The sequence below is a fragment of the Manis pentadactyla genome, chromosome 5 (genome assembly GCF_030020395.1).
Source record: "Manis pentadactyla isolate mManPen7 chromosome 5, mManPen7.hap1, whole genome shotgun sequence".
Lineage (NCBI taxonomy): Eukaryota > Metazoa > Chordata > Mammalia > Pholidota > Manidae > Manis > Manis pentadactyla.
The window spans coordinates 127,557,158-127,629,246 of record NC_080023.1 but is presented as its reverse complement, the minus strand read 5'-3'; the positions used below and the strand labels follow the sequence as shown (position 1 = coordinate 127,629,246).

General features: G+C 36.5%; 1 protein-coding gene across 3 annotated transcripts; it reads right to left on the bottom strand.

The window, feature by feature from the left end:
- Positions 1-21,233: 21,233 nt before the first annotated feature.
- On the bottom strand, positions 21,234-52,415 carry USP38 (ubiquitin specific peptidase 38). Of its 3 annotated transcripts, none has more exons than XM_036892152.2 (10): positions 51,121-52,415; positions 49,468-49,603; positions 43,326-43,455; positions 41,524-41,625; positions 38,016-38,174; positions 35,970-36,163; positions 31,120-31,213; positions 30,812-30,918; positions 28,291-29,647; positions 21,234-23,407 (listed from the first exon to the last, which is right to left on the bottom strand). In XM_036892152.2, exons 1-10 carry the CDS (start codon positions 51,800-51,802, stop codon positions 23,246-23,248), a joined length of 3,123 nt encoding a protein of 1,040 aa, XP_036748047.2. In that variant the 5' UTR covers positions 51,803-52,415; the 3' UTR covers positions 21,234-23,245. The 3 variants fall into 3 exon arrangements, with proteins under 3 accessions (XP_036748047.2, XP_036748048.2, XP_036748049.2); XM_036892153.2 differs by having other exon boundaries at positions 51,212-51,489; XM_036892154.2 differs by lacking the exons at positions 49,468-49,603; positions 51,121-52,415 and adding an exon at positions 48,887-49,002.
- Positions 52,416-72,089: the final 19,674 nt, after the last annotated feature.

Below are 72,089 nucleotides of genomic sequence, written 5' to 3'. Positions count from 1 at the left end.
ATTGAGGGGTGTTGAAAAGCATCGTAGTGTCATGAAGAGGACACAGGATGAAGCATCATTAGACTTGGGTTCTAACATACTGAGCTGTGTGATTTGGGCATAAAATATCATCCAATTTATGGGTTTCAGTTTTTCAACTATTAAATGAGGAAGTTTGGACAAGTGGATATCTAAGATGCTGTTGACTCTATGGTTGTATGAAAAGAGTATTTGCCTGGGCCATCACCTCTTCATTCATGGATGTAGATCAGAGTCTATCCCTCAACTTTACTAGGATGTTGAAATGGTGGAGAGAGGAGGCTGGGGCAGCTGGCATAGTCCTCAGTGCCTTCAGGAACAACTTCTCTCTTCTAGATAATCTAATGGGGAACTATAGGACTTAGATAAGAATTTGGGTTTTCTCAGAGGACAAGAGTAATTTGGCCTGGCAATTTTACAACTTCATGCATATTTTCCAGAGCAGACAAGTGGATGGTTTAGTTTGAGGGCATCCTCAGGTTAGTTTCTAGACATTGGTAAATGATACTTTTCTTTATAGACAAAGGGGAATGCCTATTCCATTATTTATTAAATGTGTACATTTTGAACAAACTTAGCTGTCATGGACTAAATTGTATCCTTCCCAAATTTCATTTTGAAAGCCTAACTCCCAATGACTGTAATAGAGACTCCATTTGGAAATGGAGTCTTTAGGGAAGTAATTAAGGTTAAATGAGGTCATAAGGTTGGGCTGGTGTCCTTATAAGAAGAGGAGGATCTCGCCAAAGATCTTTCTCTTCCCACCCAAGTTCAGGGAAAGACCATGTGAGGACACAATAAGAAGGCAGCCATCTGCAAACCGGGAAGAGAGGCCTCACCAGACACCAGCCCTGCTGACATCTTGATGTTAGACTTCTAGCCTCCACAACTGTGAGAAAACAACTGTTGTTTAAGTCACCCAGTCTGTGGAATTTTGTTATGGAAGCCTGAACAGCCTAAGACAGTGGGGTAAAACAATCATCTATATAAAACCCATTGTTCAAATATGAAGCAAACAAAGGGTGTGGCATAATATTGAACAATTAATAGAATGTAAGAAGAGAATATTCATTTGACCTTGATATTGGAAAAGCTTAATATGGACCTAGATATTGGAAAAGGTCCTTCAAACAGCACAGACTTATTGACAGAAGCTTATGTTTCACTATTCCATTTGTTCTGCTGGGAATAGCATTGACTTATTTAAAATATTTATAATTATTTTTCGGCTTTCATAATTCAGTTTTTAGACAAATTTAGACATTTAATGTTAATAATTGCATGTAAGAACATGTATGTGAACCAATTCAAAATAAACTTTAAATATAAAATTAAAGGTAGTGCTGATAAGTGGGAAGATGGTGTAAGAGGAGCTAAAACAAAATGTAAGGAACTAATTTCTCATTTTATAAATTGGAGAGCTGAGAAAAACTATTTGAAGTGGATGGATTAAGAGATAGAAGATACGGTTCTTTAAAGTTCAAAGATTACCAGTAGTAGAGTCATAAGTAGGTGGTATTAGAGCCTCTGAAGAGAACTAATCAATGGAGCCTCTCTTTCCTATCTAGTTTCTGAACAAACTGGGGAATAAGACAAGCAGTAGGGTTGCTGGGGGATTCAAATGTTACTTTATTATTAATAAAGGCTAAGGTGTAGTACATGGCTTGCTGTGAGGAATAAGAAGCTTGTTCCCTACAGTTATGAAAGTGGTGGACCTGACAGCCCTTCTTACAGTGTGTGTGGAGACCACACCTGGAAAAGCAGCAGAGCATGCCTTCCTGCTGAAGTGCCAGCCTCCAGGAGAGAGAAAGGAAGGAGTTGAGCCAAATACACACAATTTATCTTTGTCAAATTTACCACTCAAATTAGGCCATTTAAAAAATAAATTCCATGGCAAATGGAGGTAGGCCAGGATTGACCTATCTCCACATGGAAGGAAACATCAAAAATTGGGAGTTTTCCCCTTAATTGTTGCTTGTAGGGTGGTGAATCTGTATATAGTGTGGGGTGGACCGAAGAATTTTACTTTTCACTTTATACTGTTTTGTATTCTTTACACCTAAGTGACTCATAATAATACAAAAAGAACTTGGGAAGAAAAGCAGTAGGAGGTAGGAGGTGAATGAGGATTTGGTCTTTGACTTTACTTTGGCCTATTTTTGTTCTTATTTTGCCCCTCCTTTTCCCCTCAGTTTGGCCAGCTGAGAGGAGGAGATGATGAGAAGGTTAAAGGAATAAATTAAAGGGAAGAAATGCTAGCTCAAAACTATCAGTCAATTCTCCTGAATATTTATCTTTAACCCACATATTTGTCATCTCTAACAGAAGCCTCATCTCAATCTACTTCTGTTGAGCCACCTTTATTTTGTTCAGTGAGACATGGCCTGAGATGACATCTCAGCAATCTTGTCCTGTGCTTTGGATTCTCAATAGGCTTGTTTCCTTTCCTTTTCTTCCATGTGAATAAATTCTAACAAGAGTGAGAACTCAGGCAGGAGCCTCAGGCGCTTTGAACAGACTGAGCTGGGCTACTCTCAACAGTCCAGATCGTTCTCAACTTAGGAGAGGGTTATGTCCTGATAAAGTTGAAACTATCATTAATCAGAAGTGCATTTAATATGCCTATAAACTACTGAACATCAGATCTTAGATTAGCCCACCTTATATGCACTTACATTAGCTTACAATTGGGCAAAATCATCTAATGCAAAGCCTATTTCATAATAAAGTATTGATTATCTCACATAATTTATTGAATGCTGTACTGAAAATGAAAAACAGAAGGGGAGTCTGGGTGCAGAATGGTTGTCACCCTGGTGATTGCGTTGCTGACTGGGAGCTGTGGCTCAACGCCACTGCCCAGCATCACCAGAGAGGATCACACTGTTTACTACTAGCCCGGGAAAAGATCACAAAATTCAAATTTTGAGGTACAGTTTCTATTGAATGGGTATTGCTCTCATGCTACAGTAAAGTTAAAAAATTGTTTAGTCAAACCGTAGTAAGTTGGGGACTGTCTGTACTGTCTGATCCTGGTCCTTTGCTCTTCATACCCTTATTCCTCCCACTCTATTGCACTAAGACAAATTTCTCCAACCCTCAGAACTAAATAGCCCTTCTTCCTCCATCTTCTAGGTGATGAAGCACTTGGTATTCACAGTATCTTGATCTAGGTGGTAGTTACACAGGAAATACATGTATGTCTAAACTTATTGAGCTGTATACTTAAGATTAGTGCATTTTATTCAATTTACTCTATGTGTATTACACATCAATTTAAAAATCCCACAACCTAGCTTGTTCTTTGGTCATTTCTGTCCCTACCTTCCTATCCGAAATTGGCACAAGAACAGGCATGACCCTTGCCTTGGACTTTGATTAGGTAACACTTTGAAGGTGGGGTATTCTGAACACTCCATAATCTGCTAGTGTTTCTCAGTCTTTGAAATATTCCCTTTTTTCAAGGTTTACTAAATGTTTTCAATGAACAGTTAAATTTCTTCTTTACCAGATCTTTTGAATTAAGACACAATATCTAGAAGCCACAAAAACTTAAATTTTGTTGTATTAAAAATAAAAAACTTCTGCATGACAAAACATGACAAGTAAATAAAAATATTGATGAAAAGATTAAAATGGTAAAAAATATTCACAACTCAAACCACGGGTAAAGGATTCTATCCTTAATATAGAGGTCTTACCAGTTTTATGAGGAACCCAGTAGAAAAATGGGCAAAGGATATGACCCCAAATTCCACAAAATGTAAAACCCCAACACAAGCAGACGCTTAACCTCACTCACAATAAGGGAAATTAAAATGGAAGCTACACTAAGCTACCAGTTTTTCAAGCTATCAGACTTCATAACATTCAGAAGTTAGATGTGCATGGTGTTGGTGATACTTTACACCACAGGGTTAATTTGGGCTGAAACTGGTGAGACTGGTGGCCTTTCAGTGTTAAAGCCTGTGCTACTTTTTATAAGATAATCTCTCTGACACAGAAGCCACAGGTTGTTTGACTAAGATATTTTGCAGGACCTTTCGAGCAAGCTTCACCCAGAGCAGACCACCCCAAGCTGGTGAAGTCTGCAGACCCCTCATCTGAGCCTGCACAGAAGGATACTGCAGGTCTGGTCAATGACATTTTCCCTGTCTTGGAACAAAAGTTCTTCAGGCAAAAGAACTAAACAGCCAGTTCCAGGAATCAGGGAAAACAATCTGAAGCAGAGTGCCACTAATTGTTGCAACCCAGACCTGAAATGAAGGAGAACTAGGATTTCCCAAACCTCACACAATCACACTTCACCACTCTTGGATCCCTCCCTATCCTAAACTTGCCCAAATGCCTGCAATATCCTTTCAGACCACCATCGAGGAGACAGACTTGAGCCTTGCCTCTTGTTGCCTGGATCGATGCCTTGCAATAAATTCCCTCTTTGTTAAAGAGAATGGCTTTCTGTTGAGCAGGCAAGCGGACTCAGTTCTGACTGGGCTCAACTTGGTCAGTAACATTAGCAAGGATGGAGGAAACCGGCCCTGCCATATGTTACCCAGGAGGCTAATTTTCCAGCTTTCACGGGGAGGCAGTTTAACATACAAATACAAATACACAGTTACAAATACATGGGCACTTTGAGCCACCAGTTCCATTTTTAGAGATTTAGAGGGCAGATATACTTTTAGAGGCAAACCAATGCCTGTTCAAGATAACAACATTGATGTAAAATAGTAGTGCATTGCAAACGGACCTAAATGTAGATGAATGGAGGTCTAGTTGACACATGCTTACAACAGCATACTAGGCCACTAAAAAAAAAGAGAAAAAATTCTTTTTATTTTAATATGAAAATAATCTGAGTTATTGTTGAGTAAAAAAAACAATGGGTAGAATAATGTGCAGGGTATCTTAATATCTGTGTAAATGAAGGAATGGTTGAATGAATGAGGGCACAGGTCCAGATCTGCCTAGAATGTGTGTTTGGGGACCAGGGAGAGATTCTGTAGTCATAACTTGTCTTGTGTGACTTCCTCACCATCCTGACCCTTTTCTCACCTTCGGGTCTTTGTTCCTTTCCTTAGCCCTGCCCCCTCAAGCCCAGATGTAAGTGAATTTTAAACAAGGACCCACAAGGTGCAGATATCTATCACACTTTCCATAGCTGTGTGGCCCGTAATCTTTGAGGCTTGGTGGTGCCTTTGGTACCTGTAGGGCAGTTATAGCTAGAAATGTTTAAAATGAGTATGCTTAATGATTTATATTCTCAGAAACTAGGAACTGCTGGAAATTATTTTATTTTTGAGGAGGTTTTCTCCCTGGTGACACTTCCTGAAAGCCCATTTATTTAATCAAGAAAATAAGATCTGTGAAGGAAAATAAAGGCCTCCTTCAACCTTCTACCAAAAGAAAAAGAAAACATGAGGACATTGATGATACTGCAAAGTACCATATGCCTTCACACAGAGTGAAGCCAGTGCAGGAAAACAGAAGAGTAGGAGAAAAAGGAGGAGGCAAAAGCCTCCAGAAGACGGCGAGGAGAAAGCTGCAGGCATCTGAGAAGGAACAAAGGGGGTCAGGAGAACCGCCAGTGTGCATGGTCTTTGTGTGAGGCAGGGGAGCACTCGGCCCTCTGCAGCACGCATGACCACCAGGAGCTAACTGCAGAAGGGGGCAACTGGAAAACAATCCAACATCCATCCCGGGACTAGTCTGATGGACTGCTGTGTGTCCACGCCATGGGATGACCTAGTTCTGACTGTGAGGGAGGACTCTCCTGCTACAGTATTACAGCATGGTCTCCAAGATATGCTTCTCAAAAAGTAAGGTTGATGAATTATGGATAGTATGCTACCATTATCTAAGTGTGCTACTATCTATATCAAATATATATGCATATACATATGCTTTTAAAAAACAACAGGAAGATAAAGTATAAAATTAAACAAAATGGTTACTGATTGGTGAGGAAGTAGGATGGGGAGAGGTAGAGAAGCTGATCTCCTTTGAATGTACCTTTTTTGTAGTACTGACTTTGCAGTCATGTATGTTTTACATAATTAAAAATTCAAAATTAAAATAAAAAGCAATTCATAAAATCAAAATTCAAAAATAGACAAATGAATCTAAATCTGTATCAGGTTAGAGGCATAACCACACAGTAAGTAACTATTCTAAGTGGCTTTATGACAATTTGATTGTAATCCCTAGAGGGATATTGTTTATGGCAAACTATAAAACAAGTCAACTTTATTCAACAATGACAAAATCTGCCAAGGAAATAAAAGGGAGGGGGAAAACCATAGACTTAAAAAGTTGAAAAAGGCATACTTAAATCAATTACAATGTATGGATCATACGTGGATTCTGACTCAAAAACAAACATTCTAAGATAAAACATTTCTAAGTAATGTAATAAACAAAACATTCCAAGACAATAGGGAATTCTAGGTACTGTGGTAATTCTATGATATTAAGAAATCATTGTTACATTTTTAGGTATGAAACTTTTATGATGGTTAAGCTTTATTTTTTGGCATTTTTTTATTACAGTTTTTTAACTAAGGTATTATTGATATACACTCTTATGAAGGTTTCACAAGAAAAACAATGTGGTTATTACATTCAACCATATTATCAAGTCTCCACCCATACCCCATAGCAGTCACTGTCCATCAGTGTAGTAAGATGCCACAGAGTCACTACTTGGCTTCTCTGTGCTACACTGTCTTCCCCATGATCCCCTCTACACCATGTGTGCCAATCATAATACCGCTCAATCCCCTTCTCCCTCCATCCCCACTCGTCCTCCCCAAACCCTCCCCTTTGGTAACCACTACTCCCTTCTTGGAGTCTGTGAGTCTGCTGCTGTTTTGTTCCTTCAGTTTTGCTTTGTTCTTATGCTCCACAGATGAGTGAAATCATTTGACACTTGTCCCTCTCTGCCAGGCTCACTTCACTGAGCATAACACCCTCAGCTCCATCCATGTTGCAAATGGTAGGATTTGTTTTCTTCTTATGGATGAATAGTATTCCCTTGTGTATATGTATCACTTCTTCTTTATCCATTCATCTACTGACAGACATTTAGGTTTCTTCCATTTCTTGAGTATTGTAAATAGTGCTGCAATAAACACAGGGGTGCATATGTCTTGTTGAATTTGAGAACTTGTATTCTTTGGTTAAATTCCTAGGAGTGGGATTCTCAGGTCAAATGGTATTTCATTTTTAGTTTTTTGAGGAACCTCCATACTGCTCTCCACAATAGTTGAACTAGCTTACATTCCCACCAGCAGTGTAGGAGGGTTCCCCTTTCTCCACATCCTCACCAGCATTTCTTGTTCTTAGTCTTTTTGATTCTGGCCATCCTAATTTGTGTAAAGTGATATCTCTTTGTGGTTTTAATTTGCATTTCCGTGAAGATTAGAGATGTGGAGTATCTTCTCATGTGTCTGTTGGCCATATAAATTTTCTCTTTGGAGAATTGTCCTCCGCACATTTTTTAATCAGGTTGTTTGCTTTTTGGGTTTTGAGGCATGTGAGTTCTTTATATATATTGGATGTTAACCCCTTTTTTAATATGTCATTTACAAATATATTCTCCCATATTGAAGGATGCCTTTTTGGTCTGCTGATGGTGTCCTTAGCTGTACAGAGGTCTTTTGGCTTGAAGTAGTCCAATGTGTTCATTTTTGCTTTTGTTTCCCTTGCTCAAGGAGATGCGTTCAGGAAAAGTTGCTGATGTTTATATTCAGGAGATTTTTGCCTGTATTGTCTTCTAAGAGTTTTATGGTTTCATAACTTACACTCAGGTCTTTGATCCATTTTGAGTTTACTTTTGTGTATGGGGTTAGACAATAATCCAGTTTCATTCTCTTGCATGTACTTGTCCAGTTTTGTGAACACCAGTTGTTGAAGAGGCTGTCATTTCCCTATTGCATATCCATGGATCCTTTATCATATATTAATTGACCATATATGCTTGGGTTTATATCTGGGCTGTTTAGTCTGTTCCATTGGTCTATGGGTCTGTTCTTGTGCCAGTATCAAATTGTCTTGATTATGGTGGCTTTGTAGTAGAGCTTGAAGTTGTAATCCCCCCTGCTTTATTCTTCCTTCTCTGGATTGTTGGCTATTTGGGGTCTTTCCTGGTTCCATATGAATTTTAGAACTATTTGTTCTAGTTCATTGAAGAATGCTATAGGTATTTTGATAGGGATTGCATTGAATCTGTAGATTGCTTTAGGCAGGATGGCCATTTTGAAAATATTAACTCTTCCTGTCCATGAGCACAGGACATGTTTCCATTTATTGGTATCTTCTTTAATTTCTCTCATGAGCATCTTGTAGTTTTCAGAGTATAGATCTTTCACTTCCTTGGTTAGATTTATTCCTAGGTATTTTATTCTTTTTGATGCAATTGTGAATGGAATTGTTTTCATGATTTCTCTTTCTGCTAGTTCATTGTTAGTGTATAGGAATGCAACATATTTATGTTTATTAATTTTGTATCCTGTAACTTTACTGAATTCACCTATTAGATTGGGAGTGAATTCTTTAGGGTTTTTTATGTACAATATCATGTCATGTGCATACAGGGACTCTTTGACTTTTTCCTTACCAGTCTGGATGTCTTTTATTTCTTTGTGTTGTCTGATTGCCATGGCTAGGACCTCTATATCTATGTTGAATAAAAGTGGGGAGAATGGGCATACTTGTCTTGTTCCCGATCATAAAGGTAAACTTTCAGCTTCTCACTGTTAAGTATAATGTTGGCTATGGGTTTGTCATATATGGACTTTGTTATGTTGAGGTATTTTCCCTCTATAGCCATTTTGTTGAGAGTTTTTATCATGAATGGATGTTGAATTTTGTTGAATGCTTTTTCAGCATCTATGGAGATGATCATGTGGTTTTTGTCCTTCTTTTTGTTGATGTGATGGATGATGTTGATGGATTTTCAAATGTTGTATCATCCTTACATCCCTGGGATGAATCCCACTTGATCATGATGGATGATTTTGTTGATGTATTTTGAATTCAGTTTGCTAATATTTTGTTGAGTATTTTTGCATCTATGTTCATCAGGGATATTGACCTGTAATTTTTTAAATTTCTGGTGTCTTTGCCTGGTTTTGGTATTAGAGTGATGTTGGCCTCATAGAATGAGTTTGGGAGTATTCTCTCCTCTTGTACTTTTTGGAAACTTTAAGGAGTATGGTTATTAGGTCTTCACTAAATGTTTGATAAAATTCAGCAGTGAAACCATCTGGTTCCAGCATTTTGTTCTTACATAGTTTGTTGATTAACAATTCAATTTCCTTGCTGGTAACTGGTCTATTCAAATTTTCTGTTTCTTCCTGGGTCAGCTTTGGAAGGTTGTATTTTTCTAGAAATTGGTCCATTTCTTCTAGGTTATTCAGTTTGTTACCATATAATTTCTCATAGTATTCTCTCATAATTCTTTGTATTTCTGTGGTGTCTGTCATAATTTTTCCTTTCTCATTTCTGATTCTGTTTATGTGAGTATACTCTCTTTTTTTATTGATAAGTTTGGCTAGCAGTTTATCTATTTTGTTTATTTTTCTCAGAGAACCAGCTCCTGCTTTCATCGATTCTTTCTATTGTTTTATTCTTCTCAATTTTGTTTATTTCTGTTCTAATCTTTATTATGTCCCTCCTTCTACTGACTTTGGGTCTCATTTGTTCTTCCTTTTCTAGTTTTTTAATTGTGAATTTAGCCTATTTATTTGGGATTGTTCTTCTTTCCTGGGGTAGGCTGTATTGCAATATACTTCCCCCTTAGCATGGTCTTCACTGCATCACACAGATTCTGTGGTGTTGAATTACTATTGTCATTCATCTCCATATATGGTTTGGTCTCTGTTTTTATTTCATCATTGATCTATTGATTATTTAGGAGCATTTTATTAAGCCTCCATATGTTTGTTTACTTTTTCATTTTCTTTGTGTAATTAATTAATAGTTTCATACCTTTGTGATTTGAGAAGCTGGTTGGTACAATTTTAATCTTTTTGTATTTACTGAGGCTCTTTTTGTGGCCTAATATATGATCTATTCTTGAAAATGTTCCATGTGCACTTGAGAAAAATGCATTTCCTGTTGCTTTTGGATGGAGTGTTCTGTAGATGTTCATTAGGTCAATCTGTTCTAACATGTTCAGTGCCCCTGTTTCTTTACTTCTTTTGTCTGGTTGATCTGTCCTTTGTAGTAAGTGGTGTGTTGAAGTCTCCTAAAGTGAATGCATTGCATTCTATTTCCCCCTTTAATTCTGTTAGTATTTGTTTCATATATGTAGGTGATCCTGTGTTGGGTGCATAGGTATTTATAATAGTTATGTCCACTTGTTGGACTGACCCCTTTATCATTATGTAATGTCCTTCTTTTTCTCTTGTTACTTTCTTTGTTTTGACATCTATTTTGTGTGATACATGTCCTGCAACTCCTGCTTTTTTCTCCCTGTTGTTTGCATGAAATATACTTTTCCATCCCTTTACTTCCAGTCTGTGTATGTCTTTGGGTTTGAAGTGATTCTCTTGTAGGCAACATAAACACGGGTCTTTTTTTTTTTTTTTATCAATTCAGTGACTATATGTCTTTTGATTGGTGAATTCAGACCATTTACATTTAGGGTCATTATCAATAGGTATGTACTTATTACCATTGCAGGCTTTAGATTCGTGGTTACCAAAGGTTCGAGGGTAATTCCCTTACTATCTAACAGTCTAGTTTATCTCACTCAGTATGCTATTACAATCACAATCTAAAGGTTTTTTTTTTCTCTCCTTTTTTGTCCTCCTCCATTCTTTATATGTTAGGTACCATATTCTGTAGTCTTTGTTTATCCCTTTATTTACTTTGTTGGTAGTTGATTTGATTTTGCATCTGCTTATTAATTAATTGTTTTACTTTGATGTTGTTTTATTTCCCCTGGTGACAGCTATTTAGCCTTAGGAATACTTCCATCTAGAGCAGTCCCTCCAAAATGCACTGTAGAGGTGGTTTGTGGGATGTAAATTCCCTCAGCTTTTGCCTATCTGAAAATTGTTTAATCCCTCCTTCATATTTAAATGATAACCATGCTGGGTAGAATATTTTTGGTTCGAGGTCCTTCTGCTTCATTGCATTAAATATATCATGCCACTCCCTTCTGGCCTGTAAGGTTTCCATTGAGAAATCTGATGATAGCCTGATAGGTTTTCCTTTGTATGTGATCTTTTTCCTCTCTCTAGCTGCTTGTAAAAGTCTGTCTTTATCCTTGATCTTTGCCATTTTAATTATTATATATCTTGATGTTGTGTTCCTTGCGTCCCTTGTTTTGGGAGATCTGTGCATCTCCATTTCCTGTGAGAGTATCTTCTTCTACAGATTGGGGAAGTTTTCAGCAATTACCTCCTCAATGACACTTTCTATCCCTTTTCTCTCTCTTATTCTTCTGGTATGTGTATAATGCGAATATTATTCCATTTGGGTTGGTCACACAGTTCTCTCAATATTCTTTCATTCTTAGAGATACTTTTTTCTCTCTCTGCCTCAGCTTCTTTGTATTCCTTTTCTCTAATTTCTTTTCCATTTACTGTCTCTTCTAGTACATCTAATCTGTTTTCAAGTCCCTCCATTGTATGTTTCATTTCAGATGTGGAATTTCTTAATGATGGACTCTCCTTCTTAAATTCGTTCCTGAGTTCTTTAATCTTTAATATTTTTCTATTCCTCCAAGCATGTTTGTGATTTTTATTTTGAACTCTCTTTCAGGAAGATTGGTGAGTTCAGTTTCATTTGGCTCTTTTTCTGGGGCTTGTGAGATTTTGGTCTGAACCAGGTTCGTTTGACATTTCATATTTCTATGTGTCGCCCTGTAGTGCACAGAAGCTCTAGTCTCTGGAGCTGCTCAGCCACTGGAGTGAGGTTCGGGGTTGCAGGGGAGTGGTACTGGTGTCTGTTGAGAGGAAAGAGCTGTTTTCTGCTTCCTGGCTGCTGTGCCTATCTGGTTTCAGAGCCAGTGTGCTGAGCACACATATCTAAGCCTCTGTGCTTTGTGTCTCTAGCTGTTGTAGGCGGCCCCTCCCTCTGGCTGGTCTGACACCAGTGCAGTGACTGCTGGTTTGTTAGCCGGTGTGAGCAGGTCAGGAGGAAGGCACAGCATGCTGCATGTCACTTTGGGGGGCCTCGGAGCTGAGTAGCCAGCCAGCAGTATGGAGCGCTTGAAGCTCCTTAAAGTTCCCACCCTGCTGGGCAGAGTGCTCCCAGACAGCCTTGTCCACCTATCCCTTCTCTTGCGCAGCAAGCTCTGTGCAATCCCTGCCCCTTCAGCAGCTGTGTAGCTGCTAGGAAGCCTCTCAGACTACCCACCTTTCCTTTGTCCCAGAGTGGCCAGATGTGGAGCCCCGTCCTCCACAAACAGCCAGAATGTCTGTCTCTTAAGCACCCTGCCTGTCTCTGCTTCCCAACCCCCCCAACCTCCAGAGCACCGCAGAATGTAGGTTTGTGCTCCAAAGCAGACCTCCAGGGCTGGTTGTTTAGCAGTCTTAGGCTTCCACCCTCTCTTGGCTCAATTTCTCTTCCTCATACTGGTGACCTGGGGTGGGGGCAGGGATTGGGTCCCGCTAGATCAAGACTTTGGTATGTTACTTTGTGAGGTCTTCTCTGTTCTCCAGGTGCTGCCTTTTCTTTTGCTCTTTTAGGATTAGTTGTATTAACTATATTTTCGTAGTATATGTGGTTTTGGGAGGAGTTCTCTGTCTCACCTCTCAAGCCATCTTGAATATGATAAAATCTCTCTTAAAGATAACTCGGAGGAAGCAGGAAATAAAGGCTAGAACAATGCTCAAGTGTACTCATTAGTCATGTGGCTCCATTAGCCGCTCTGTAAAGTTTCCATGGAGAAAGTAAGTCATTGAGTAATGTGTTTGGGATTACCACTTATCTTGCCAACTGTGACCATACATATTTTTTATGAAGATGATCCTCTTTATAAAAAAGACACTATTATACTCCCATTGTTGTACCTCAAAATCAAGCAAGCCTCAGTGTACTAGGTGTTGTCAAGTGACAGGTTGTTTAGCAAACGGAGACAGATTGTTTAAGGCACTTTGTCTGAGTCAGTAGTAGATACGGGAGCAGAGCTTATTTGCCAGATGGTGGCCAACCTATTATTTCATCTCTAGTATCACAAACTCTGTCCTTTATATATTTATAGGTGTCTAAGCATGATGTTCCAACAATGTGTTGAATCAACTGTTCCAGATAATTGCTGACGTTTATATTGGCAGCCAAGTGTCCTCACTCAAGACAGAAAAGAATATTCTGGGAAATTACATCCCAAAGCAAGATTCTTAGTTTAGGTTGGAATGTTTTCTTTATTCCTATTTTGCGAGGATTCAGGGGAGGGCAGTGGAGATTGAGAGGCAAGTTTTATTATCATCATCATTATTTTCTTTTAGTTCTGTGTTTATCTGAGCCATGGGCAAGGAAAGTAATACACTTGTCTCTGATCATGGGCTACTCTGATTATGCAGTTGATTCTGCTATTACTGTGAGCCAAGAGGGTGGAAATTATTCAGCAGAAACATACAGAGGTGCACCACTAATTACTATAGTAAATTACTTCTCCATGTTTTGAAACTGAATTTAAATATTTTCCTCATTAATTGTGGACAATGTTTGAGAACAAGCTGCTCTAGACAGGCAGAACCAAATTAAGGTTAAGTCTGTCTTTCATACTTGAAAATGAAGTTTTCTGGAAGTATAAGCTGCCAAAAATACAGCATGAATACTATTTATAAACTCATGCCTTGGACTTTGCCAGGTATTGATCATCCTACAGCATCTGAATGGCAGCAGAGCTCTCCTCTACTGGAATGTTGTGATTTTCATTATCAAGATCATATACCAGAAAGCAGACATCGTGAAAAATACTGACCTCTGTTATTGTCTGTTTAAAGAAACTAGGGTCAGTGTAGGAAGTGTAGGACAGAGTATAACATAAAACACAAGAAATAAAAGCAAACTTAAAAAGAAGACAAGATGTTTTAAAAGGGCAAGCAAACATTATGAGTTACTTCCTTTCTTATAGCCATGTACAGACTGTTTAGTAAGTGGTCAATGGGAGCAGCATTAACATACGTCTCTGTTGCCTTTACAATGGGGAAGTTATTGTTATAAATTTCTCTTTCAGAAGTCACATATAGTTCATTCTCTAAATAGGACTGAGCCTGAAATTTTCACCCTTTTCTTAAGCATTTCATTTATTTCATAATTGGAAAATAGGTATGCATTTTTTAAAAGGGTACCCAAGATAATGTGTACCCAGAATGAGGAGGAGGCATAAAATTACAAAATTTAGTTTACTATCACTATGGTTCATCATGTCTATTATGGAAGTCATGGCCACACAGGCCACTGACCACTGAAATATATACCTAGTACACCTGAGGAACTGACATTTTAATTTACATAACTCAAATTTTAAAATACTGTTTAGATATATGTCAACAACTAATTTTCATCGTCTCCAATTTCCTGCAACTCCCTTATCCCATGAACTGTCATTAGAGCTCTTGCAGGAGCTTCTTAACTGCTTTTTGGCCTCCAGTCTTAACTCTGCTAGGCCAGTCTCAAGAGCACTTCAGTTAAAATTAAATTGAAAAAATTTCTTTTGAATGACAAAAGACATACAAAAAAGTACAAAATTGTAAGCATATAGTTTGATATGCATCATATCATAATGTGAACACAACCAGTAAATGACCAGGTAAAAAATATCATTAATCACACCAGAGAAGTCCCCCATTCACAATCCTTCCTGAACATTTTCCCCTTCCATTTCTCCAAAGGTAAACTTCCTATATCCACATACTGCCTGTTTTATATAAATGGAATTGTGCATATGCATTTCTTTCTGTCTGGTTTGTTTTTCTTAATATTATGCTTTGGAATTCATCTATGTTTTGATGTGCAGCTGGAGTTCACTCATTTTTGAATAGGAAATTTAATTCATGACAATAACTATTTACCCATTCTACTCTTCATAGACACTTTGGTTATTTCAAGTTTTAGACTATTATGACTACTACTATTTTGAAAATTTAAAAATGTGTTTTGTGCACACATTTCTGTAGAATCTATTCCCAGCAGTGAGTTCTAGGTAATGGAGTATATGGATGTTGTCTTAGCAGATGTCAGTTTTCTGAAGTAGATTTATCAGTTAAGGTGTCCATAAGCAGTGTAAATTCTACATACTCATTAACGTTTGATAGTGTCAATCTTTTTAAGTTTATTCATTCTATGTACATTAATGGTGTAATATTGTGGCGTTATTTACATTTCTTGATGATCAATGAAATTAACATCTTTCTGTATGTTCTTAGAAATCTTGTCTTTTCAAGTGTCTGCTTATCTTCCCTAATTTTTCTATGGATTTTGATTTGTAGCAGTTCTTTATATATTCATTTGAGTTGCCAATGTCTTCCATTCCATGACTTTATTTTTAGTGATGTCTTTAATGAACAAAAAAGCTTTCCATTTTGTTATTCATTTTATCAATTTTCCTTCATGACAAAGGAAGTTTTAAGAAATCTTTCCATATTTCGAGGTTTTGAAGACATTCTACTAAGTAATCTAAGTGTTATCTTGCCTTTCAGTTTAGATTTACATTTCACTTGAAATGTTTTTGTATATAATGTGAAATATAAAGTTCATTTTACATATAGTAAAATAAGTTTATTTTACATGATTATTCAATTGCCCTGCCACAATTTATTGATTGCAAAGAACATCCTTCCTCATTGCTCTGAAGTGCCACCTTTGTCTAGGGTGACCAGTTCATCCCAATTTTCCTGGAACTTTCCTGATTTTAGAACTGAAAGTTCTGTGTTTGGGACTGGTCTCAGTCACAAGCCAACCCGGATAGATCATCATCTTTCTTGTCAACAAACATGTGGGCATATAAATATGGGTCTATTTCTGCAGTCTCTCCTCTGAAAAGAATAAGCAGCAAATACTGTCTTAATTTAGCTTTATAATACACCTTGTTATCCTGTAAACAAAGTCATCCTACTTGTTCATTTCCAAGAGAGTTTTGGCTATTTTTCCATAGAATAGAATTTTGCTATTTCCATTTAAAACCATCTTCCTAATGAATACAAAAAGAATTCCAAGATTGGGAGTGCATTGATTCTATAGGTCAGTTTGGGGAAAACTAGATATTTATAATATTGGGCTTTCTTAAGGAATGGTTTATTTAGGTCTTAATTTCCTAGGTAATGTTTTGTAGTATTGGGTACTTTGTACTTGTACATCTGTCAGGTTCCTAAAAAACTGATGTTTTATATTATTGTACATGGTTATTAAATTTTATATTCAAATACTTGTTCCTGGTATATATACACTTGAATTTTGTGTGCTTTATGTTCATGAAATTTGCTAAACTTAAAGTTTATATGTAAACTAAACATTCTTATGTTAATTATTTTGGATTTTCTACATAAACAGATGGCTGGCTCTCACAGGGTATAGTTTGCCAAACCTCTAGTCTATGTTTATACTCCTTTTTCTGGGTGGGAGTCTCTTGTCCGTCTGTAATAGTGTGTGCTAAATGCATGGTCGATGCAGCAGGAGGTCCAAGTTGCTGCTCAGGGGCACAGTGTGTCTTGAGTTTTTCAAAGCTGCCCCCTCTTTTCTGTATATTCAGTAAATTGAGTCCATAGTGCCAAATCCATTTCCAGCCCTCTTCATTCCTTTGTGTAGATCCACGTTTCCATCTGGTATCATCTTCAGTCTGAAGAACTTTAACATACCGTGTATTACAAATATTCAAGGAATAAGTCTTGCAGCTTTGGTCAAAAAATGTCTATTTCTTCCTTTTGAATGACATTTTTACTGATATAGTGAATATTCACTAAGTTTACTGTTTTTCTTTCCATTTTCAGGTCTTTCTGTTTTCAGGTCTAAGTCATTCCATTGCCTTCTAGCTTGTGTATTTTCTAGTAAGACGGTATTTCTTCTGTTTCTCTATATTGGGGGTCACAAATTTTTTTCTATACTAAGTATTTTTTGGTTCTGCAGCCATGTAAGTCTTTGTCTGAACTACTCAACTCTGCTTTTATAGTGTGAAAACAGCCATAGACAATAGAAAAACAAATTGGTATGACAGTGTTCCAATAAAACTTTATAACAAAACACAAGGCACGTTAGATTTGGCTTGAGGGCTATATGTAGTTTGCTGACCTCTGTTCTACAAGTAATGGATTCTTTCTCTCTGGTTGCTTTTAAGAATTTTTATCGGTGTTTTTAATTAACTTGATTATGATGTATCTTGGTGTAATTTCCTCTATGTTATTCTGTTTGTTAAGCTACAGGGATTTTTCATTTCTTTCTTCATGGTGTTCATGTTTTTCTTTACATTTTTTAAAGCTCCTAGTTTGTCAATTCCTTCCTTTCCATAATTTTTGGATCTGATTCTATTGATTGGTTTTTCTCCTGAGGATGAGTTATATTTTCCTCCTTTGAATGACTGATAATTTTTTATCAGATGCTGGATAGTGTGAACTTTACTTCCTTAAATACTAGGTTTACTGTACTACTTTAAAAAGAAGTTCAATTACAGAGGAGTTTGATCCATTCAAAGCCTGCTTTTAATCTTTTTTAGGTGTAAAGGATCATTATTTGCTCTAGGGCTAATTTTCTACTACTAAGCCATGGCCTTTTCAAGGAGAAGCATAAGACAACCCAGAATAAAAGGGGAAACAATCAGTTTGGGAAGTTAGTATGAGAAGAGTTGAGCATAGTATTAAGTGAGCAGGAATTAGTCAACCAAAAGCAGGTTGGTTAGAGTGGGGTAAGGGGAATGGTGTGCTATACTGAGACTTGCATGTGCAAAAGCCTGGAGATGACAAGTACATGATGTTGTCTGAATAAGATCTATGAAAGATCCAATGTGACTGAAGGAGGACAGACATGGAAGAATAGAAGAGATTAGGCTAGTAAAGTAAGCAGAGATTAAGCAGGGATAGCAAGTGAGTCTTCTAAGAAGCATGTTTCTCAACTATTTAGATCACTACTAAGAAATTTTAACAGAGTAGATTTTTTTTTCTGAATTAGGCTTGGAGTAGGAAGGGATAAACTATTTGTGGAAATTTTATTTCATAACATGTATTGTAAGCCTTTACTAATATGTAATTTGCTTAAGTTTTTTGCTTGCATTTTTATCTTACTTGTTACTGTAACTCCATTAGAGCATTGACTTTGGAGTTATAAAGACCTGGATTAAGTCTCAATTCTCACTTTTAAAAATCTCAATTTTCTATTTTTAGCTGCATGAATTTGAACTTTCAAGTGTCTTAATCTGAGTCTTTATTTTCCTTATTCATAAAGTGATTAGGGAGAGCAAAGCTATAAACCCACTTACAGGGCTGGTTATTAGTTAAAAGACATAAGTATCTACCAGTGTCCAGCATATCATAGATAACGTATGTTAGTCCCCTTGGATTAGCCCTATGAAAAAGACTCCTCTTCTAGCCTATAGGTTCTATACCAATTCTGCACATTAAAATAACAGGAGGAACTTCAAGAAATACTAATGCCCAGTTCCCATGTAAGTCAATTGGCCTGAGGTGGGGTCTAGATATGGTATTTTAATTTTTTTGTTAAAAAAATTTTTTGAGGTATCATTGATATACTCTTATGAAGGTTTCACATGAAAAACAATGTGTTTACTACATTCATCCACATTATCAAGCTCCCCCATACCCAACTGCAGTCACTGTCCATCAGTGTAATAAGATGCCACAGAGTCACTACTTGTCTTCTCTGTGCTATACTGTCTTCCCCAGATTCCACCCCCCAGATACGGCATGATTTTTAAAAGCTCTCCAAGTGATTCTATAATGAATGCAAGGATGAAAGCTACTGAGTTAGCTAGGGAAAGCGTTTTCATCCCTGTGAAATCAAGGAAGGTGAGTGTGTGTGTGTATGTCCAGCATACAAAGCAAAACGTGAAAATATGAGATTAAGAGAAAAACAACAGCAGGCTATAAATGACACTGATGAGCACTGGCAACACACTTGGCTGACTTCTTAGATTCTATTTTTAATCTTTAGTTACATAATATTGGGGCTAAAGATTTTACATAATAAATCTTTGACATTTTAAAAAGACTGTTGATTTTATGGAACTCTTTCATTTATTTAAAAATAATTTCTATAGGAATTTCTTTTTATATGGGGAAGCTGCAATTTCTTTATAAGATAGTTGTTTCTTTTAAAGCACTGCTTATTTTGAATCCCCCATTTATTATTTTGAGTTTCATTATTCAATTCCAAAAAGGACTCTTAAGAAAATTAACTTAGTAAAACAAAATAAGGCTAACACCATGATGACAAGTGAGTCTGGTAAATGCTTACATATATACACACATACACACACACACACACAGTGTGTGTGTGTGTGTGTGTGTATGTGTATAAATATACATGGAGCAGCTCTTATACACATTTTATGTTTCACTGAAATAACTTTTAATTCAAATATCCTAGCTGTTGCACTTTAACTTTTTAGTTATGGGATTACATTACATTACTCAAAGTTAAATCTTAACTTCTTCCAGATGATGTCAGTGAGTTATTAATAGCAGTCAGTTAACATGTCCTATTAACTTCTTATAAAATGTGGAAAACCTATCCTTCATTAAGAAATATTAGAAATCTAAACTCGTTTAGAAAAAATCAGGGATGAAAGGATATACGAAGTATAGCATTCATATCAGCAATGATACTAGACATGAAAATGAACTAAAGATAAATAGCAATAGTAGCGGTTGGGCTTCTGAGCCAGACAATGTAACATATGCAAGAGGCAGAGGAAAGTATAAGGGTTAGGAATATAGGAAATGAGAAAATAGTAGCAGTCCGGCTTCAGAGCCAGACACTGTAACATATGCAAGAGGCAGAGGAAAGTACAAGGGTTAGGAGTATAGGAAATGAGAAAATAGTAGCAGTTGGGCTTCAAAGCCAGACAATGTAACATATGCAGAAGCAAAGTACAAAGGTTAGGAATATAGGAAATGACAAGACCTATTATGACAGTACAGTAAAGCTGCAAGTAAGTAACAGGGATGCTAACTACTCACTGAGTAGTTATTTCTTCTGAAATATTCATTTAAAAAGCTCTCTTTGCATAGAGTGTACTATGCTAAGTACGCAATCACGGGAAAAGATATACTGAGAATTAAGTCCTGGAGCAAAGTATACATCAAAATGGTGCTTTTCATTAACATCCATATACTGGACAGCTATGCCAATTGTGTTTTTCTTAAACTGTGTGGGGCACACAATAAGCATTCAACTTCCTCTTACAAGAGGGTAGATAAAGTTTTTATCTTTTGTAAATAACTTTTGTAAATAACATTATTAAAAAGGCATAGAACTTAGTAAGAAAGAACACTGCAGTTGTGAACTTGAGACTTTTCAAATATTTTTTGTTCTTATCAGATGTCAGTTAATAGGTTTTTTTCAACCTGTCACAAGGACCCCCTATATCTCTAGGCATCACGAGGGATCTTTATTTCTACATCCGAAGGATTCTTCTGGAATCTTATGGTATGGAGACAAAAGTCTGAGATCTCTAGCCCAAAGCTGCCCTGTTTCTCTGATTATTCAGCTGGAAGAGAGAGGAAGAAGATTGGATGGAGGATGATAGATTTCTTTCTCCACCTTGAGCTACATAATGTCTCAAGTCAGAGTTGCACAGGTATCTGTTTAGTGGATGGAGTAGCAAGGACTTATATTACCACCACATTACATATAATTTCTTCTTCGCATTATCTCTGAAAAAAAATCTACTTTTCTCACTGTGTCAGTAATCTTTGAAAGGAACAGACTTAGAATCCAGTTTTTCATTTTTGTTAGTAGTGAGATTTAATGTGCTCTTTTCAGCAGCAATGAGCAGCTTCATTTACCTTGGACTGAACTAAAGAGAAATAGCAATATAGCAGTCAGGCTTCAGAGCCAGACAATGTAACATATACAAGAAGCAGAGGAAAGTACAAGGGTTAGGAATATAGGAAATGAGAAAACCTACTATGAAAATACAGTAAAGCTGCAAGTAAGAAACAGGGATGCTAACTACTCATTGAGGAATAAAATGATCAGAGTAATCTTAATTATTGGCTCAATAAAAAATAAAAAAGTTCACTTGGATGGATTTTTGAATGAAGCATCTTTTTATTCAGGTTACAAGTCTCCTATATGGAATAAATACTTTAAATTGGGCAAATGATTAATGTTACAATATTTTTAATCTTAAAAGGAAGTCTTTAATGTCAGGTCTTCGGTATTGGTATGAAGTTATCATCTGAATATGATCATTATTCATATGCTTAGTATTGTTACATGACTTTTAGTTTCATTTTTTATCATTTTGAAAATTCAGTACATATTATTTTGACACAAAATACTTAAATGCTTTGATAGTCATAGATAAAACTCTGCAGATTATCAAAGTTCCTAGAAGCAAGTCCAACATCAATATACCACGTAAAAAACAAATTTACCAATTTCAATTAACTACTAACACTGATATAATCTGATGATAAATCATTACCTGGCCAATGGAACCAAAGAAACTAGAAATTCACTGTTAGGACAAGAAAAAACTCACAGGAAAGTATGATAAAAATCCCTCTGATTCATTCATTTATAGAGAAACAAAATCTCAGATCAATTCTGCAAAGAGTTTCCCATTTTTAACTAATCAAATCTAATCTTCCTGGTGACTGAAAACAGGTTTGGAGTGGGAGGCAGTGGAATAAAGATGAGGAGTTTTGTTTTTAAGTATCATGAATAAAAGTTTGAGAAAAAGATAAACCTCAAATCACCAAAGAACATTCTTTCCTTTAAATGTTTTCAAAATAAATATGAGAACAATGTTCAGAACAATGCACAACTATGGATAAGTTAAATCTCTAGGAAAGGGGACAATTGGGATAACTCTTGAAGACTGCATAATCAAGACCCCAGAGAACTGACTTGTTTCCAGTTTCCTGGCAAAAGAAAATGTGGGACTACGTAGGGTCTGACTTTTCAACTTTTTATCTGAAACTCTGAAATGGAAAAACAGCTGTGTAAAACACATGACTCAAATGAAAAAGAATTTACAACTCTAAAAATATGTGATCAATGTTTAATGATCCTAGGGTTAAGTAACCAAATCAAAAAAGATTTTATTACTTGACTAGGTTCATTTCCTCCAAATTCTTCTAAGAGTTAAAAATGAACTATCACACTTATTTAGAACCATCGGATTTTACTTCAGGAAAATCTAGTAACTTTCAGAAAGTTATAATTTTAACATTAGCACAAAAAAATTACCTCCTAACATTTCATTAAAAAAAAATGTTCTGCAGCCAAAGATTCCTATTTCTGAATTACAGTACTTCAAGGCACATACAGAACTCACTTCCTTCAAAACACAGAAGATATACTCCCTGAAATAGAATTTTAAAATCCATAAACAATTAGAAATACTACAAAGTTAGCAATTTATAGGTAAAATGTTGCTCTTACAGTATCATGCACCTTTCTTAAAATCAATTTAGCACATATGTATAAACAGTCCTTTTTAAAAAACATTTGTATTTGAAATGCAGATACAGTAATGCTAAAGACAGCACTAAAGAAACCTGAAAAATACTATATAGCTTGATAAATTTTCCATTATTGCCTTCATTAGAAACTGTATTATCCTAGTCTTTTCAAAGATTTGAATTTAATAATGGGTTAACTACATGGGAAATAAAGGATTTTCTTTCTTTTTAAATAATATTTCCATCACCCGTAGCATCAATTATTTTATAAAAGATGCTAATATACTATATTAGAACTATATTTTTTGTTCAGCAAAAACTGATAGGACCTTTTAAATGCCTTTACTAAATTTAATTGCAGCTTAATTAGGGAATAGGTACCTATTTTCTTTCAAAAATTTATGGTCAAGCATGTCCAACCTTATAAGCAAATGGAATTTTAAGAGGTAGATTTTTTTCCCCATGATGTATTTTGTCAATAAATGTATTGTCAAGAAAATAAAAACAAGCACTGAGTGTTTTCTAAAACTATAAGGGTCTAACGAAAAGAAAAAATATTTCTTACAGTCTTGAGATTTTAACAGTCATACTATTGGATGTTTTGTGAGCACTGCAGTCTGTACTCAGGATCAAAACACAAGCCTACCGACCGTGTTGAACCCCCCTCCACCACCACCACCAGCTGGTCCACAGCTTCCTGGTGGGTCACTGTCATCAGATCCATGGGGCCGAAATGAACAGGAGGCAGATGCAGCTTGTAGGGCCCGGGTTCGAGCATTCAACTCTTGCTCCTAAAATTAAAAAGAATTTTTATGAAATTAAAACCCTAAATATAATGAATAGAGAGGAAAATCCAGGTGTCACTCAAAGAATGACAGATCCTAAAAGCTCTTCTTTCTCAATATCCCACTACTGAAGAGGAAACTGAAGTCCTAGAACTTCTCTACAGAAATACTAGTTCTTTCCATACTCATCAACACATATTGGAATCGATGTCTGTTCTAACACACATAAATGTAGAATTCAAAGGTCGTGACAATGGGTTATCTACTCTTTGTCAGGTGGGGCTATTTTAGAAGTAGATAATTACACTAAAAGGTATAAGTAATGAAAGAAGCTTCAATTTCTTTCCACCCTTTCCTTAGAATACTTCTTAGTAAATAAGGTAAGGTAGATCTAAAATACACTGCTAAGGAAAATGGAGCCTATCTCCTTACACTTTAATTAAAAATTTTCCCTGCCAGATTATTAGAACTTTTATCAGGAACCAGTCATATTCATCTAGGTGCCAGACATGTATTAGGTGTTCAATAAATATTAATGATCTCAGATTAGAACACTGTTAGGTACTTAGCCTCAAAAGAAGCATATGTGAATAAATAATAGCAAATTCATTTGGCAAGGTATCAAACTGGATTCTAAAACTGGCACAAACACCTTGGAAGAATATGCAAAACATTCTGGCATGTGCCCATTTTTCTGGGAAAGGGTCTGTAACTTTCATATGAAGTTGGTGTCAACAAGGTCTAAAAGCTACCCTTAACTTGTTAGGCATGATCATCCTGAAGAACTTTCAAAATACAGTTAATATTAACAACAAAAACTGTACTATTTCCAACTTTTCAACTAAAAGCCAAGTACTTTGTTCCATCAGTCAAGGTAGTATTATTTTATAATTTATATATGAAATTGTTTTAGTTAACTACTCTCTACCCTTTACCAGATGCCCAATTCTGACATCTGTCCCTCACATTATGGACAGACACCTTATTGCTTAGTAGTACACAGTGACAACTGAGCAATTCCCAATACAAAAAATGATCAAGAGTAACGTATTTTTATAGCTGAATGTCATCTTAGATAAGAAATCCCTGTAACAGAATGGCCTAATTTACCAGTCCTTGACAAGGTTTAAATTGGCTTTTAAAATGTAACCTTGAGGATATTTTTTGAAAACTTTTTTTCATTTACTGTGTCATTTGCAACATTTGTAATTGCTGGTTCCTCTGTATAATGTTTAGCCATAAAATATTTTTCAAATGATGTATTAATTTATTCTTTAATCTGTAAAATCTATTATGTTTTATAGATACAAAATAAAACTATAGATGTCAAAAATAGACACAAAAATACACAAAAATCCTCATTGCTCTAGCTCTATAACCTATAAAATATCCAAACACACAATGAAAATACGACTGTATCTAAGTAGCAGAACTGGTTTCACATACAGATCATGTTCTCTAATGAAATAATAAATACAACTAAATGCATATGCAAGGCAGAGTTCAGTAAGTTGTGCTCCCAAAGGATACAGAATTTTGCCTGGTCTTTTAATCAAAGACTTTTTTTTCAATTAAAAAGTGATTTCTCCCCAGAAGTAATGTTGAAGGAGATGCAAAGTAAAAAATTAATAACTCCACTACTCTTGAGACACATGTAATCTATATTATATTCCAAGAGAGAGCATCACCATAAAGTAATATTGCTTTTTACTTTCTTATCTACTTAATTTATATAAATATATAGCAGACAGAAAAAAAATGTATGATATTCTGTTTTCAGAAGATAAGCTTAAACAATTAGAAATACTACAAAAAAGTACTTTTATGAGAAATACTCATAAAAGTAGGGAGAACTGTTTTTCATTTTCTTTTATATAGATGAGAACACTGTGCATAATGTCAAAAATTGACTCTCATAGCATATGTAATTTATATCCCAATTTTAATATCAAGTATTAAAATGAATTCTTATTTCAGTAGTGTAGTATAGGTATAGTCTTAGAAAGGAGTTACTGGTGCTTTGGAACAAATAACTTTATATTTAGCTCTCTCATTCAAATAAATCTGTTAACATTAAATTAATCCATCTTTTAGTTTTCTTTTAAACTGCATATACCTTTATGGATACTTTCTGTATGTAGGGTAAAGGAAAAAGTTAAAGACATTAAACTACCACTCCTCCAAAGAAACAAAGGAAAGAAATGCAACAAGATAGGATAGAAACTGTCTGCAGTTGCTGTAGGACACATGGCCATAGGTGAACTTCAAGTGCAATGATGATACTAACAACTCACACGATTCTCATTGGCTCCTAACCAAAAGAGTAATTTTTGTAGCCTAGACACTAAAATAATAGAGATGGTCCTAAAGGAAGCTGGGCTGAGGGGAAAGAAACATACGAAGAAAAAACCCTTTCCAAAATTCAAGATCCACAATTTGCACTGCTTTCCTATGTGTCACCCTATGGCACAGCTATGGTTTGTCACAGTTTTGCCCAGGCTTTTCAAAACCACTCATCTTGCCAATACTTGAAAGAGCAAGAGTTTTTTTCTAACACTTGTCAATCATGTGACTTTAGTAAAATTTAAACATGGAATTCTAAAAAAACTTCTTAAAGCCATACAACGTGAATTTCTGATGTGCCTGAGAAGTATTAAAAAAGAAAAGTAGTTACCCTGGTGAGTATGAAAGTGGTAAGCTCACCTGCAGTACTGCTGGAGAGCAAAGGAACTCAAAATGTTCACTATACATCTTAACTTGTACTAGACTTGATTAAGTTTCTATAACCTTTTTGTAAGTAGACATAATGCTATTTCTTAAAATTTAGTTGTAGTCTAGACCCTAGCAATCTATTATAAAGCATTATCACTATAAATGGGCACAAATTCTGAACTGTACCTCAAAAATGAATGTAAAAACAAAAAATGAGAGTAAGATCAGAAGCATACACACATGCTCCGTGTGTTTAAAACTGAAAACTGATGCCTAAAAACTGTTGTACACGAGATCTCACCACCACATATTCCTACTCATCAGCATAGCAAAACAATATAGTTTCTTAACACAAACTTAAAATACCAGAATGATTTAGTTAAATAGTATGGGAAATACCACAATTCAAAACTTATCAGTAGCATTATTATTTTTTAAAGTAAATAATGCAAAGTCTAAATGTATGTGTGTTTCTAATTAGAAGTTGAGTTTTTATTATTGTAATCTGCTTTAAAAAGTCATTTTGATAATGAAGCTTTAATAGCTCATCTTAATACAGGTAAATAAAAACCTCGATGTGAAATTTGGCATTATCTTTTTTGCATCCAACAACTTGCCAATCTGAGACTTAAGATGAAATTCAGAACAAATGCACAACACTGAAAAATTACATTAACAAAGTACATAATGCTTTTTATTTATGTGACAAAAGGGCCTTAAAGCAATAATGAAAAGAATGGCTCATCACACTCAAATACTGTAAAATCAGGATCTAATGGGGTAAATGTCAAGATAAAATCATATAGAGGTAGACTGTAATATAAGTAGTTGTTAGGGTTATAAGCACTTTTGGCATTCCAATCACAGAAATTATAGTAGTTTCTCTTCTTTTCAAAACCCATGTTATTCCTTTGGTAAATGTAACATTCCACCTGATCACTGATACATAAATAATCTGAATTTTTCCAAAAGTCAAGATCACACTGGGCCTTACTTTCCATATTTTATATTATAGAAAATTCGTATTTCAACCTAACCCTCTTACCCTCAACTCTACCTCTCCAGAGCCTAAAAATCATGACTAATACCTAGGACTTACATGGTATCTAGCAAAGAGGAGATAGTTTGAATATATTCTTACCTTGATCTTAATAAGACTGGACGTTTGGATCATTAGTAGTGAATTAGTTCTAACAAAAATTCTAAATTTCTGATTTTTTTTGTGAAATTGTTTTTGTGTCACTCTAAAACATTGCTATGCTCCTTTAACAGTGTATCATGCACATAATTTGAGTATTTTATAGTACAGTAAATTTGAAAACATTTGAGAAAATTTCCCTCTAAAAATCAGTACTATAGTGGCCTATTTCTTCTTTTATTCTATCTGTGCCTTTTAGGAGTTTTGTGACTTTCAAACACAAAATTTTTAGAAACTTATTTGTTTAAACTCATAAAATCATTTCTACTTCCCAATTAATACACCTGTAATTTCACCTACTGTTGGTCCTTTATAGTAACAAATTGTCAGGTTTCAAAGTACTTTCAGCAAGATCTTCAATAATTTTGAAGTAATAAAATCACTAATTCCTTGCAAAAAGTATTATATATAAGTAAATTCAAGTCATAAGAACCTTTTATTCCATGGCTTCTATTAACTAATTGTTATAACAATCTATTGGTCAGGTCCTTAAAGAATACAAATACCCTTTATTTATCTATTCTACCTTTTAGTGTCCTTTATTACCTGAACATCAAGAAATAGCACTTCAAATATTTATTTATACTAGAAGGAAAAACATGAAATTTAGCAGTTCTTTCCCCTAGCAGGTGGGACTAAAGGAAATGCAAAATAACTCCAATTTTAGTATTCTAAAACTTCCTATATTTCTGTATGGCATGATTTTATAATGATCACATCTTTGTAGTTAAAAACAAATAAGGTCTTCTATACTGCATCTAATTGTGACTTTTCATAATTAACTCATGACATTAGGAAGACAATTTAGCTATAAAGGTTGAAATTATTTCATATAAACCCAGATTCAAATTTCAGAATTACTGCTGTGTAAATTCCTTGAAAATGTAGAAGTGGGATTTCAAAATTAGGGCACTCACTTAACCACATATCAATTGCCTAAATATTTTCCAGAAATGATAAAGCTTGTATTTCAACTTACCTGTAAATACAGTTTATTGTCTTTTGTTATAGCATCCATAAGTTCTTTCTGCAGAGGTGGGTCTCCATTTACCCAGAGTCCACTGGTTGAATTATTACCATTGAAACCATTGGTGCTGTTATGTTTTTTATACAAAAGCACATAAGCTGTGTCCTTTGGAAACCTACTCGTAATTTTCTGGACTGACTGAAATGAAGTAAATGTCACTCTGCTGTCATTAAATAAAAACCATTCTTTGGACATTTCCTTATTTTCTAAATTCTGTTCAATAACTGCACTGGGACTATTTCTCCCTAGTAAATGACTCTGGGATGATGCTAATGCCAAAGTTTCAGACTGGTGGCATATCTGGCATGAGGACTCTGTGCCTGTGATGTTTCTGGCATAAGAATAGTAATGCCCACTTTCAGAAGATATACCAGAGTGAACAACAACAGAACTTAATAGATAGGGCACCAGTTTTGGGCAGCAAGCTTCCTCAGTCCCAGAAGGCTTTAATTTTTTGGCTAGGTTCTCACTAGTATCAGTGAAGTCAACATTTATAGACCAACTTTCTGATAGTGAAGAGAAAGAAGTAGTTCTTTTAACTGGCAACTCCAAAACCAGTGGCAGTGACACATTGTCTAAAATTTTTCTTCTCACATGATACTTCTGATCATACGAAAATCTTAGGAGAGTAAGAATAAGGTATTCAGGTTCCTCTGTGATTTGCATAGTTTTCTCAGCATTCTGCAGAGAGGCACAGTTTTCACAATAATATTGGTTGTCATCAGTGAGAATCTCTGGAGCCAAAAAATAATTTAGTAAGTCCATTACTGAAGGTGTAGTTTCACCTCCTGGTTTCTGAGGTACATTTTTATTAACAAGAATCTTGCCAGATTCATTAGGGACCAAAGTGTCTTCAGCACAGCAGAACGCATCAGGACTGCTCACCATGCTCCCTCTCACCGCTGAGCCACAGGAAAAGGTGGCTGCTGCTGGGTCATGAACTCCCGGCTCTTCCAAAGGGCCCACAAGACTAGTGCACATTAGGTTGCCATCCTGTGTATTGACTGATGATGCTGGATCTTGAAAAGACAAGTTTTCCAAAGAAGAGGAAGGACAAAAGGCAAGCGAAAGATCGGTAAAGGCTTCCACTTTTTGTGAGGTACTCCTGCAGTTCAAACAACATATGTGAGTTCGTAGTTTTCCTCCAAACATTTTTTCTATTAAAGTCTTCTCACGACCACTTGTGCAAGGGGTCTCTGCCAATACAGGAGCCTTACTGGCTACTTTCTGTAAAGAAGTTTCACTGCACCCCAGACTTTCAGACTTGTGTGAGGAATGAACGTTGAAGATCTTTTCTTCTTCATGAAGCCTGCAGGAGAATATATCATTATATAGCTACTTCATGTAAGTTTAAATGTCATTTCTATTAGAAAATATTAGTGTCTTATGTAAACAGTCAAATTATCAGATATAATGCTTAATTTAAAAAATCAAGTTTCTCCTTTTTAAAGCAAGAGGAATACTGAACAGTTTGAGAATGGATGTTAGAAGTTAGGGATATTATTATTCTATATTCTCATTACATTTCTTCATGCTGCTATTTTATAGCACTTACTACATTATAGTTAATTATATATGTAACTGTCTTACATATCTTTTGTCAGCCTGGCATCTCATAGAAAGCTTGGCACAAAGAAACTACTCAACGTATCCTTAGCTGAAGAGAAGAAAGGTTGCACATACTGAGCTCAACTAACTTTACTAGTCATACAATAGAAGGGTGGCAAAGAAGGGGAGGTACAGGAAGGTAACAGGTTTTGTTAACTAAGTGGTAAGGAGACAATAAAATATACCAAACCCACTCAATTATGAACTGTTCTAAGGGAGCAGCTATTAAATTTTTTGGTCTCAGGAACCCTTTATACACTTAAATATAATTGAGGAACTCAAGAACTTTCATTTATGTGGTTATATCTACCAATATTTACTGTACTCAAAAATACTGAGAACAAAACAATACATTTAAAAATAACAATAAGTCCATTGCATGTTAATATTGTTAACATTTTAATATGAAAAAGCTGCATTTTCTAAAACCCCCTAAAATTAGTGCGAAGAATAGCACTATTTTACATTTTGCAAATATTTCAAGTATCTGGCTCAATACAAGATAGCTGGAGCCTTATATCTGCTCTGCATCCAATCTATTGTGATATGTTGTTTTGGATGAAGCATATGAAGAAAATCTGGCCTCAGCTACATTTGCACAGATATGTATTTGGGAAAAGGAAGACATCTGAAAGTGTTTTGGGAGCATCTAGTGCTCTTTGTACCACACTCTGGGAACATCTGGTGATCTGGTGTAAAAAAAAGAAACGAAATCAAAATAAAAACAAAGAAACACTTAAAAAATACAATAAACACAAGGTATTTTAAAGGTTAACACTTAAAATGTATTTTTAAAGGTAAAAACAATATTCTGTAGAAATAACCAGTTATAAAAAAAATGCATATAACTTAAAAATACTGTTACCTGTCTAGTAGAAACCTGAGGTATTCAGAACAGTCTTGCTGTGATCTGGGGGTAAACCACGGAGGTCTGGAAGCCTCAAAGAATATTCGAGGTGCATATGCTTCTCTCTTTCGACATTGGTAGAGAAAATAAAAGGAAATGCTTCTCACACCATAAACCAAATTATTGAAATCTTAATATATAATGTTTAATAACTATTACTTTAAAATTGTATTGTGCTTAACCTTCACCACATTTGGTATGATGTGAAGTTTAAAGATTATCATCAATGATGCTAACACATGCATACTATATACACTTCTACTCACCTGTGTATGAGCCAAAAAGGCAAAAAGATGCTGTAACTTTTTCATTAATGAATTGCACCCATTTAGATTTAAAGATAATACTTGTCTCCTGAAACTGAAAGAGAATAAAATATTTGTATTTTTGTATACATGTGTACACACACTTTTTTAAAAGTATCTTTTAAACACTAAAAGAAAAGTTAGTTCAAAAACTTATTATCCCCAAAGTAAAACTTCATTTACCTGATGGCCCTTTACTTAGCAAAGTTACTACTCACAATGTCTTGAAGAAGGAAGGAGAGAATGATGATAAATGAGCACTTACTATGTGGCCTAGCAATGGGCTATGTGCTTTCACATATTTCTATTTTCTGAATTAGCAAATAGAAATAGATTAAGCTTTTTTCAAATCTGCATGAAAAAAAAATGCTGTACTCAAAACATACTACAAAGCTACAGTGATTTAAAGAGTGTGCTGCTAGTACAAATGGGAAAAGGATAAACTATTCCAAAATAGCATAGGAACAAACGGGTATCCATTTGGAAAGTTAGATTAAGATTTTAAATCATCACAAATGCCACACAGCAGTAATGGCTAAATGTAAAATACAAAACTACTAAAGTATTTAAAAGAAAAAAGAGAGGGGAAAGGTTTCCTAAAATTCAGACACTATAAATGAAAAATAGCAGATTTGATTATATAAAATAGAAAACTGCCAATGAAAACACTCTACAAATCTGAATTGCACTGACTAGAAGAAAGCATGTGACAAAGGATTATCATCTAGAATATATATAAATTACTAAGAAAAAGAAAAAGACCCAACAGAAAGGTGCATAAAAGAAAGAACAGGTTATTCAGAAAAGAAATACAAGTGAACAAAGAGGGGGCCAAAAAAATATTACAAATTAAAACAGACATTTTTTTTCTTAGACTGGAAAAAAATTTAAAAAGTACTGCTAAAGGTATGGGGTCATAGCAATCATGTGTTAGTTAGCAAATTCAAATGCTGTAGCCTTTCTGGACATCAACTTTGCATATCCAGTTCAAATATCCTCTATATCTACATATGGGCAGAGACATGTTAATAATGAGCAAAATAACCTAATACTTAACAGGAGTAAAGTTAAATAAATTATAGCACACCCATTTACTCAGAATGACACAGTTCTGTCATTGCCCTACATAGGAATATTTCCAACACAAATTAAAGGATAAAAGGATACAGTTAAAGGATAAAAGCAGGTGCTGGAAAAGAATATGTAAATAAGATTCCCTATAAACATAAAAAAAATATGCATCTGGTTTTGTATTAGATAAAATCTTATGACTACAAAAAAGGTCTAGACAAATGCACATAAAACTGTTAATAAATTACCTTTGGGAATTGGAATGTTGGATCTTTTGAAAACTTTTTTAATGTCATATTTATTTTATACTTCCAGATTTAATTTTTTAAAACATGGAGAACTCACATGTTACAAAAGAAATAAACCACTTTATCTGCTTTGGGTCTCTGCTTTCTCTATAATTTGTGAAATGAGATGGCTAGACTAGCTGACCTCGGTGGTGAGATATGGACTCTTTCAGTTTTATGCCTACTATCACTTGTGTGTAAGAGTACACACTTTCATAAAAAACAAACAAAAAATCCCAAATACAATTACAAAATAAAATATTAAACCAAAGAAAAAGCACCTTAGTGTTGATAGTACTATCTATCACTTGTAAGAGTACACACTTTCATAAAAAACAAATGAAAAATCCCAAATACAAACAAATACAAAATAAAATATTAAACCAAACAATAAGCACCTTAGTGTTGATAGTACATTCCGGGGCTAGGAAACAAAATGAAACTACTCATCTTTTAGTTTATGATTCCTCTAGGTAGGCTATAAAAATTTACAAAAGAAAGACCTATACCCTGAAAACTATAAGACACTCTTGAGAGAAATTTGAGAAGACACTAATAAATGGAAATATATCCCATGCTCATGGGAAGAATTAATATTGCCAAAATAGCCATCTTGCCTAAAACAGTCTACAGATTCAGTGCAATCCCTATCAAAATACCGACAGCATTCTTCAACAAACTAGAGCAAATAGTTCTAAAATTCATATGGAACCACAGAAGACCCCAAATAGCCAAAGCAATCCTGAGAAGAAAGAGTAAAGTGGGGTGGGGGGATTATGCTCCCCAACTTTGAGCTCTACTACAAAGCCACAACAATCAAGACAATTTGGTAATGGCAGAAGAACAGACCCATATTTCAATGGAATAGAATAGAGAGTCCAGATATAAACCCACACATATATAGCCAATTAATATATGATAAAGGAGCCATTGACATACAATGGGGAAATGACAGCCCCTTCAACAGCTGGTGTTGGCAAAACTGGACAGCTACATGTAAGAGAATGAAACTGGATTACTGTCTAACTCCATACACACAAGTAAACTTGAAATGGATCAAAGACCTGAAGGTAAATCATGAAACCATACAAATCTTAGAAGAAAACAGGCAAAACTCTCTTGAATATAAACATGAGCAACTTCTTCATGAACATCTCTCCCCAGGCATAGGAAACAAAAGCACAAAAATGAACAAGTGGGGCTACAACAAATGAAAAAGCTTCCGTACAGCAAAGGACACCATCAGTAGAATAAAAAGGCATCCTACAGTATGGGAGAATATATTCATAAATGACATGTCTGATAAGGGGTTAACATCCAAAATATATAAAGAGTTCACATGCCTCAATACCCAAAATGCAAATAACCCAATAAAAAAATGGGCAGAGGATCTGAACAGACACTTCTCCAAAGAAGAAATTCAGATGGCCAACAGGCACATGAAAAGATGATCCACATCGCTAATCATCAGAGAAATACAAATTAAAACCACAATGAGATAGTACCTCACACCAGTTAGGATGGCCAACATCCAAAAGAGAAGGACCAATAAATGCTGGCAAGGATGCAGAGAAAGGGGAACCCTCCTATACTGTTGGTGGGAATGTAAATTAGTTCAACCATTGTGGAAAGTAATATGGAGGTTCTTCAAAAAGCTCAAAATAGAAATACTATTTGACCCAGGAGCTCCACTCCTAGGAATTTACCCAAAAAACACAAGATCCCAGTTTGAAAAACACATATGCACCCCTATGTTTATTGCAGCACTATTTACAATAGCCAAGAAATAGAAGCAACCTGTGTCCATCAGTAGATGAATGGATAAAGAAGAGGTGGTACATATACACAGTGGAATATTATTTATCCATAAGAAGAAAACAAATCCTACCATTTGTAAGAACATGGATGGAGCTTGAAAGTATTACGCTCAGTGAAATAAGCCAGGTGGAGACAGACAAGTACCAAATGATTTCACTCATCTGTGGAGTATAACAACGAAGCAAAAACTGAAGGAACAAAACAGCAGCAGACTCACAGACTCCAAGAAGGACTAGCCGTTACCAAAGAGAAGGGGTAGGGAAGGGTGGGTGGGGAGGGAGGGAGAAGGTGATTAATAGGTATTATGATTAGCATACATAATGTAGGGGGTACACAGAGAAGTCAGTATAGCACAGAGAAGACAAGTAGTGACTCTACAGCATTTTACTATGCTGATGGACAGTGACTATAATGGTGTATGTTGTGGGGACTTGATAATGGGGGGAATGTAGTAACCACAATGTTGCTCATGTGAAACCTGAGCACAAGACTGTATATCAATGATACCTTAATAAAAAAAAAAAAGGAAAGAAATTCTGACATGTGGTACAAGATGAATAAACCTTAAGTGAAACGAAGCAGTCACAAGAAGATAAATACTGTAGATTCAAATTAAATGAGATACCTACAGTACTCAAATTCATACACATAGAGAAAGTACAATGGCAGTTGCCAGGGAGAGGGAGGAGGAATGGGGAGTTGCTGTTTAATGGGTACAGAGTTTAGTTCTACAGAATGAAGAGAGCTCTGGAGATGGGTCACGCAGCACTGTGAGTGTATTTAACACTACTGAGCTGTATACTTTAAAGTGGATAAATTTTCTATTGTGTGTATTTTGCCACAATTAAAAAAATTAATGTATAGTTAAAGTATAAAAAAATACTTACAAAGGCTTGGAACTCAATTTATAAACATCTTTGGTCAACCTCTATAAATACACTACTAGTAATGAAGAGAAAAATTCAACTATGTTTTTGCCTTTAGGAAAAGTTTATCATTATTTTGTACCTTTACAGATAGCATTCACATAGCTAATAACCTTTTATTTCTTATGTGTTTGGCTGCAAAAGAACAGGAATTTGAAAATAAATCTGTAAGAAGGCAAAGAAACACGTCTGTTTATACATTTGTTTACTATCTGTCACCTTGGGGTGGGAAGCAGAGCTTAAACCTTATTAACAGCAACAAGTAGGTTATTTGATCTGATAAATAGGAAGTGATTTACATTTCAAAAAACTAAGCATGACTCCCTCAAAATATATATAGCTTAAAAAAACAACAGTTTCATAGTATAATTATGTAATAAGCTGGTATTTGAAGGCACAAACTCTTTGGAATAACCTCAATCAACCCTTCTGTTACATTAATAAACATCAAGTTAAGGTAATTAAAAAGATTCCAAACACAATACACAATATAAAGTAGCATTTATATACAAATTAACATTTTAGTAGTGTCTCAACACTAAAAGGAATTTCATTTTTGAATAAGGCAATTATATGAAAATATTACTATTCCTGCCATTTATGTAAGAAATAATGTGAAGACAATCCTACCATCTTACACTTTATAGCATGCATCAATTTCTACAATTAAAAATGGGAAAAAAAAGGAAAGGTTCGAATTCAAACTTACTCTGTGGCCATAAACAATGCTTGTATAACACTGTTCATATAACATGTATTTCCTAGATTAATAAGACCGGTTTTCCCAGTTTCAGACTTTCCAGAAAGTCTAGACAAGCAAGATGCCAAGGAATTGGATTGAGAAGTCCAGGCACTTTGACTGAAAATGAATTTAATCTTCTCTTCACTGGGCTTAGGAAAATCCTGTGGATCATAAAGAGGAAAAACAGTTTAAAAATATAAACTATTTTTGTTATTAATTTAACCATAAAGATTCTTCCACTGACATTTAACCTTTCTTTTCTCTCATTCAGTTTTGAAATCACTGAATAGTACTTGACAAGTCTCATCAAAAAATCAAATGATAACCACACAGCCAAAATAACTGTCTCCAAAAATAAATATCTCCTAAAGGCAGAGTTTATCAAGTTGAGAATACTCAAGAATCAGGAATTAAGTCACATTTGAGCTGTTTTTGTTTCCTACTTGCCAGCAAAATATTTTCAGAATAAAACTTTGAGGTCAGAGTATACTGTAGTGCTATTCAAAAGCAAAGAATGAGGACTTAAATTAGCACACAACTGAATAAGCTACACTAGTAATATGCCTTCAAATTCTGTAATGACAATTAAGAAATATCTCCTTTACATTAACTGCTAGTATTTGCCCAGTATTACCCATTAGAAGTAAAAGCTCACATAACCAGTGAATGAAAAATGAAAAGGCATCTAATCACAATGACTTCTGACTTTAAAAAATAAAACTCAATCTAATGTTTAACCATACAGAAAATTACTATAAGATACAAAGTCTTCTTACACACTTTGTGGCATATGAGATAAAGTTTTAAGTGTATATGACCTCAAGCATGAGTAGAGCACTTAAGAATAAGAAAAGATGGTAAAATCTATGCTTTTCTGGACTGCTATTACTGTCTTGTACTTAGACCTTAGAAAACAAACATTATTTGAAGGAATTTTCATCTTCTGATGACTTTGTTGTTGACAGCTAACAGAAAGTACTTCTCTTGGGTTAAGAGACCTTTCTTCTGAGTCTGTTTCAGTTATCAGAATTTTCAACATGTAAAGAACTAAGAACAACAATTAACAACACAGCATAGCTTTCCTCTATGGACATGTGGATATCATAGAAAGACATTACCATTACTACCAAATCCATGACAAAAAGCTCCTACACATAATAATCACTTCTGAAGTGTCAGTGTCATACCATGATACATACTAATTGCTGAGAAGTACTATTCTGAGCTCAACCAAAACAAGTTCCGCTATGTAGTAGAAAGAACATGTTTTGTATTCTTTTCAGATACAGAAGATAATGAGACTTACATTTCAGACCTCAAAATGGAACATTACTAATAGTTAGTAGAAGTTATTAGAAATCAGTTCTAAGTATGGATGAGGCAAGTTCAACACTCCAATTCTTCTGCTATACCTGATTATATAGTAAGTTTACTAAGACGAAAGTATGCTTATTGTGACCCATTCTTCAAGATAAACAGAATCAGTGCTTTATAGATCCAATACTTACACAGAGTTGAAAAACAGGCTAAGTTCACAAATAATTCAAGTGAAGATTTTATGAAATACACTCTTAAACAGGCCACAGCAAAAATGGAGTAAGAAAACAGGAAAGGAACCAAAGTCAACATTAAACTGCCTTTCCTTGATTCTAAGATGTAGCTTACATATTTTAACACCTCTGATATTGGGATGCAACTCTGATGAATGTATTCACTTAATGTAGCATATCCTTGGGAAATTTCCCCAAAAGCTGGTATAAATTTAGAGATATGTCTTATGATCAATGGCATTGTGGAACTGAAGATATATAGTTATTAATTTAGGTTAGTTATAGCAATAAAGAAATAAATTACCCTCTAAAGATTAATGAACCTGAGGCCAATTGTATTTTTCAAACATAAAGTGTATTACCATAAAGTAGCAAATTGAATAGTTATAGGGATGTTTCACCACATTCATCTATCACATCATGGCCTGCAGCTCCACAAATATTAGTGTAACTATCATCATACCTTTATTGCTTCCAGAATAGGTTCATAGAGATCTGGAAATCCAGAATAATGATATATCATACAGTGTACCAATTCTGTTAATTGTACTAAAAAGGCTGTACTGGAACGCAGACCATCACTTTTGAAGGAGTGAACCAAATTAACTACATGAGGAACAATCTGAAAGAGAAAAAAAGATAAACATTCCTGAATTTATACAAATTGGCAACAGGTTCTCTAACTTACAAACAGAATGCAAATGTTACGTGATCAGCAAATAGTTTTTCTGTATATTCAGTCATAGATGTTTTCTAAGAAAGTTATGAAGTTAAACATTTCTAGAATATCAAGTTAAATCTAGTTTTCAGGGTCACATATAATTGTAATCCCATGTTAGATCCCCCTCTTCATCCTATACTCCATCTAAACAGAAGCTAAGGTACAAAATAGGAGCCTCACAGTCATTCTAAAAAATGACTTAAGTTGAAAAATGTTACCAGATTGTTTAACAGGAACAATTTAAGAAAAACTCAGAATTAGCTTAAGAGCTCCACCTACTGTGAATTTTAAGTTTTTCTCTTGAAAGAATTACACATACTTTGCACATTAAAGTCTACTTAAAGAGTCTTTGAATAACTTATGCATATAACTAAAATTACAGCTCAGGCTACAGGATTCCCTTTCTTGTAGATAAGCCATAGGGATGGCACTTTCTATTAACATGATTATCCTTACTAACAATCCCCATCCTTACCAACAATCTTCAAAGAGAGGAGATGATTCTAAAAGTGAAAGGAATCAGAAACTTCTATTATTTTTACGTAGAAAATGCTCAGGATTTACAATAAGCGCAACAATGTCCTTTCATTATAAAGTTAAAGAGTCAATATAGAGCCTATCACATATTTAAAAGGTTGTAATAAAATTAACTATTTTGCAGAAATGCCTCATTACATTAATATTATAAGTAGTGCTATCCTTGTTCTAATTATTGATTATAATCTGATACTACATATTTACATTTCATATGTAAAATAAATTATGCTCTATTTGCAGAACTAATTTTTTGGTTGTTAACTTGTGATAAAAGTGAATTTATAGCTCTATGGTCTTATCATTAAACAGTAATAACAATTATAATAATATTCCCATCAACTTCTTTTCCTTCCCCCTTAAAAAAAAGAACAATCATATTAACACCACTATTCTCATTCTGCTCTGTCTGATTTTACCCTTAATCTTGAGGTCCTAAAACACATTTCAGCCTTTGTACTGCCTTCTTTAATCTTACCTCCATCAAAGGTATTAGTTTAACCATGAAATTACCAGTTCCTACTGAGTTCACTTCATCGTTACCTACATTTCTAAGGAAATCTGAACTATGATTTTGCTCCATAAAGTCATGTCTATAAGATACTCTTGCTAAATAGTCAGAAATCCAAAATTATTTTATTTCTTCAGTGGTGAAGGGAGAGAGATGGAAGAGAAGAGTGAATAATTTTTTAAATGATTATTTAATTTACAATTCCAAATCTTCCAAAAGCTTCCCTTGTGTAGATTTGATTTTTGCAATATAGGTATCTACTACTACATCCTATATGGTTAAAATGATCACTAAAACAGAAATAAGACTAAGTTCTTCACAGGCATATAGATATCACATCTAAGCTTCTGAATATTATGAATGCTTGAAAGTTGATTTTTTTCTGAGTGAGCAAATCTAAATGTAGACATTATTGTATTATTCATTAAATTTAAATTACAATTTGAGAAAATGTGTATAACACATTATAATTAGATGCTTTGATATTTTTTCTTCTGTTTAAATTTTTTCCACTTACAAAAAGCATATGAAAAGCAACTTAGTATGTAAGAACACATAATATTAATTTGTTTGCTCTAAAATACTCTAAACATATAATGAATAATGATGCTGCTGATTCCAGATTATTGTTCATACTTACCACTCCTAAAGCAGAGTCGTTTTGCTGAGTTATTTACAGAGTTATAGGTGATTTAACTACCATATGACCCACTATGAAAGGATCAAGTTAATTTTAGTTGAGAAGCAGGTCAGGGTATACACAGTATGTAGGCAGTAATTAGGTACCTGTTTTTAGGTTTTACTAAGCCATACACAATTTTCAATTTTAGATCTCTTTCTTAAATAAATGATTTCATACTTGCTTATTTCAATAAGCCAAATATTTCAAAGTCAACCATTTGTTATTTCAACTACTTTTTTCAGGAAAAAAAGCAATACAAAGTAAGGTGATAACTTCCAGCCTTTTAGAGAATTGTTAGAAAAGGAACAGGCTTAGCATATAGCATAAATCAGAGAGATTAAGGAATGTCCTCGGTGTAAAGGGCAACAAACATTAGAATGGGTGATTAAGTTCTGTTAACGAATCTCCTTCCTGGAAATTCTGAAATAAACTGTTTCTCAAATGACCTTTGATTGGGCTTGAAACAGGGACAAATAATTATTTTCTTTCCTTGGAAGATTTTGCTGGTACAAGTGCTATATTAGCTCAAGTTTGAGTTCTGTTTGTGTAACAGACAGAGCTAAGGTTACTGACTAGTGCTCAAACTCAAATATTATGGCAATTAACTGCAGAAATCACTCACCCTAATGATAAAGTATAATCTTAAGTACTTGTTAGTTAGGTTTACTTACTACAAAGCCTGCAGATTTTCCTTCAGCAGAAATGAGGCACTAAGCAGGCTATGTAGAGTATATGGTTTTCTGAGGCTACTTATATTTCTATCTAATAATCAGCAGTTGGAATTCTGTATTTCTTTATCAGTCTCTTTTGAATTTGTTTGTTGTGGGTCAGTATTCCTATGATTTTTACATTGTGGGTATGTTGATAATGAGCTTGTAGTCCTGCAAAACGTGAGGAAGCAAGTAACCCCACAGAGCACTGTTTTTCTGTGATGCTCTGGGTAGATGAATGGACAGGTTCCCTGAACAACTTTCTGTCATTGTTCACCTGCAATAGCTGATAATCAAAAAAATGAAATCACATCAAATCCAAAGCAATGATGCAGGTGGCTGAAAGTGGAAAATTCTCGATATTTTAAAGGTGGAGTCAACAGAATTTGTAGGATATGGGTTGAGAGAGAATGAAAAGCCCAAATTTTGGGGCTATAAAACAAAGACTGGTGTTTTCATATTTTTGCCATTCTAAAGCAGTCAATGGTTTTCAACCTTTTTCTCCTTCTATGGTGTTCATATGAACCACCACCACCAGTGACGCTGCCATGTGACAACTCTCCTGTGGAGCAGTAACTTTCAATTGCTGGTAGTGGTTGCAAGTGAGGCAGTTTTTCTGAGACCCAAAACATTCTGAAAATACATTCTTTGCAGGGAGATCCCATAATCTCAATTTCTAAGAAATTATAAAGCTACATGAAATAGATTTAGTTCCAACCTACAGTCTTTTCACTACATACAAGTGTGACTCAATATTAAACCAAAACTTTAAAACAATGTTTTTCAATGTAGAAAGCTTGTGTCATGACTTACCAAATGGAATGCCTCTGGAGAATGCTGAAAACTAAGCAGCATGTGAGAAAGAACTGCAAGAGCACCGGGTCTCACAAGAGGAAACCAAAGTCGATTAAAAACCTTCAAAAAAGACAAGACGTCCTCTTAAGAGTGTGTAGGGAAAACACTGATAACTAATCTGATTAGTGGTTATCTTCCGAGGGCCAAACATGATTTCTGTGAATATTCCCTTTCCTAGAAAGTTCTATCATAACATATGTTTTTAAATTCTGGGAAAGGAAGAGAGTTGGGAAAAAATATTATAGAGATCAAGGGAATATAAAGGCCAACCAACTCTTAAACCCCCTGATCAAATAAAAATCTGTCAAACCATGTGTACCAGGTCCATTATTCATTCAACAAATATTAGTAGAGCACTACTACTGTTCTGCACTGTTCTAGGCACTGTGGATACAACAGTAAATCTAAAAATAAATCTCTGATCTTGCAGGGCTTATGTAGGAGGGTGAGTAGGGACAATAAGAAGTAACAGAGAGAAGTGTTATAAAAGCAAGGTAAGATATGAATAGGAATGATGAGTGGCAAAAGAATCTACAATTTTATAAAGATTTAAGAAATGTTTCATGAAAAAGGTGACATCTGACTATAAAACTGAAGCGAATGAGAGAAAGCCCGGCAGGTATCTGGGAGAGGAAAATAATTTAGCAGGGCAAAGGCCCTGAGGCCTTCAGCCTGGTGTACTGGAGCTATGGAAAGGAAAGCAGTGTAAATAGAGCAGAGATTGAGGTAGGAACACTGGAAGACTGGATGAGAGAAGCAGCAGTGGGCCAGATTAGGTATGACTTTGTGTGACATCTGGAAAGGACCAAGGGCAGGAGCAAGGAGGCTACTGCAAACAGTATAGCAAGGGACGATGGTGACTGTGGATCAAGGCAGTAGTGATGTAGTTGGTTAAAGGCGGTATGATTATGGATATATTCAAGGGTGGAGTCAATAGTATTTGTAGGATATGAGCGGAGAGCAAAAAAGAAGAAACAATGACAACTTTGAGGTTTCTGGCTTGAGCAAGTGGAGGATGGAGTAGTCATTTAAGATGAGGAAGACAAGGTCAGGAGCAAAAATCAGGGATTAGACTGTGGGTAAGCTGAATTTGAGAACCATGTATAGACAGCTGGATACATGAATTGAATATGGAGTTCACGGGAGAATAACAGACTAGAAATGCATGTGGTAGTTATTAAATTAGAAACATTTAAAGCTGTGGGACACATATGCTGCGAGTATGGATCGAGAACAAAGTGGACCAAAGACGAAACTCTAAGACACTCTCAAGTTAGAAAGTTCCACTACTGGAGATGAGATGCCAGTGAACTAACTAATAAGACAAAAATCAGGACAGTATAATGTCCTGGGAATGAAGTGAGGAAAGTGCTTCAAGAGGAAGTGGTCAACTGGGCCAAATGCTGCTGATAGGTCAATGAGAGGAGGACTCAGAAGTAACTCCTGGGTTTAAGAACATTGTAAAGCACTGGTGTATAGACAGTTTTGGCAGAATAACGGTGGTAAAGCTTGCTTAGCTGGATTCAAGATATAATGGGAGGAATTAATTTCCATATTAGATATTTGAAAACAGCAAAATTATTTTAATTACCTATACTTAAGTAGCATTTTAAATTTCTGACTATTCAAAATTGTCATTCAGAACAAAACCAAAAATGGGAACATATTAAAATTAGATGCTTTAAAGAGGATCACCCAAAGATAAAAAGACCGACTATGTGAGTCCATATATTCTAATAGATTTACATCATCCCACTTACCAGTTCTATTTTCAGTAAAGTAGCATCTATCAAAATGGTAAACTTCTGGACAGCTGCCAGTCCTTTAAGGAGTGCAATCACCCACGTATCCACATGCTGAGCCAAAGGCCAAGACAGCCAGTCAATCATTCTGAAAATTGAAGGAAAACAAAACTATCAGTATTGTAAATATTTTCAACATTATTTAGTGAGGAATAACAAGAGTAACAGTAGATAACCACTCACTCTGACTCAATATTTACTGAGCTTACTCGTGAAATTACTGTTCCAGGTGTAGAATGAGTACAATGGGTGCTTGTATTCAAGTTCCAATCCTGTAGGCTGACATTTTCTTATTTAATGTATTTCAAGGAAAAAATTTTTTGATAAACTATCATTTCACATAAATGCAAAGGTTTATATTTTATACAGTCATATCAAGAATTTATTAGGTAAGTTTACTTTAAGAAGAACAGTTCAAATATAGCTATCTGAACTAAGACATATGGATATGAACCAAAATTTCTCCTTTCTGGTGATTACAGTCTAAATATGAAATGCACTGTTAAAAAAGACTACATATGAATTGTGAAACAGTTCTCTTCATACCTACTATACAAAATACTACTATAAAAAGACAACAAAAGGAAAGTTCAAATAGACAAAAGGGCACTGAATGTGCAAATACCCTGCTGAAAGGCCTCATTTTGCATTAATGAGTGTTTTTCTTCTTGGATATCAACCCAGTTACTAGAAATAAAGACAAAGTAATATGGGGTCTGAGGGAGACTGTCTCCAACGTTAGACATCAACCACAATGAAGACTGGTACAACTCTTTTGGAAAGCAAGTGGCCAAATGTTCAAATTATTTGACCCAGAAATCCAATTTGGGGGATTATACAATAGTGAAAAAAGCAAAGTTTTTATAGTCAGAGTGATTTGGTTTAAAAATCTCAATTCACCATTTATTAGTTGGGGGACCCTAATTACGTAAGTTATTTAGTCTCTTTGTGTCTCAGTTTCCTCATCTGCTGACTACAGATAAAAATGCTTCTTTTACAGGGCTGATGGAAAGATTAAATGAATTTAACATATGAAACTGGAAATACTCAGTGTGATGCCTCTCCTCCACCAAATATTAACACATGTGGCAATAAATAAATACCTTGATTTAACAAAACACTAAATAAAAATACTAGGTATGTAAACACATAACCAAAAGAACAACCAACATGTTAAAAGGACTGACTTCTCAACTGTTACGGTCATTTTTTTTCCATTTGTAATGTTTTTTATTTTTTATTGAGGCATAGAATGAAGTCCATAAATCTTAATTGTTTGTATAGACCCACATAACCACCACCCAGATCAGGATACACTAGCACATTTCTAATATCTCAGAGGGTTCCCTTGTGCTCCTTTTCAGCCAATTATCTAACCCACCCCTGGAGATCACCACTATCTGATATGATCATTTTTATAACAGCTGTGTTGTAACTATCTACATTAATACAGTGTTATCTTCATTAAGGCTTTTGCTATTAAGATTAAAATGTTACATCAGACATTAAGAGTGGCCCCAAAGTCCAAATGCATGTTAACAACAAGTTATCTCTATGTTCCCTATACACATGTTATTTCCCTTGCTTTTCTGGCCATCTTCTTCCAATAAGGATGGTTATGTGTCATTAAAGTAGTCCCTGACAGTTGTTTTGCACCTTCCAACTGTTGCTAAGAGTATATTCACTGTAGCACTATTTATGATACAGAAAAAATGCAAACAATTTAAATGTCCATCAATAAGGAAATGGCTAAACGCACTATGGCATTGATAACATGGAACATTATAAAGTTTTAAAGAATTAGATAGAGCTATATGGATCTCTCCATGGAGACCTAACATGGAAAGAGCTGAGATAATGTTGAATTAGAAAAAAAATTAGTTTTTTAAAAACTTTTTATTTAAAAGAAAACCATGTGAGTACATATTACATATATATATTTTTAGTGTAAATATGCACACACAAAAAAGATGTGGTTTAGAGGAATAAATGTCAGCATATCTCCTTAATTTTGTGCACTCACTGCCTCATGAGTGGTGGTACTTCCAAAACAGAACTAGACTAGGCTCTCTAGAACCCAGGGCCCAAGGCCAGAACTCCCTTTATCTCAGGTCTAAGGGGAGTATTGGTAAAGAGTGAGACTGGACAGAGCAGAAAATTCCATTTGGCTCTGTCTTTTCACTATCTCTAAGCACCCAAGTTGGTCTTTTCCTCTATCTTCCCCATTTCTAGCTTCCCATCTCATAAGCTTCTACTCTTTACCTTATTCCATGTGTACCCAATCTCCTGATCACCCTAGAGAAACTTTAAGTTAGAAGTAACACAAATTAGAAGCCATTCACTCAGCAAATAGTTGAGCATCTATTATTTAACAGGTGCTTTGTTAAGTGCTGAAAATATAATAGTAAGATATGATTTCTGCCCTTAAATAGGGAAGAAAAGTTAGAAAATTTGTCAAATTTGTCAACAGTCACACAATTAATAAATAGCCATACTGGTATATAAGCCAAGTTCTACTGGTATATAATGTAATGCTTTTGGCTATTTAATTATACTCCAGTTCTGCTTCAAAATGTTTGGACTTGCATATGCCCACATTCTCTCAGGCACAGGCATTGTAAGATGCGTTATTTTTATGGTTAACTATAGTACTCTTATCCACCATGTACTGGTTGCTATTTGACTTTCAAGGACCCTTACTCTGACATATTAATTTTAATTTCTTACTATTTAAAGAACATTTAACTATAGATGTAAATTTATGTACTTTGAAGTCTTGTTTCCTCCATTAGACGGTAAGCTTAAGAGCAGTGATCCTGTCTTTTTATAACATTTTTTATCTTTGACCTTTGGCTCCTTAGTATTTAGGATAGTGCTTGGCACTGAGGAGCTCAAATTTGTTGAGTAACTGAAACCCTTTCTTTTTGTAGATAAAAACACTCATGCAACTTGAAAACCTTAATATTAAATTGGTGATATTATAAAAGGCCACAAAAATAGATTTAATCTTAATTTGTGGAGAATAAAACCAATTTTTACTTTAATATGGCAGCTTAAAGGCTAGATCTTTCAGTTTTACTTGTTTAATGTTTTAAAAATTGGAAAATTTCACATAAACTGGACTTCAGTCTTCTTTTGAAAACTCAGATCAACAATATTGAACTCAAATTTCCTTGTGGCAACAAGACAACTGGAGTTGAGGATCAGTTTTCCTTTTAGAGTGTGCTTGTGTACTCCATTTCTTATTATTGCAGCTATATCTCGCCTATTTCATACTTTAACATTACTTATCTGGTCCTGGTATGGTATTTGCATTTCTTTGGATAACCGAAAATGACAGTAAATTGTGATAACTGCTATAGGTAGGGAAGGGCAGAGTATGGGGAGGCATAAGGTGGTAGTGTGGTAAAAGTAAATATTGCTATCCTTTTCAATTATATTTTTAATTTGAGAATAATTACTCCAGGTAGATTATAAGTTAAATAGAATCATGTAGGTTGAATTGGAAATGCAATACAAAAAATGGATGACAACTTTCCATAGAAACGAACAGGTAACAATTTCCAAATGTATTTTAAAAACAACATAAATTCATTAGTTGGCTACTACGGTTGTTTTGAAAAGGTTGAAAAATTGACAAGAGTTCAGAATGCCAAGAATGGGGACTTGCACCTGATTTAGTAAGTGGTGGGAGTCACTGTAGTTTCTTGATCAGAAGGGAAAAATGAGTAGGTCAGGATGACTTAGAAAAGAGAGATAAGTCACTGCTGGCAAAAAGACCAACTGCAAGACTATGTTGTAATGATTTACAGCATGTAACAAAAAATCTTAGCTATTATTACCTAGGCAATGGAGGTGACAGGCCAGCTGATTTCTAATTTCACTTTCAGATGTTAAATCTGTAATTCTCTAAATGTTCCTGTTATGTTTGGAGGCTAACATAATTTATGATATAGTCATCTTAAAGAGAAATTTTAGTGTTGATGCAGTCACAATGACAAGAGAGTTCCTGCTCAAAAGGACATAGAAGGCGTTTCATTATGGAGATAAGGATGAGATAAGAGTGTTTTTAAAAGTAAATGAGCAATGAGAACTTTACATAAGACTTGGAAATCAACCACATATAGATGAGAATTGATAAAGTAGTAAGAACAGAGGAAAAAGGAAAATAAAAAGAACAGATATGAAGAAAATCCTGACAGCAGTGTCACAAGACTTCTAGAATTTCAAGAACTATGCATATAAAGCTATCAAGATGAGAATAAAAATATAAAACATCGAATATGACAGGCAAGGAGAGCACCATAAATTGAGAGCAGTGGGGATAGAGGCCACATAGAAGGAGCAATATTTATATAGACTTTCATCCAATATACAAAACACCTTCACAAATCTTGCTGAAGTTAAGGAATGAGCAGTAAGAAACTGGAAGCAAATGTTATAGGCAAATTGATTCACTTAAGTTTAAGAGCACAAGGAAGAAGGAAGGAAAGCTACAAGAGGCCTTTTTAAACACTGGAGGAAAAGGGGGAGAAGGTGGTCAAAGTCCCCAGTTTGTTATAGTGAGTGAGATGTATACACATGCAACTTTCTGAGAATCTGACATAAATATGTAAGTTTATATATTACGTCATGATTGTAATTTTATAACAGGTGCACAGAAACCATTTTGTTCCAAATCCTTATATTTTATTTATATGTGGTATACACACACACCAAAAAAAGAAAAGAAAAAAATTTACAGAACAGAAATAGGCAAATATGAAACAAGAACAGAGAGGAAAAACTCAATTAGAAAAATATAGTCATTGAAATAAGGAAACTCAATTGCTGGAATAATCTATAAATGGGTACCTCTGAAGAAAAAAATTAGTGAATTGTAAGATAATATTGATGCTCTTCCCCTTAGATCTCCGTAAGATTTGCTCCCTCATTTCTTTTGTCTTTACTCCAGGGTCAGTTTCTTAATGAGGCCGTCCTCATCCATCTACATACAATTGTAAACTATTCCCTCTGGCTCTACCCTCTTCCTATCTGCTTTTTTTTCCAAACACACTCATCACTATCCATAAATTATTTTACTGATCAGATTTAATCAAATATGAAACAAAACCAATTTTAGGATATGTTTATGTACCATTAAGGCAGGAAAAGTACTGCTAGTTAAACTAGAACACCAATGACTAGCACACTATAAAATCTCTGAAACCAGGATGCATCTTAGAATCAATGAAATATGTTATTAGTTTATTATCTGCCACCCCAACTAGAAATTAGGCCAGTGAGGACAGATATTTTTATCCATTTATTCAAGGAGGTCTTAAAATACTGGAACTCATGGTGAGTGCCCAATAAGTGTGATGTGAATAAATGAATGAATGATTAAACTAATAAAAGCACAAAAGTGCTGAGAAGAATAAGTAATATTAAGTTTACACCTCAAAAACAAGAATAAAACTGCAAAACATTAAGAATAAAGAGAAAAACATAAATGTTACAAAAAATGCCAAACTACTCACAAAGGAATGACAACCAGATTGATAGGAGACTCCACACCAGCAAAAACAGATGCCAGAAGACAGTGCAGTAGTGAGAAAATGAGTATCAAATTAGAATTCTGTAATTTGCCAAATCATCTGTTTAAGAATAAGGAAGAAAAAACCTATTTCAAACAGATGAAGGTTAAGAGCATACTAACCGAGAGATCCTGGTTTAAAGAGAAAGTAAAAGTATATACTTAGAAAAAAGAAAGATCCCAGAGCGAAGAGATATAAGCTGCAGGAAACAACAATGGGCACAGAAATAGTAAACTTTAGTTATTACAACCAACTCCTACCTGTACAGTAAGTATGTATGTGTATGTATTTGGAATTAAAAAAAAAAAGCTAAATTGGAAATGGATTTGTGAATTACTGGGATGCCTATCAAGCCTACAATAGGTAAACAATTCATTCCAACGAATTTGTAGAATCTTTATATATTTGATTCCATTATTTCAGTTTTAAACATTTCTCTAAGTTTTTCGTTACCCACAAAATACAAGAAGCTATCTCCTCCTCCCAAATCTACAATTACCATCCACACTGTCATGAAGAAGTACCTGCAAAGTGCTTGGGTCATACTTGCATCTTTTACATTTGGATCCATAGTAAGGCTCCGGATGAGAACTGTAATCATCTGAAGAGGAATATGCTGTACAAGGCTTGCCAATGCTACAGAAGGTTCAAATGATGCACCTATTTTTTTAATTAAAAAAGAAAAAGGAATATTGCAAGAAGGTTCAAGTGAAGTATTTAGAGAGAACAATAATTTACCAAAAAAAAAAAATGTAATTGCAGCAAAGGTGTTAATCAGGAAGTAGTTAAGTTTCACCTCATGGGGAGATATTAACATACAAGGAATGTTAAATTACAGAAATGACAGACTAAGAGTAGCAACGATTGATCGTTCTACAGACAGAACTACGGCAATATAAAAACTATTGTTCACTACCACCATATTTAGTCCATAAATTATTTCCTTACATTCTTTAAGATTTTGTGTTAAAATACACATCTGTAAAGCAGTAGTCAAAAGAGAAGCACAAGCTATCATTTAAATTCCAACTTTAGATACTCCAAAGTACCGTAACTATAAATTAGAAGTAGCCATTACATTGCTCTAAGATTTTAAAAATCTCTCAAAGTAGAAGAAATTACGGTGAATTTTGAAGGGGGCTCTGCTTAAAATATTTAAAAATTAAGCAAATCCAAGGTGAGCATCTTTATTGCTATAGTTGAAAACGTTCTGGGGAAATCTAGCAGTTCTGGCAATATAAGAAAAATTACAATAAAAAACACCAATTCAGATACTGCAATTATAGTTGGTAATTCTTTCAGAAAATGTATTTAATTCATCAGAATGCATTGTGACTGTTAAAATTTTCTTATTTCTAGGTCTGAGAATACAAGGAAGACACTTCCTTCAAAAGTTTCAAACAACATCAAGGGTGAATGGTAGTGGCTAGTAGAGGAAGTGACCACGATTTTGGATCTATTGTTTCACAACTTACAGAGCTGGGGGCTCGAGGTCCGAGCAAGGAATGCATATGCACAGGTATCAGGTGAGAAAAGCGTTTTCCTGCCAAGTATCACTTGACACCCTCCGCGTTTTGTAAGGATGCAGTTCTGGGCTACTTCTAGAGTGCAAAAACACCTGTTCAAGTCCTCATATTCTTTGCCTCCCCTTATCCCCTTATCCTACCTGCATCCTCTTTCAGAAGCACTAGTGTAGACAGAAAATGTCAAAATTCAAAAACTACATAGTTAACTGGGATAATCCAGTAATAAAACAAACTGAACAGTCCATGAATAAAAATATGGATAAATTTTAAAAGGGGGGTAAAAACTCATTACAACATGATAGGGTCACAGCACAATAATAAATGGTAAACATTACACTGCCATTAGTCACTAATGAATAGAAACTTTATATAGTAGCTGTCATCCTCAAAGCATTCTATAGCACGAGCATAGGCTGGATAATTAAGCAATTTTTTTCATCCCAAAGGTCTTAGACCTCGAGGTCCTCTACCTTAAAAATAGGAGCCCTGTTTTTTAAGGTACAAAGATACAGCCTGAATAGTGTAGTGGATGGGAATCAAATGTTGGTTGAGGGTATTGATTTGCTCTCCGTTAAGAATGATTTTAGGGCAGGGTAGCAAACATGTACTTAATTTCCAAAAGAAATTTTCTTGGAATGTAATGACCCTTACCTGTGGAAGAAATGCTTGCAAATACTTCTTGCAGGGAAGGCAGGAGTGTGGAGGGCTCAGCCTTCCAGATGTTCTGTAGCAAGTTACTCACTTTTGTCACCTGAGAGACATATTCCCGCAGCTCCTTCTCCTGGGTGGACAAGCACTGGAAATGGCCTATTGTTCGAACCAGCTGTTGACAGAAGGTGATCGACAATTTCCCCTTGGGGATACATTGCACGAAATCGGTCAGGAGGTCGCTCAGGCGGGCACACAGCTGCGGCTCCGGCCTCTCACACACCATCCGCAGCACCTCCACCTGCAGCAGGCTGAAGAGGTCCAGCACCGACGGGCAGCTAATGATCAGTTTCAGACCATTATGAATGTAGTCCAGGATGGCTACGTCCTGCCTGTCCAGCGAGTGGTAGCCCTGCTGAAGAAGGCCCAATACGAACGTCTTGTTGAAGAAGGACTCAAACTCTGGTCGGTGGTACCGCGCATAGGCCTCCAGCACTTGGTGCCCCACCTGCCGCTGAAAGGGGTCCTGGCCCTCCAGGATGAGCCGGGTCGTCAGGTCGAACATGGCCTCGCATTGAGTCTGGTCTAGCCAATGCTCCGCCGATTCCACCACCTTCCGCACAATCACCCGCTTTAGGGGCAGCGGGTGCGATGAACTCACCAGGCCCTCCAGGATCTTGTCCATTGTCGCTCCGCTGCAAGGCCACGGCCGGGGAATGAGGAGCAGGCGGCGACGGCCCCGGCGTGGGGCAGGAGAGGCACACGGCGGCGGGGAATTCGGAGCGCAGCAGCAGCGGGACCGACCACCGCCGCCGCCGTCTCAGCAGCCACATTTACTGGGCAGGGGGGCCCATCCAAGCCCGGGCAGGAACCGGCAAGCCCGGGGCGCGGAAGAACCGGCTCGGCCCGCGGCGGGCCTAAGCAGCCAGAGGCCCGCACTTCGCCGCCGCCTCAGGCCCGCGGTCCCTCGCGGCATCAGCGCGGAAGGGCCAGCAGGTGCCTCTATCCCGGCGGCGGCGACGGGCGCTCAGAGCCCGGGCTGCGAGGCAGCAGGTTCAGGAACCGCGTCTGCTTCCCAGGGTGGGTGTGGGCGTCGGGACTCCAGCAGGGCGTCAGGTGACACCGACCCTGGGCTGACTCAGGAGCCGCTGTCACGGTGGCTGCTGGATCAGTTGCGGAGAAGAGCGGAACACCCTTGACCCGGATTTAGAACTTTCGGTAAACAGGAAGCGAAGATCTAGGCACCTCCCGAAAGCCCGCCCCGCCGCCTCGTCTTCCCTCCCCACTCCTTTCCCCCCTTCCCTCTCCTTTCCTCGCTCACCTCTCCTTTCCTCTCTCCCCTCTCCTCCTCCTCCGCCCAAATCGCGGACTGTCTGCTGCGCTCTGATTTCCCGCCCGCCTCTTCACTCCTGCGCATGCGCGGCCACCTCCTCCAGGCGAGTCACGCGACGGCTTGCGTCATTGGTGAGGGCAGGTAGAGTCACTGGCGGTTTTCCGGGAGGAGCGGCTGGAGCGGAAGCCGTGGATAGCAGTTTCCCCGTTTCCGACCACTGTAGGTTCTGTCCAGGTCAGGTTACTCGTGAAAGCACGAGAAAGTGCTATTTATGTAAAATTTTGTGAATGAGAAAGTTTTGGAAACGAGCGGAAGAGCATTTGGTGAGAAAGTAAGGAGGAGAACCCAGAACTCTGATTGAGGAGAAATGCTTAGGGTCTTGTTTCGTTCATTAAGAAATGATCAGGGCTTCTTAAATGCAGGTGCCTTTTTAAATGCAGTGGTTATTGGAGTAAGGGCTGTACGTACAGATGGCGGCACACATCTAGCGACGACCCGTGTCAGAACGTTTGTTTCATCAAAGCCCTGGCAAATAGCTAATGAGCATTTGTGGCATATCGAAAATGTATAAGCTGTCCAAAAAATGGTAGGACAGCAAGGATAGTGGCAGGTGAGAAAGAAAGACAGGTATATATGCCTGTGTCGTATTAAAGAGTACTTTGAAAAATAGAAAACCAAGTGGAAATTTCACAGTATTTAATATACATATATGCTGACATTGAAGATGGTTTACAATAAAAAGTTGCAGCCATCATGTTTGTACTCTCAAGTTTCAAAGACTCACAGTAAGAATTTAGGTTTTAATTAAATTGAAAATTGCCTAAGTTGTACCCCGGTTCAGAGTTGGCTTATACTGTTGTGAAATCAGACATGAGTGGCCTGTAATATAGACAAAACTTGAATGGTTCGCTCAAAATGTCCAATAGAAAATGAGCAAAATATAAGTTATTTACTTTGTTGAACAGCATTTTAAAAAAAACAACTTACACAATGATTACACTAATATATTAACACATCAATTATAATTTTAGGAAGAATGGCAGTTAAAAGGAGATAGGAACTGGGTAGGGGATACCAGACTGAGTAGGTTGTGGCAAGAGATTGAAGATAAAAAAGAAATGAAGTAATTGATAAATATAAATGAAGTAATTGATAAATATAATAAGTAGCATGATAGAGCTTTGGAACTCTACCTTTTTCAAACAGGTGGAGGGTAAAACTAGTTTGACTTATGTGGTAATGGTGCCCTTTGGAAGACAAAAATGAAGCATTAAGAGAATAAATGATAGGACTGGATTTGAAGTGTGGGAGAGATTTGGAATGAGCCTTTATGGAAGATTTGCTAGGTAGCCAGTTGAGAATGAAGATTGCTGAACCACAGTAGTGAAATGATTACTCCAAAGATGACAGGGGAAAAAAATACTGGTTAGTTAACTTGACAAATTACTTTGGATCATTAATATCCCCCTCACCCTTTCTGTTAATATTATGTCTTGAGAATTTTAATGTAAAGTAAGCTGTCTGAGAGAACATAATGCAATTTGTTTTCTGTTTGTGTAATAAGATAACATAGTTTCATACTGTCGGGCTTCCAAAAGCACCGTGACTCAGTATTTTTAAAGTATTTCTTGATTGATAGATGCATGAAAGAAAATATTTAGTAGGCTTTTATGCCAAACTATTCAAAGCATGTTTCTTCTTTCGTCATCAGTAAAAAAATGTGTATAATAGGCTCTTCTATGGTTATAAGATTTCAATTGAAAGTGGCCAATTTCAAACAATTTACTTTAAAACATAGCAAAGTTATTTAATAATACCATGTCTGTGTTCAACATTTTAAAATTATTTTCAGAAGTCTATGGAAAGGTTGTGTTGCAAAGTGCCATGCCACTTGTCATTGGATTAATAGGTGCTGTAGCTACAGGCTCTAAGATTTTGTGTAAAGGCCCCAATTGCTAATTAAATGGTTTTATATTATCTTAGATCTGGGAATGGGAGCTAAGTGATGGGGATGAAAGAAAAAGCTCAGGATAGGGAAATATCATTTATTAAGTACCCTCTATTTGCCTGGGACTCACTATATTATACTTAGTTCTCAAAACAAACTTTTGAAAGTAGATATTAATAGCTGTGTTTTAAGGTAATGAAGCCATTCAAGGTTAAATAAATAGCTATTAGGTAAAAATTTTGTGTGTCTATATGTGTATGTGTTCGTGATGAGCAATGAGAAAAAGCATTTCCAAAGGCTGTGATTAGAGTTGGCCAACTGCAACAGCTCTACTCTGAGGTTAACTTTCTGCTAGTATATTCATATCACCCTAGAGAATCAAAAGCAAACTGTAGATTAGAAAGAGCTGTGATTAATAAATCTCCATGTGAAATAATTATAAATAATCCCTTTTATGCAGTTTATGTTAATGTACATTTCTTAAATTGTAAGAAAATAACTGGAAAGAAATATACCAACCACTTTGGTATGGTTGTATTGTATTTTTTTACAACTTATATAATATTCACTAAGCTAATCTCACTACTATATTTCAGATCCTCCAGTGCTTCCCATTTTATTTAGAATACAATTCAAGTGCCTACCCCACTGACTACAAGGTCCTACATGAAGGAGCCCTTGAGTCTTTTCCTACCACTCTCCGCCTCACTATGTGAGCTACACTGGCTTCTTATGGTTCTTCCTAAAGTCAGATTCCTTCAGGTTCTTGGGCTTTTGTACTACTGACATTTTCTTTTCTGGATCCTGTAAATTAAGTCTCTGCTCAGATGTTGTCATCTCATGTAGCCACTTCTAGATTATCTACTAGTCTATTATATTCCTTTATTTCTTTACAGTACTTAACCATTATGTGAAATTAACTTATTTGTTACTTAATTGCTTACAGTCCTTTTCTGTCCTCTAGAATCTAAGCTCCATTAGGTCAAGAAATTCTAATTTTCTTAGTAACCTACATATCTAGTTGTTAAAGAAGTACCAGGTACAAAGTAAACAATCTAATTATTGAGTTATTATAAATGGTCAAATATGGTCAACTGAACTTTAAAAAAGGTATAATGAACTTTTAAAAAAATGAAATATAAGTTTAAAAAAGAATAGCTTCTAGAATTAGTAAGTGAATTCAGCAAGGTCTCAGTACACAGATAAGAGAAAATATCAATTATTCTTCTTTCTCAGGATTGCTTTGGCTATTCGGGGTCTTTGGTGTTTCCATATGAATTTTTGAATTATTTGTTCCAGTTCATTGAAGAATGTTGCTGGTAGTTTCATAGGGATTGCATCAAATCTGTATATTGCTTTGGGCAGGATGGCCATTTTGACGATATTAATTCTTCCTAGCCACGAGCATGGGATGAGTTTCCATCTTAGTGTCCCCTTTAATTTCTCTTAAGAGTGACTTGTAGTTTTCCGAGTATAAGTCTTTCACTTCTTTGGTTAGGTTTATTCCTAGGTATTTTATTTTTTTTGATGCAATTGTGAATGGAGTTGTTTTCCTGATTTCTCTTTCTGTTGGTTCATTGTTAGTATATAGGACACCCACAGATTTCTGTGTGTTAATTTTGTATCCTGCAACTTTGCTGTATTCCGATATCAGTTCTAGTAGTTTTGGGGTGGAGTATTTAGGGTTTTTTATGTACAGTATCATGTCATCTGCAAATAGTGACAGTTTAACTTCTTTACCAATCTGGATTCCTTGTATTTCTTTATTTTGTCTGATTGCCGTGGCTAGGACCTCCAGTACTATGTTAAATAACAGTGGAGAGAGTGGGCATCCCTGTCTAGTTCCCGATCTCAGAGGAAATGCTTTCAGCTTCTCGCTGTTCAATATAATGTTGGCTGTGGGTTTATCATAGATGGCCTTTATTATGGTGAGGTACTTGCCCTCTATTCCCATTTTGCTGAGAGTTTTTAACATGAATGGATGTTGAACTTTGTCAAATGCTTTTTCAGCATCTATGGAGATGATCATGTGTTTTTTGTCTTTCTTTTTGTTGATGTGGTGGATGATGTTGATGGACTTTCGAATGTTGTACCATCCTTGCATCCCTGGGATGAATCCCACTTGGTCATGGTGTATGATCCTTTTGATGTATTTTTGAATTCGGTTTGCTAATATTTTGTTGAGTATTTTTGCATCTACGTTCATCAGGGATATTGGTCTGTAGTTTTCTTTTTTGGTGGGGTCTTTGCCTGGTTTTGGTATTAGGGTGATGTTAGCTTCATAGAATGAGTTTGGGAGTATCCCCTCCTCCTCTATTTTTTGGAAAACTTTAAGAAGAATGGGTATTATGTCTTCCCTGTATGTCTGATAAAATTGCGAGGTAAATCCATCTGGCCCGTGGGTTTTGTTCTTTGGTAGTTTTTTGATTACCGCTTCAATTTCGTTGCTGGTAATTGGTCTGTTTAGATTTTCTGTTTCTTCCTGGATCAATCTTGGAAGGTTATATTTTTCTAGGAAGTTGTCCATTTCTCCTAGGTTTCCCAGCTTGTTAGCATATAGGTTTTCATAGTATTCTCCAATAATTCTTTGCATTTCCGTGGGGTCCGTCGTGATTTTTCCTTTCTCGTTTCTGATACTGTTGATTTGTGTTGACTCTCTTTTCTTCTTAATAAGTCTGGCTAGAGGCTTATCTATTTTGTTTATTTTCTTGAAGAACCAGCTCTTGGTTTCATTGATTTTTGCTATTGTTTTATTCTTCTCAATTTTATTTATTTCTTCTCTGATCTTTATTATGTCCCTCCTTCTGCTGACCTTAGGCCTCATCTGTTCTTCTTTTTCCAATTTCGATAATTGTGACATTAGACCATTCATTTGGGATTGCTCTTCCTTTTTTAAATATGCTTGGATTGCTATATACTTTCCTTTTAAGACTGCTTTTGCTGTGTCCCACAGAAGTTGGGGCTTAGTGTTGTTGTTGTCATTTGTTTCCATATATTGCTGGATCTCCATTTTGATTTGGTCATTGATCCATTGATTATTTAGGAGCGTGTTGTTAAGCCTCCATGTGTTTGTGAACCTCTTTGCTTTCTTTGTACAGTTTATTTCTAGTTTTATGCCTTTGTGGTCTGGAAAGTTGGTTGGTAGGATTTCAGTCTTTTGGAATTTTCTGAGGCTCTTTTTGTGGCCTAGTATGTGGTCTATTCTGGAGAATGTTCCATGTGCACTTGAGAAGAATGTATATCCCGCTGCTTTTGGATGTAGAGTTCTATAGATGTCTATTAGGTCCATCTGCTCTACTGTGTTGTTCAGTGCTTCCGTGTCCTTACTTATTTTCTGCCCAGTGGATCTATCCTTTGGGGTGAGTGGTGTGTTGAAGTCTCCTAGAATGAATGCATTGCAGTCTATATCCCCCTTTAGTTCTGTTAGTATTTGTTTCACATATGCTGGGGCTCCTGTGTTGGGTGCATATATATTTAGAATGGTTATATCCTCTTGTTTGACTGAGCCCTTTATCATTATGTAGTGTCCTTCTTTATCTCTTGTTACTTTCTTTGTTTTGAAGTCTATTTTGTCTGATATTAGTACTGCAACCCCTGCTTTCTTCTCAGTGTTGTTTGCTTGAAATATGTTTTTCCATCCCTTGACTTTTAGTCTGTACATGTCTTTGGGTTTGAGGTGAGTTTCTTGTAAGCAGCATATAGATGGGTCTTGCTTTTTTATCCATTCTGTTACTCTGTGTCTTTTGATTGGTGCATTCAACCCATTAACATTTAGGGTGACTATTGAAAGATATGTACTTATTGCCATTGCAGGCTTTAAATTCGTGGTTACCAAAGGTTCAAGGTTAGCCTCTTTAGTATCTTACTGCCTAACTTAGCTCGCTTATTGAGCTGTTATATACACTGTCTGGAGATTCTTTTCTTCTCTCCCTTCTTGTTCCTCCTCCTCGATTCTTCATATGTTGGGTGTTTTGTGCTGTGCTCTTTCTAGGAGTGCTCCCATCTAGAGCAGTCCCTGTAAGATGTTCTGTTGAGGTGGTTTGTGGAAAGCAAATTCCCTCAGCTTTTGTTTGTCTGGGAATTGTTTAATCCCACCGTCATATTTGAATGATAGTCGTGCTGGATACAGTATCCTTGGTTCAAGGCCCTTCTGTTTCATTGTATTAAATATATCATGCCATTCTCTTCTGGCCTGTATGTAGGGTTTCTGTTGAGAAATCTGACGTTAGCCTGATGGGTTTCCCTTTATAGGTGACCTTTTTCTCTCTAGCTGCCTTTAACACTCTTTCCTTGTCCTTGATCTTTGCCATTTTAATTATTATGTGTCTTGGTGTTGCCCTTCTTGGATCCTTTCTGTTGGGGGTTCTGTGTATTTCCGTGGTCTGTTTGATTACTTCCTCCCCCAGTGTGGGGAAGTTTTCAGCAATTATTTCTTCTAAGATACTTTCCATCTCTTTTCCTCTCTCTTCTTCTTCTGGGACCCCTATAATACAGATATTGTTCCTTTTGGATTGGTCACACAGTTCTCTTAATATTGTTTCATTCCTGGAGATCCTTTTGTCTCTCTCTATGTCAGCTTCTATGCGTTCCTGTTCTCTGATTTCAATTCCATCAATGGCCTCTTGCATTCTATCCATTCTGCTTATAAACCCTTCCAGAGTTTGTTTCATTTCTGCGATCTCCTTTCTGGCATCTGTGATCTCCTTCCGGACTTCATCCCATTTTCTCTTGCGTATTTCTCTGCATCTCTGTCAGCATGTTTATGATTCTTATTTTGAATTCTTTTTCAGGAAGACTGGTTAGGTCTGTCTCCTTCTCTGGTGTTGTCTCTGTGATCTTTGTCTGCCTGTAGCTTTGCCTTTTCATGGTGATAGGAATAGTCTGCAGAACTGGGACGAGTGACGGCTGGAAGGACTTCTTTTATTGTTGGTTTGTGGCCCTCCTCTCCTGGGAGAACCGCGACCTCTAGTGGCTTGTGCTGCGCAGGTGCGCGCAGACAGGGTTTCTGCTTCCTGCCCGGCTGCTATGGGGTTAATCTCCGCTGTTGCTGTGGGCGTGGCCTGGCTCGGGCAGCTACTCCAAAATGGTGGAGTCGCGTTGGAGCAGGAGCTGCTGAGAGGCTATTTATCTCCGTAAGGGGCCTCCCTGCTCCCTGCAGCCCAGGGGTTAGGGTGCCCAGAGATCCTGGATTCCCTACCTCTGGATTAAGTGACCCGCCCTGCCCCTTTAAGACTTCCAAAAAGCACCTGCCAAAACAAACAACGACCACCAAAAAAAAAAAGAAAAAAAAATTTTTTTAATTAAAAAAAAAAAAAAAAAAAAATTTTAATTAAAAAAAAAAAAGGTGGTCGTTCGTTTTTCTTTATTCTCCGGTGTCAGCCTCAGGCCTCTGCTCACCGGTCTTTCTGCCCTGTTTCCCTAGTATTGGGGTCCCTATCCCTTTAAGACTTCCAAAAAGCGCTCGCCAAAACAAAACAGCAAAAAAGCAAAAAAAAAAAAATGGTCACGCGCTTTTCTTATGTCGTCTGTCGCCCAGCCTCCAGTGCCTGCTCACTGTTCTTGTTGCCCTGTTTTCCTAGTATCGAGCACCCTGCACTCTGGCCCAGATGGCTGGGGCTGGGTGCTCGGCAGCCCTGGGCTCTGTCTCCCTCCCGCTCTGCCTGCTCTTCTCCCGCTGGGAGCTGGGGGGAGGGGCGCTCGGCTCCCGCGGGGCCGGTACTTGTATCTTACCCCCTTCGCGAGGCACTGGGTTCTCTCAGGTGCGGATGTGGTCTGGATATTGTCCTGTGTCCTCTGGTCTTTATTCTAGGAAGGGTTGTCTTTGTTATATTTTCATAGATATATGTGGTTTTGGTAGGAGATTTCCGCTGCTCTACTCACGCCGCCATCTTCCGCCCCTCTCAATTATACCTTTTATACACTAGCAACAAATGTGGAAACTAAAACAACAAAAAGTATACCATTTACAGTCACTAAAAAACACAAAAACTTGGGTATTAATCTAATAAAACATGTGCAGGACTCATACTGAAATGTACAAAACACTGATGAAAGAAATTAAAGATGACCTAAAGATGAAGGTACATATTGTTTTCATAGCTTAGAGGACTCAAATATTGTAAAGATGTTAATTATCCATAAATTGTTTTTTTTTTTTTTTTTTTTTTTTTTTTTTTTAATAATTATTTTTTATTGAAGGGTAGTTGACACACAGTATTACATTACATGAGTTTCAAGTGTACAACACAGTGGTAGAACATTTATATACATAATTCTAGGTTCCAGCTATCACCCTACCAGGCTGTTACAATATCTTGACTATATTCCTTATGCTATACATTACATCCCGGTTACTAATTTATTTTACCATTGGAAGTCTGTCCTTTTTTTTTTTTTTTTTTTTTTTTGTGAGGGCATCTCTCATATTTATTGATCAAATGGTTGTTAACGACAATAAAATTCTGTATAGGGGAGTCAATGCTCAATGCACAATCATTATTCCACCCCAAGCCTAATTTTTGTCAGTCTCCAATCTTCTGAGGCATAACAAACAAGTTTTTACATGTAGAACAAATTCTTACATAATGAATAAGTTACATAGTGAACAGTACAAGGGCAGTCATCACAGAAACTTTCGGTTTTGCTCATACATTATGAACTATAAACAGTCAGTTCAAATATGAATACTCATTTGGTTTTTATACTTGATTTATATGTGGATACCACATTTCTCTCTTTATTATTATTATTTTTAATAAAATGCTGAAGTGGTAGGTAGATACAAGATAAAGGTAGAAAACATAGTTTAGTGCTGTAAGAGAGCACATGTAGATGATCAGGTGTGTGCCTGTAGACTATGTGTTAATCCAAGCTAGACCAGGGCAATAAAACATCCACGTATGCAGAAGATTTCTCTCAGAACGGGGGGGTGAGGTTCTAAGCCTCACCTCTGTTGATCCCCAATTTCTCACCTGATGGCCCCCCTGCGACTGTGCCTGTCTTAGGTTGTTCCTCCCTTGAGGAATCTTACCCGTCTCTGGCTAACCAGTCATCTTCCGGGGCCATACAGGGAAATGTGAAGTTGGTAAGTGAGAGAGAAGCCTTATTGTTTGAAAAAGTTAGCTTTTTACTTCTTTGCATATTTATGCCCTGTGGCTTCTATGCCCAGCATTTGTCTTGAGGTATCTTTACCACTTGGAAGAATTATGATACTCGGTAAATTTGATATGAGGCACGAATTCTATTTAAGGGTTGTAATTAGGAAGGAAGAAGAAAAGCTATAGAAGTAGCAGGCGGAGGAAAACATGGGAAGATTGATTATTTCTTTAATATATCTTCTTGTAGAGTAACTTCAGCATGTATAGGTTTTAAGCTACTACTTAAATTGCACACACACATTAACATAATAGGAGTATAGTTACATAACCAAAGCATATCTGTAATTACCAGCCATCTGCAGTGAAACCAAGAAAACCAGTTAGGCACCTTAGGCATTTGTGAAAACTTATCTATGATATGGTGGATATTGTCCAAATGAACTTGAACAGTCTGAGAGAAATCAGACAAATTAAAACAACCCATTCCTGGGGACTGTTCACATCCCATATGTTCTTTTAACAATAAATAGTTTGTAGTTGTAAGACTTTGGAGCGCTACAATTTGCACTTCTCCAAATTCCTGGTTGAGTTCCAACAGTATAGATCCAGTCCAATTTTGTTGTTTTACTGTATGCACAGGCCAGCTTAGATATCTCCTTCCTCATTCCCATGGCAGGTCCAGGAACTGGTGGGATGAGTGCATCTACAGCTGTAGCAGTGCGTGGATCTTTGTTGGGGTTTTTTGATGATCATCTTCTGGCATGAGTCTTCCAGAGGGTGCAGATGTTGGAAGTTCTTTTTCATATCATATCTTAGTTCATTTTCGGGGTAGCCCAATTAGGCTTTGATCCTCTGTATAAACACAAACAGACCCTTTGCCTACACTTTTATATGCCCTTTATACCCTTGTGTAGAACTCGTTGGAGGTTACCACACAGGAACTGCCCTTTTTTTTTTTTTTTTTTTTTTTGCTATCACTAATCTACACTTACATGACGAATATTATGTTTACTAGGCTCTCCCCTATACCAGGTCTCCCCTATAAACCCCTTTACAGTCACTGTCCATCAGCATAGCAAAATGTTGTAGAATCACTACTTGCCTTCTCTGTGTTGTACAGCCCTCCCTTTTCTCCTAACACCCCATGCATGTTAATCTTAATACCCCCCTACTTCTCCCCCCCTTATCCCTCCCTACCCACCCATCCTCCCCAGTCCCTTTCCCTTTGGTACCTGTTAGTCCATTCTTAAGTTCTGTGATTCTGCTGCTGTTTTGTTCCTTCAGTTTTTCCTTTGTTCTTATATTCCACAGATAAGTGAAATCATTTGGTATTTCTCTTTCTCCGCTTGGCTTGTTTCACTGAGCATAATACCCTCCAGCTCCATCCATGTTGCTGCAAATGATTGGATTTGCCCTTTTCTTATAGCTGAGTAGTATTCCATTGTGTATATGTACCACATCTTCTTTATCCATTCATCTATTGATGGACATTTAGGTTGCTTCCAATTCTTGGCTATTGTAAATAGTGCTGCAATAAACATAGGGGTGCATCTGTCTTTCTCAAACTTGATTGCTGCATTCTTAGGGTAAATTCCTAGGAGTGCAATTCCTGGGTCAAATGGTAAGTCTGTTTTGAGCATTTTGATGTACCTCCATACTGCTTTCCACAATGGTTGAACTAACTTACATTCCCACCAGCAGTGTAGGAGGGTTCCCCTTTCTCCACAGCCTCGCCAACATTTGTTGTTGTTTGTCTTTTGGATGGCAGCCATCCTTACTGGTGTGAGGTGATACCTCATTGTAGTTTTAATTTGCATTTCTCTGATAATTAGAGATGTGGAGCATCTTTTCATGTGTCTGTTGGCCATCTGTATTTCTTTTTTGGAGAACTGTCTGTTCAGTTCCTCTGCCCATTTTTTAATTGGGTTATTTGTTTTTTGTTTGTTGAGGCGTGAGAGCTCCTTATATATTCTGGACGTCAAGCCTTTATCAGATGTGTCATTTTCAAATATATTCTCCCATACTGTAGGGATCCTTCTTGTTCTATTGATGGTGTCTTTTGCTGTACAGAAGCTTTTCAGCTTAATATAGTCCCACTTACTCATTTTTGCTGTTGTTTTCCTTGCCCGGGGAGATATGTTCAAGAAGAGGTCACTCATGTTTATGTCTAAGAGGTTTTCGCCTATGTTTTCTTCCAGGAGTTTAATGGTTTCATGGCTTACATTCAGGTCTTTGATCCATTTTGAGTTTACTTTTGTATATGGGGTTAGACGATGGTCCAGTTTCATTCTCCTACATGTAGCTGTCCAGTTTTGCCAGCACCACCTGTTGAAGAGACTGTCATTTCGCCATTGTATGTCCATGGCTCCTTTATCAAATATTAATTGACCATATATGTCTGGGTTAATGTCTGGATTCTCTAGTCTGTTCCATTCGTCTGTGGCTCTGTTCTTGTGCCAGTACCAAATTGTCTTGATTACTATGGCTTTATAATAGAGCTTGAAGTTGGGGAGTGAGATCCCCCCTACTTTATTCTTCTTTCTCAGGATTGCTTTGGCTATTCGGGGTCTTTGGTGGTTCCATATGAATTTTTGAATTATTTGATCCAGTTCATTGAAGAATGTTGCTGGTAGTTTCATAGGGATTGCATCAAATCTGTATATTGCTTTGGGCAGGATGGCCATTTTAACGATATTAATTCTTCCTAGCCACGAGCATGGGATGAGTTTCCATCTGTTAGTGTCCCCTTTAATTTCTCTTAAGAGTGACTTGTAGTTTTCAGAGTATAAGTCTTTCACTTCTTTGGTTAGGTTTATTCCTAGGTATTTTATTTTTTTTGATGCAATTGTGAATGGAGTTGTTTTCCTGATTTCTCTCTCTGTTGGTTCATTGTTAGTATATAGGAAAGCCACAGATTTCTGTGTGTTGATTTTGTATCCTGCAACTTTGCTGTATTCCGATATCAGTTCTAGTAGTTTTGGGGTGGAGTCTTTAGGGTTTTTTATGTACAGTATCATGTCATCTGCAAATAGTGACAGTTTAACTTCTTCTTTACCAATCTGGATTCCTTGTATTTCTTTATTTTGTCTGATTGCCGTGGCTAGGACCTCCAGTACTATGTTAAATAACAGTGGAGAGAGTGGGCATCCCTGTCTAGTTCCCGATCTCAGAGGAAATGCTTTCAGCTTCTCGCTGTTCAATATAATGTTGGCTGTGGGTTTATCATAGATGGCCTTTATTATGTTGAGGTACTTTCCCTCTATTCCCATTTTGCTGAGAGTTTTTAACATGAATGGATGTTGAACTTTGTCAAATGCTTTTTCAGCATCTATGGAGATGATCATGTGGTTTTTGTCTTTCTTTTTGTTGATGTGGTGGATGATGTTGATGGACTTTCGAATGTTGTACCATCCTTGCATCCCTGGAATGAATCCCACTTGGTCTTGGTGTATGATCCTTTTGATGTATTTTTGAATTCGGTTTGCTAATATTTTGTTGAGTATTTTTGCATCTACGTTCATCAGGGATATTGGTCTGTAGTTTTCTTTTTTGGTGGGGTCTTTGCCTGGTTTTGGTATTAGGGTGATGTTAGCTTCATAGAATGAGTTTGGGAGTATCCCCTCCTCCTCTATTTTTTGGAAAACTTTAAGGAGAATGGGTATTATGTCTTCCCTGTATGTCTGATAAAATTCTGAGGTAAATCCATCTGGCCCGGGGGTTTTGTTCTTTGGTAGTTTTTTGATTACCTCTTCAATTTCGTTGCTGGTAATTGGTCTGTTTAGATTTTCTGTTTCTTCCTGGGTCAATCTTGGAAGGTTATATTTTTCTAGGAAGTTGTCCATTTCTCCTAGGTTTCCCAGCTTGTTAACATATAGGTTTTCATAGTATTCTCCAATAATTCTTTGCATTTCCGTGGGGTCCGTCGTGATTTTTCCTTTCTCGTTTCTGATACTGTTGATTTGTGTTGACTCTCTTTTCTTCTTAATAAGTCTGGCTAGAGGCTTATCTATTTTGTTTATTTTCTCGAAGAACCAGCTCTTGGTTTCATTGATTTTTGCTATTGTTTTATTCTTCTCAATTTTATTTATTTCTTCTCTGATCTTTATTATGTCCCTCCTTCTGCTGACCTTAGGCCTCATCTGTTCTTCTTTTTCCAATTTCGATAATTGTGACATTAGACCATTCATTTGGGATTGCTCTTCCTTTTTTAAATATGCTTGGATTGCTATATACTTTCCTCTTAAGACTGCTTTTGCTGTGTCCCACAGAAGTTGGGGCTTAGTGTTGTTGTTGTCATTTGTTTCCATATATTGCTGGATCTCCATTTTGATTTGGTCATTGATCCATTGATTATTTAGGAGCGTGTTGTTAAGCCTCCATGTGTTCGTGAGCCTCTTTGCTTTCTTTGTACAGTTTATTTCTAGTTTTATGCCTTTGTGGTCTGAAAAGTTGGTTGGTAGGATTTCAATCTTTTGGAATTTTCTGAGGCTCTTTTTGTGGCCTAGTATGTGGTCTATTCTGGAGAATGTTCCATGTGCACTTGAGAAGAATGTATATCCCGCTGCTTTTGGATGTAGAGTTCTATAGATGTCTATTAGGTCCATCTGCTCTACTGTGTTGTTCAGTGCTTCCGTGTCCTTACTTATTTTCTGCCCAGTGGATCTATCCTTTGGGGTGAGTGGTGTGTTGAAGTCTCCTAGAATGAATGCATTGCAGTCTATATCCCCCTTTAGTTCTGTTAGTATTTGTTTCACATATGCTGGGGCTCCTGTGTTGGGTGCATATATATTTAGAATGGTTATATCCTCTTGTTTGACTGAGCCCTTTATCATTATGTAGTGTCCTTCTTTATCTCTTGTTACTTTCTTTGTTTTGAAGTCTATTTTGTCTGATATTAGTACTGCAACCCCTGCTTTCTTCTCACTGTTGTTTGCTTGAAATATGTTTTTCCATCCCTTGACTTTTAGTCTGTACATGTCTTTGGGTTTGAGGTGAGTTTCTTGTAAGCAGCATATAGATGGGTCTTGCTTTTTTATCCATTCTGTTACTCTGTGTCTTTTGATTGGTGCATTCAACCCATTAACATTTAGGGTGACTATTGAAAGATATGTACTTATTGCCATTGCAGGCTTTAAATTCGTGGTTACCAAAGGTTCAAGGTTAGCCTCTTTAGTATCTTACTGCCTAACTTAGCTCGCTTATTGAGCTGTTATATACACTGTCTGGAGATTCTTTTCTTCTCTCCCTTCTTGTTCCTCCTCCTCGATTCTTCATATGTTGGGTGTTTTGTGCTGTGCTCTTTCTAGGAGTGCTCCCATCTAGAGCAGTCCCTGTAAGATGTTCTGTAGAGGTGGTTTGTGGAAAGCAAATTCCCTCAGCTTTTGTTTGTCTGGGAATTGTTTAATCCCACCGTCATATTTGAATGATAGTCGTGCTGGATACAGTATCCTTGGTTCAAGGCCCTTCTGTTTCATTGTATTAAATATATCATGCCATTCTCTTCTGGCCTGTAGGGTTTCTGTTGAGAAATCTGACGTTAGCCTGATGGGTTTCCCTTTATAGGTGACCTTTTTCTCTCTAGCTGCCTTTAACACTCTTTCCTTGTCCTTGATCTTTGCCATTTTAATTATTATGTGTCTTGGTGTTGCCCTTCTTGGATCCTTTCTGTTGGGGGTTCTGTGTATTTCCGTGGTCTGTTTGATTACTTCCTCCCCCAGTGTGGGGAATTTTCAGCAATTATTTCTTCTAAGATACTTTCCATCTCTTTGCCTCTCTCTTCTTCTTCTGGGACCCCTATAATACGGATATTGCTCCTTTTAGATTGGTCACACAGTTCTCTTAATATTGTTTCATTCCTGGAGATCCTTTTGTCTCTCTCTATGTCAGCTTCCATGCGTTCCTGTTCTCTGATTTCAATTCCATCAATGGCCTCTTGCATTCTATCCATTCTGCTTATAAACCCTTCCAGAGTTTGTTTCATTTCTGCGATCTCCTTTCTGGCATCTGTGATCTCTTTCCGGACTTCATCCCATTTTTCTTGCGTATTTCTCTGCATCTCTGTCAGCATGTTTATGATTCTTATTTTGAATTCTTTGTCAGGAAGACTGGTTAGGTCTGTCTCTTTCTCTGGTGTTGTCTCTGTGATCTTTGTCTGCCTGTAGCTTTGCCTTTTCATGGTGATAGGAATAGTCTGCAGAACTGGGACGAGTGACGGCTGGAAGGACTTCCTTTCTTGTTGGTTTGTGGCCCTCCTCTCCTGGGAGAACAGCGGCCTCTAGTGGCTTGTGCTGGGCAGCTGCGCGCAGACAGGGTTTCTGCTTCCTGCCCGGCTGCTATGGAGTTAATCTCCGCTGTTGCTGTGGGCGTGGCCTGGCTCGGGCAGCTACTCCAAAATGGTGGAGTCGCGTTGGAGCAGGAGCTGCTGGGAGGCTATTTATCTCCGTAAGGGGCCTCCCTGCTCCCTGCAGCCCAGGGGTTAGGGTGCCCAGAGATCCCGGATTCCCTACCTCTGGATTAAGTGGCCCACCCTGCCCCTTTAAGACTTCCAAAAAGCACCCACCAAAACAAAACAACGACCACAAAAAAAAACAAGAAAAAAAATTTTTTTAATTAAAAAAAAAAAAAAAAAAAAAATTTTAATTAAAAAAAAAAAAGGTGGTCGTTCGTTTTTCTTTATTCTCCGGTGCCAGCCTCAGGCCTCTGCTCACCGGTCTTTCTGCCCTGTTTCCCTAATATTGGGGTCCCTGTCCCTTTAAGACTTCCAAAAAGCGCTCGCCAAAACAAAGCAGCAAAAAAGCAAAAAAAAAAAAAATGGTCGCGCGCTTTTCTTATGTCCTCTGTCTCCCAGCCTCCAGTGCCTGCTCACTGTTCTTGCTGCCCTGTTTCCCAGTATCGAGGGCCCTGCACTCTGGCCCGGATGGCGGGGGCTGGGTGTTCGGCAGTCCTGGGCTCCGTCTCCCTCCCGCTCTGCCTGCTCTTCTCCCGCCGGGAGCTGGGGGGAGGGGCGCTCGGCTCCCGCGGGGCCGGGGCTTGTATCTTACCCCCTTCGCGAGGCGCTGGGTTCTCTCAGGTGCGGATGTGGTCTGGATATTGTCCTGTGTCCTCTGGTCTTTATTCTAGGAAGGGTTGTCTTTGTTATATTTTCATAGATATATGTGGTTTTGGGAGGAGATTTCCGCTGCTCTACTCACGCCGCCATCTTCCGCCCCGGTCCATAAATTGTTTTACAGGTTTAATACAATTCCTATTAAAATTCCAGCAAGATTTTTTTTGGTAGATACAAACAAATTATAAATTATTCTGGAATTATATGGAAAGGCAAAGAAATCAGAAGAGCAACAACAACTTTGAAAAGAAGAATGAAATGGGAGGAATCATTCTATCCAAATTTAACTTTTATTATATACTACAGTAATCGAGCAGTGTGATATATGGCAGAGAGATAGACACATAGATCAATGGAGCAGATTAGAGTATATCCAAAATAGATGCACATAAATATGGTCAAATGAACTTTAAAAAAGGTGCAAAAGCCATTCAATGGGAGAAGGTAGCCTTTTAAAAAATGGTGCTGGAGCGTTGGAAATCCGTAGGCAAAAATCAAACCTTGACCTAAACCTCATACTTTATACAAAAAAATTAAGTGAATCATAGATGTAAATGTAAAACATAAAACCATGACACTTTTAGGAGACAACACAGGAAAAAATTTGGGAGATCTAGGGCTTGGTAAAAGTGCTTAGACATTACATCCAAAGCAAATCAATAAATAAGACTCATCAAATTAAAAACAACTCCTCAGTGAAAGGCCCTGTTAAGAGAATGAAAAGACAAGCCAAGACTGGGAGGTAGTATTTGTGAACCAGATATTTGACAAAAGACTTGTACCTAGAATAAAGAACTCTTAAAATTCAGCAGTGAGTACATTAGAGGACCCTATCAAGAGAGTGAAAATACCATACATGAGAAAGTATTTGCCAAGCCTATGTCTGGTATGTGATTAATATCTGGAATATATAAAGGACTACAGCTCAACAACAAAACAACCCAGTTCAGAAGTGGGCAAGGGCTTGAGTAGGTGTTTCTCTAAAGAAGATACACAGGTACACAAAAGGCCAATAAACACATAAAAAGATGCTTCATATCACTAGTCATTGGGGAGATAAAAATCAAAACCATGATGATACCACTTCAGACCCATTAGCATGGCTATTTAAAAGAAAAAGTGAAAAAAAAGTGTTAGGATGTGGAGAAATTGTGCATTGCTGATGGGAATGTAAAATGGTAAAGCTGCTGTGGGAAATTTGGTGGGTTCTTCAAAAGTTAAACAGAATTATGATCTGATCCAGCAATTCCAGTTCTAGGTATATACCCAAAAGAATGAAAGGATATTTGTACACCAGTGTTCATAGCAGCATTATTCACAGTATCTAAAAGATGGAAACAGCCCAAATGTTCATCAACAGATGAGTGGATAGAACATGGTGTGTGTATTTGTATATATACACACACAAAAGAATATTATTCAGCCTTAAAAAGGAATGAAGTACATATTACATGGATGACTTTGAAAATGTGAGATAAGTGAATACTTCTACGTGGAAACACCACAATGATTCCATTGAACTGGGAGTTAAAAAAATGCCGGTAGGCCTCTTTGGACTCCTCATACCTGGGAATCAACAGGCAAAGAATGGAGTTACTATCCCGGCTGGGGTGGTTGATCCTAACTATCAAGGGGAATTGTACTGCTACCCTACAATGCAGATTTCACTCTGATGAAATAAAACTGTCTAAGTGAAAGAAGCCAGATACAAAAGGATAAATATATGATTTTACTCATATGAGGTACCTAAAATAGTCAAGTTCACAGAGACAGAAAATTGAATAGAGGTTACCAGAGGCTGGTGAAAGGAGGAAATGGGAAATTATTGTTTAGTGAGTACAGTGTTTCTATTTGGGAGGATAAAAGTTTTTGTAAATGGAGAGATGTTGATTTTACAACATTAATGTACTTAATGTCATTGAACTGTACAATTAGAAGTGGTTAAATGGTAAGTTTTATGCATATTTTGCCACAATTTTCTTAGAAAATTGGTAAATAAGTAATTAACTAAAATAAAAAGGAATGAACTCTTGATTGGCACAACTTGGATGGATCTCAAGGACATTTTGTTAAATTGAAGGAATCCAGTCTCAAAGGTCACATAATATGTGATTCCATTTACAGTTGACACTTGAACAACTTGGGTTTGAACTGTGCAGGTCTGTTTTATACATGAATTTTTTTCAATAAATATATTGGAAAATTTTTTTGAGGTTTGTGACAAATTGAAAAAAATTCTCAATTTATTGTAAGAATACAGTATATATAATGCATATCACATGCAAAATATGTGTTAATGTTTTCAGTAAGACATCCAATCAACAGTAGGCTATTAGTATTTGTATTTTGGGGGATGCAAAAGTTATATGCAGTTTTTCAACTGCTTGGTGGGGTTGGTGCCTTAATCCCTGCAATGTTCAAGTATCAACTATAAATAACATTCTTCAAAGGAAAAATTTTTTAAGATGAACAGATTAGTGGTTGCCGGGGGCTAGAGATGGTAGGTGGGATGGAGGGAAGAGAGGACGTTTGGTATGACCACAAAGGGATAGCATGAGGGTGATCTTTGTGGTGATGAATAGCTTTGTACTGTATTAGTGCGGATTCTCCAGAGGAACAGAACTAATGGAAACAGAATCATATGAGATTTATTATAAGGAATTGGCTCTCACAGTTATAGAGGCTGAGAAGTACTAGAATCTCCAGTTGACAGGCTAGAGTCCCAGGAGAGTTGATGGTATAATTTTAGTCCCAGTCTGAAGGTAGACAGATGGAATTCTTTCTTATTCTGCCTTTTTGTTCTACTCAGGCCTTTAATATATTGGGTGAGGCCCACCCATATTGGCTAGAGCAATCTGCTTTACTCAGTCTACTGAATCAAATGTTAATCTCATCCAGAAACATCCTTATAGACAGATCAGAGGAAGATACCTGGTTAAATATTATATGGAGAATAATATTGAACCAAATTTCTAGGCACCCTGTGACCCAGTCAAGAGGGCATGAAACTAATCACAAGTCCACCCCTTGTCAGCTTGGCACTAATACACATCTCCTTAAACCATACTTAATCTTCAATAACAAGACCGTAATACCACACTGCATACAACCAGAAACACTAACCCCTTCCCCAGAAGAGAAGGTAAAGTCCTTGAGTGATGTTTACTTTTCTTGATACCCTATAACTTAAATACTATGTAGTAAAATTAACAATTCTTAAATACTATATGTTACATCTTATGTAGCAAGGCAATAAGAAAGGAAAGAATATTTGCTATTTGCTATATGTATATATTAATATATACAAATTGTATATATGGTATAATTACATAATATACATTTGCAAAAAATATATAGACAAGTATTTTTGTTTTATATATATTAAACATATTACATAGACAAACATTCTTAACAAAATAAGGAGGAAATGTTTATGACAATTTATAGACCTGTAATTTGTTATGTGGTTATAGCTGGTATGTATAATAA

What these genes read in the sequence shown, in the direction of transcription:
- USP38 (XM_036892152.2), bottom strand. Translation starts at nt 51,802, where the DNA reads ATGGACAAGATCCTGGAGGGCCTGGTGAGTTCATCGCACCCGCTGCCC. An exon ending in CTTTACTGAAAATAGAACTG is followed by an intron (nt 41,626 to 43,325) that starts GTAAGTGGGATG and finishes TCTTTTTTGAAG; the next exon opens with GTTTTTAATCGACTTTGGTT. An exon ending in CTATTCTGGAAGCAATAAAG is followed by an intron (nt 36,164 to 38,015) that starts GTATGATGATAG and finishes TATGATCCACAG; the next exon opens with GATTTTCCTAAGCCCAGTGA.